The 72,089-nt window shown below is 35.1% G+C and overlaps 1 non-coding gene and 1 pseudogene across 1 annotated transcript; one reads left to right on the forward strand and one right to left on the reverse strand.

Annotated features, from left to right (window-relative positions):
- Positions 1-726: 726 nt before the first annotated feature.
- Positions 727-9,334, reverse strand: LOC128567407 (60 kDa heat shock protein, mitochondrial-like; annotated as a pseudogene).
- A 5,683-nt stretch (positions 9,335-15,017) lies between these two features.
- LOC128568182 (U6 spliceosomal RNA) lies at positions 15,018-15,124 on the forward strand. Its single transcript, XR_008375007.1, has one exon. It is a non-coding gene; the product is annotated as a U6 spliceosomal RNA (small nuclear RNA).
- Positions 15,125-72,089: the final 56,965 nt, after the last annotated feature.

Consider the following 72,089-nt stretch of genomic DNA (forward strand, 5'->3'; position numbering starts at 1 on the left):
CAGTTCCATCAATGTTATTGCAAATGACAGGATTTCCATTCTGTTTTATGGCTACATAATATTGCATTGTACACATAAACTACATTTTCTTTGTCCATTCATCCATTGATGAACACTTAAGTTCATTCCAAATCTTGGCTTTTGTGAATAATGCTGGTATAAACATGGAAGTACAGATATCCCATTGCTATATTGAATTCCCTTCTTTTGGATATGTATTTAGCAGTGGGATTTCTAAGTCATATGGTTGCTCTATTTTTTGCTTTTTTTTAATTCAAACAATTTCTTATTAAACAAAGATTGTCACAAAATTGGATATCCCTATACTTTGTTCACAATTATTCTTACTCTCCACAGAAAGGCTGCTTCTTAACTTCTCATCTGGTGATGGCAAGCACTAAAATCCTGATTTTTAAATAGTAAAAATGACTCAGTGTTTTAAATTTAAAGCAGTACGTTGGTACATTGCTCTTGCACCCAGTATCAAGAATGTAAAAATGTCTATTTATTCAAAAATATTTTTTAAAAAATCTTTAGGCATGGACAATGAGAGCAGCATACCATTATGTATTGCCAATTGAAATCAGTTACTGATGGTTATAGTGGTTATCTTATACACCAGCCAGCCTTTTCTTCATTTTCTTCAATTGACGTCTATGAAATTTTGGTGAGGAACACTGCCTTGAGCTTCCTGTCACAGTTTATTAATAATGCTAATGCACTATTCTAGGAATTAGAAAGTATAACCTCTATACCACTTCTGACACCATCCATTGCAAGCATTCTTAGCCCTTCTCTTCCATAGGAATTTCTGTTGACTACAACTTCTGCTGTAGTTAACAGAGAAGTACCCCAGTAGCATCCAATAAAGCAGTTTTTACAACATTTTTTGGGTCAATAAACCCTTTTTTCACCATATTCACAAAATCTACAATTATAATATCATAACCAATTTCTGAGAAACTTGGCATCATTTTCTCAGCTATCAAAGATTGTTAGCTAGAGTTAATGAGTCCAAAACTGAAATCTACCAAAGCACAGTATGAACCCTTCCCAGAACAATGCCTGAAGTAGCAGTTCTTGTAGCATCTAGGGCATCTATAACTCTGTCTTTATTTTCATTTACTTCAATGTCACATGTACTATTCATCTTTAGCACAGTTACTCCATCTCAAAGTTTTGGCAGACGTTCATTCCATTTTTCCTTTTCATAGTCACAAGTTGTAACATCTAACTGCTCACTGATTTCTTGAATATGTTTTTGAATTTGAGCCCTGTCATCTTTTTCTTTCAAGAGCATGGCATTGTCCTTGGGCACAACAACCTTTTCAACTTTTCCTAAGTCATGAGGCTGAACATTTTCAAGATTTAGCATCAACCCCTCTTCTCTAAACACTCCATTGCCAGTATTAGTAGTCACATCATTAATCTGGTTCTTCCTATTATTACCAAAATCTAGAGCTTTGCCTGCTACAACTTGAAGACCAACTACTAGCCTATTCATAATGAGTGTACGTAGAGCTTCTCCATCGATATCTTCAGCAATTATGACCAAGGGTGTATGGTGAACATTGTCAATTTCAAGTGCAAGTACAATGAACTGGAGAATAGAAATTTCTTTTAACCCACCCCTTCCCCTGGCAGCGGCGGTGGGCGTGTTGTTGTGGTGGCAGCAGCAGCCAGCTGCCATGAACCCCTCGGACTCATTGTGCCTAGTTCCATGTAACGCTGTGATGGGCCGGCCTGGCTGTGGTGCCTCGGGTGATATTATCAGTTAAAGTGCCCTCCTGTAGATTATACTTGTAGATTCCTGAAGAGTTCATCTGAAGATTCAGACTGACTGAAGTCATCTGTCGATGAGGCTCCCATCCAGAAGGAGAGTTAAAGGACAGAAATTTAGAAAGTAACCTGGTGGATTAGAGCTGCACCAAGAGAGAAGGTTGAAGAACACACATCAACCCTGCTGAGGCGAGCTGCGACCCCAAGGATACAAACAAAAGGGCCTGGACTGCAGCTGGTCAGTGCTGATTCTGTGGCACAGGAGTGAGGAGAGGACAGTGGGCTGAGAGGGAACCACGCCAGAGCTGCAGTGCCCCGAGGCGCAGAGCAGCAGCCATTTTTGGCAACAATAGGGCTCCCCCCGGATATTCTGAAGTCACACCCCCTGCTCTCTGGGCAACCAGAGGAGGCCGGGCATCTTCTCAGATGGCAACCACCGTGGAACAAATCTGTGATGAAAATGCAGGCCCTGTGAGTAAAGGGTTTGCATGAGGCAGTACTGGCCTGGGTGGAGTGTGGGGACTAGAAAACACATGCGCAGAGCCGGGAGATTCCCAGGGCAGGGCTGACCCAGAAGACCACTTTACTGAGCCTAAGAAGCACCTGACCTCCCGGAGACAGTCACCTTAAACAAAGGAGGGCAGGCAGAGACTGGATCTGACAGGTAACCATGCTACAAAGACAAACAGCTGAGACCATACAGCAGCATAGACAGAGACTGAGGCACAGGTTCTGGGAACTCAAAACAGCTTCTCTTCTGCAGGGGAATTGAGCAGGGACAGAAACAAATTCCCAGAAAGTTGTTCTTTTCTGTCAGTAACATCAATCAGGGGCGGGGCTGGAACTGAGTGAACAGCCCCAGCCTCCATCAAGCACCCAAGGTTGTCAGGCCTCACCTCTCCCTGCTGGATAGAGGCAGAGAACAGAGGCCTGGCTGAGCACACATAGATTTCCTTGTGATTCAGGCAGGTGCAAACTCCTGGAGTATCTGCTCATTGGAGGCAACTGGATCACAGCCCTGTGGGGTTATCAGTGACTGGGTGTGAAAGAGGTGCAAGATGGGAAAGGAGGTATCAACCTTCCCAGACAAATCTATTTGCTGCGTGGGTCCTCCTGAGTTCACAGAGCACCAGAGCAAGTCATATCTGAGTTATCAGCAGACCCCTGTGATCTAGTTGCCAGAGATGTTTTAAACTCTCCCATCTCAGACAGGTGCTGACTGAGACAATTGATTTGGACCTTTTGAACTGAGCCAGTCACCCAAGGACCATCCAAGTGGTGCCCTGGGTGTGTGGTGGTAGGGAGGCATGATTTTCCATTTCCAATTGCTACCTGTGGGGAGCAAGGTGACTTAATTGCTGGTATTTCTGTACAACTGAGACTTCAACCCAGAGTAACTGTTGCACTAGGGTTGGACAGAGACCAGCTGAAAACAAGACAGAGCCACTTAGCCCCACCACACCAAACAGGTCCCCAATTCCTCAGGCTGTAGCATTATACAGGTCCTTGACAAAGCTCCAGGGGAAAAGTCAAATGGCTTAAAATAATCATGGGGTGGAATCAGTGGAAAAACTCTGGTAACATGAATAATCAGAATACGTCAACCCCCCCCCCAAGTTTCCTGTAACTGAAGATGTAACTGAAGATCCCATTCATAAACAGCTGGCCAAGATGTTAGAAATCGAATTCAGAATTTGGACTACAAACAAAATTAATAGAATGGAAGAAAATTTGGAATTAGAAATTCGAGGACCAATTCAAAAGTCAGAATTAGAAATTCAAGGATAAATTCAAAAGTTGTCTCAAGAATATAACGAATTTAAAGACAAAACCACAAAGATTTTGACACACGGAACCAAGAATTTGCAGCCCTCAAAGATCTGAAAAATACAGTAGAATCCCTCAGTAACAGAGTGGAGCAAGCAGAAGAAAGGATTTCTGACATTGAAGACAAAGCTTTTGAATGCTCCCAAACTCTCAAAGAGGAAGAGAAATGGAGAGCAAAAATAGATCATTCTCTTAGAGAGCTCTGTCATAATTCGAAGAAGGCTAATATCCGCCTCATTGGAATCCCTGAAATTGAAGCAGTGGCTTCACAAGGCACAGTGGCCCTTCTCCATCTATTTATGAAATAGAATTTTCTAGACATGCTAAGAGATTCTGAAATTCAGATAGCAGACAGTTTCAGAACCCCAGCATGACTCAATCCCAATAAGACATCCCCCAGACATATCATAATTAACTTCACTAAAGTTAATATGAAGGAGAAAATTCTGAAAGCAGCCAGACGTAAGAAATCCATTACCTACAAAGGGAAGAATATTAGAGTGACTGCAGATCTCTCTGCTGAAACTTTCCAAGCCAAAATAGGGTGGTGATCGACTTTTAATCTCCTAAAACAAAATAACTTTCAACCCCGTGTCCTGTATCCTGCTAAACTGAGTTTCATTTATGATGGAGAAATTAAATACTTTAATGACATTTATATGTTGAAGAAATTTGCCATAACCAAACCAGGTCTTCAGGATATTCTCAGACCTATCCTCCATAATGACCAGCCCAATACTCTACCACAAAAATAAACTCACTCAGAAACTTTTGATCAAACCCGTTGGTGAAAGATTAAAAATGTCTACTAAATTTTGAAAAACTCTATACCCAAAATTTTATCAGACTTACCAATATTCTCCATTAATGTGAGCAATTTAAACTGTCCTCTAAAGAGGCACAGGTTGGCTGACTGGATTCAAAAACTCAGGCCAGATATTTGCTGCATACAAGACTCACATCTTACCTTAAAAGATAAATATAGACTCAGGGCGAAACGATGCTCGCCCATATTTCAGGCTAATGGTAATCAGAAAAAAGCAGGTGTTGCAATTCTATTTGCAAACACAATAGGCTTTAAACCAACAAAAGTAAGGAAAGACAAGAATGGTCACTTCATATTTGTTAAGGGTAATATTCAATATGATGAGATTTCAAGTATTAATGTTTATGCACCCAACCAGAATGCACCTCAATTTATAAGAGAAACTCTAACAGACATGAGCAACTTGATTTCCTACAGCTCCATAATAGTTGGAGATTTCTACACTCCATTGGCAGTGTTGGATAGATCCTCCAATAAGAAGCTGAGCCAAGAAATTTTAGATTTACACCTAACCATCCAACATTTGGATTTAGCAGACATCTACAGACGTTTTATCCCAACAAAATTGAATACACATACTTCTCATCAGCCCATGGAACATACTCCAAAATCGATCACATCTTAGGTCACAAGTCTAACCTCAGTAAATTTAAAGGAATAGAAATTATTCCTTGCATCTCTCAGATCACCATGGAATAAAAGTTGAGCTCAGTAACAACAGGAATCTGCATACTCATACAAAAACATGGAAGTTAAATAACCTTATGCTGAAAGATAACTGGGTCATAGATGAGATTAAGAAGGAAATTGCCAATTTTTTGGAACAAAACAACAATGAAGACACGAATTATCAGAACATCTGGGATACTGCAAAGGCAGTCCTAGGAGGGAAATTTATAGCACTGCAAGCCTTCCTCAAGAGAATGGAAAGAGAGGAAGTTAACAACTTAATGGGACATCTCAAGCAACTGGAAAGGGAAGAACATTCCAACCCCAAACCCAGTAGAAGAAAAGAAATAACCAAAATTAGAGCAGAATTAAATGAAATTGAAAACAAAAGAATTATACAACAGATTGATAAATCAAAAAAAGTGGGTTTTCTGAAAAGGTCAATAAAATAAATAAACCTCTGGCTAACCTAATCAGAAAAAAAGAGTAAAATCTCTAGTTTCATCAATCAGAAACAACAAAGACGAAATAAGAACAGATTCCTCAGAAAAATCAAAAAATCCTTAATGAATATTACAAGAAATTTTATTCTCAGAAATATGAAACTCTGAAGGAAATTGACTAGTATTGGAAGCACATCACCTTCCAAGACTTAGTCAGAATCAAGTGGAAATGTTGAACAGGCCAATATCAAGTTCTGAAATAGCATCAACTATACAAAATCTCTCTAAAAAGAAAAGCCCAGAACCAGATGGCTTCACGTCAAAATTCTACCAAACCTTTAAAGAGAAACTAGTACCTATATTACTCAACCTGTTCCAAAATATAGAAAAAGAAGAAAGACTACGCAACACATTCTATGAAGCAAACATCACCCTGATCCCCAAACCAGGAAAAGACCCAACAAGAAAAGAAAATTATAGACCAATATCACTAATGAATATAGATGCAAAAATATTCAACAAGATTCTAACAAACAGAATCCAGCAACACATCAAACAAATTATACATCATCACCAAGTCGGTTTTTTCCCAGGGTCTCAAGGCTGGTTCAATATCCGTAAATATATAAATATAATTCAGCACATAAACAAATTAAAAAACAAAGACCATATGATTCTCTCAATCGATGCAAAAAAAGCTTTTGATAATATCCAGCATCCCTTCATGATCAGAACACTTAAGAAAACTGGTATAGAAGGGACATTTCTTAAACTGATAGAGGCCATCTACAGCAAACCCACAGCCAATATTGTATTGAATGGAGTTAAATTGAAATCATTTCCACTCAGATCAGGAAACAGACAAGGCTGCCCATTGTTTCCATTGCTTTTTAACATTGTAATGGAAGTTTTAGCCATTGCAATTAGGGAAGAAAAGGCGATTAAGGGTATCCATATAGGGTCAGAAGAGATCAAACTTTCACTCTTCGCCGATGATATGATTTTATATCTGGAAAACACAAGGGATTCTACTGTAAAACTCTTAGAAGTGATCAAGGAATACAGCAGCGTCTCAGGTTACAAAATCAATATTCATAAATCTGTAGCCTTTATATACACCAACAATAGTCAAGCTGAAAAAAACAGTCTAGTACTCTATTCCATTCACAGTAGTGCCAAAGAAGATGAAATATTTAGGAGTTTATTTAACAAAGGATATGAAAGATCACTATAAAGAGAACTATGAAACTTTAAGAAAAGTAATAGCTGAAGATGTTAACAAATGGAAAAACATATCATGCTCATGGATGGGAAGAATCAACATTGTTAAAATGTCCGTACTACTCAAAGCAATATACAATTTTAATGCAATCCCTATTAAAGCTCCACTGTCATACTTTAAAGATCTTGAAAAAATAATACTTTGTTTTATATGGAATCAGAAAAAACTTCAAATAGTCAAAACATTACTCAGAAATAAAAACAAAGCAAGAGGAATCACGCTACTGGACATCAGACTACATTGTAAATCAATAGTGATCAAAACTGCATGGTACTGGCACAAAAACAGAGAAGTAGATGTATGGAAGAGAGTAGAGAACCAGTAGATGAATCCAGCTACTCACCGTTATTTGATCTTTGACAAGCCAATTAAAAACATTCAGTGGGGAAAAGATTCCCTATTTAACAAATGGTGCTGGGTGAACTGACTGGCAACCTGTAGAAGACTTAAACTGGACCCACACGTTTCACCATTAACTAAGATAGACTCTCATTGGATTAAAGATTTAAACTTAAAACATGAAACTATAAAAATACTAGAAGATAGTGCAGGGAAAACCCTTGAAGTAATCGGTCTGGGCGAGTATTTTATGAGGAGGACCCCCCCCCCCGGGCAATTGAAGCAGCTTCAAAAATACACTACTGGGACCTGAACAGATTAAAAGGCTTCTGTACAGCCAAGAACACAATAAGTAAACCAAGAAAACAGCCCTCAGAATGGGAGAAGATATTTGCAGGTTATGTCTCCGACAAAAGTTTAATAACCGGAATCCACAGAGAATTCAAACGTATAAGCATGAAAAGAACAAGTGATTTCATCGCAGACTGGGCAAAGGACTTGAAGAGAAACTTCTCTGAAGAAGACAGACACACAGCCTACAGATATATGAAAACATGCACATCATCTTTAATCATCAGAGAAATGCAAATCAAAACTACTTTGAGATATCATATAACTCCAGTAAGATTAATCCATATCACAAAATCCCAAGACCAGAGATGTTGGCGTGGATGTGGAGAAAAGGGAACACTTCTACACTGCTGGTGGGAATGCAAATTAATACTTTCCTTTTGGAAAGATGTTTGGAGAACATTTAGAGATCTAGAAATAGATCTGCCATTCTATCCTATAATTCCTCTACTAGGTATATATCCAGAAGACCAAAAATCACATTATAACAAGATATTTGTACCAGAATATTTATTGTAGCCCAATTCATAATTGCTAATCAAAAAAGCCCAAGTGCCCATCGATCCACGAATGGATTAATAAATTGTGGTATATGTACACCATGGAATATTATGCAGCCTTAAAGAAAGATGGAGACTTTACCTCTTTCATGTTTACATGGATGGAGCTGGAACATATTCTTCTAAGTAAATATTCAAGAATGGAAGAAAAAGTATCCAATGTACTCAGCCCTTCTATGAAACTAATTTATGGCTTTCACATGAAAGCTATAACCCAGTTACAACCTAAGAATAGGGGGAAAGGGGAAAGGGAAGGGAGGGAGGGGGGAGGGGGGCAGAGGGAGGGGGATTGGTGGAATTACACCTATGATGCATCTTACAAGAGTATATGTGAAACTTAGTAAATGTGGAATGTAAATGTCTTAGCACAATAACTAAGAAAATGCCAGGAAGGTTATGTGAACCAGTGTGACGAAAATGTGTCAAATGGTCTATAAAACCAGTGTATGGTGCCCCATGATCGCACTAATGTACATAGCTATGATTTAATAAAAATAAACAAATAAATAAATAAATAAAAGAAATTTATCTTACTCAATAAAACATAGGCATCCTAGAATTCACATTTATGACCTTTTGATGTGTTAATAAATTATGCAGAAATATAGCCTTTATCAAACTTCATGCCTTCAATAATTTTTAATATAACTTTCAGTTTTTTTTCCATTCTTTACTGTGATGATACCCTTTCTTCCAGCATTTTTCATCTCATCAGAAATGATGTTGCCAATTTTCTTTTCTCGTCTTGCAGAAATCATAGCAATATGAGCAATTTCTTTGGGGATTGTTACAGTTTTAGACTGCTTTTTTAATTTGGCGATTATATCATCAACACCTCTCCTTATTTCCACCAGATTTAACACCTTTGCTAATGTTCATGAAGGTTTCCTTGGCAACAGATGGTGCCAATACAGTAGCAGTGGTATACCACTTCCATCTTCTTCATTTGTGTTATTGTCAACATTTTGACCAACTTTATCACCAATATTTTTATTGGTGATTTTAGTCATAATTAGGTCAGTTGATTTTGCAACAGTCACACCATCTTTGATTACTTTCCCCAATTCCGTTCAATAATCACTGCTCTTCCTTTTAGCCCTATTGTAATGGCTACAAAATGGGCTAAAAGGTCCACACTTTGAAGCACTAAGACTCAGTCGCCAAATTTTACACCTTTGGCATAAGCCCTAATCAGATGAAGAGACAGTGCCCTGGACACTGGTCTTATCTGGTAAAGGACTGTGGGTGATGGAAGCATTTCTGTGGTGCAGTGGCAGGCCATGTGGTCTGCAAGGCAAGTTGTTGTTGAAAGAGAGCACTCTATTTTTGATTTTTTGAGAAACATCCATACTGTTTTACAGAGTGGTTGCACTAATTTACATTCCCATGAACAGTGCCCATCTATTTGATAAAAGGCATTTTAAATGAGGTGAGTTAATGTATCATTGTGGTTTTGATTTGCAGTTCTCTTATGACTGATTATGTTGAGTATCTTTTCATATACCTGTTGGCCATTTCTATGTCTTTTTTCAAGATGTGTTTATTAAAATCCATTGCCCATTTTTAATTGGATTATTTTCACTATTGAGTTGTTGAAGCTCTTTATATATTCTAGTCATTACTCACCTACCTGTCAGAAGAGTACTTGAAAAATATTTTCTCCCAATTTGGGATTCATTTTATTCATTGTTTCCTTAGCTGTGCAGAAGCTTTTCATCATGATGTGATCCCATTTGTACAATTTTGTTTTGGTTGCCCATGCTTTGGGGTTATTATTTAAGGAATCATTGCCCAAACCTATGTGCTAAAGCATTTCTCAATGTTTTATTTCTTTAATCCATTTTGATTTGATTTTTGTATATGGCAAGAGATAAGGGTCTAGTCTAGTCTCCTTCTTTCGCATATGGGAATTCAGTTTTCCCAACACCATTTATTGAAGAGACTGTCCTTTCCCCACTGTATGTTCTAGGCAGCTTTTTGAAGATAAGTTCACTAAAGATGTGTGGATGTATTTCCACATACCCTATTCTGTCCCTTTGGTCTAGATGTCTGTTTTATGTCAGTACCACACCATTTTGTTTACTACAGCTCTACAGTATAATTTGAAGTCAGATAATGTAATTCCAACAGTTTTGTTCTTTTGCTTAGGATGACTCTTACTTTTCTAGATGTTTTGTTATTTCATGTAAATTAATTTTTTTTCTATCTGTGAAGAATGTCATTAGTATTTAGATGGCAACTGCATTAAATCTATAAATTTCTTTAGGTAGTATGGATATTTTAATACTCCAAGAATATGAAATATTTTACAGTGTGTATTCTTGTCAATTTCTTTCATCTTTTTTTTTTTTTTATAGTTTTCATTATAGAGATCTTTTACCTCTTCGGTAACAGTCATTTCTAGGTATTTTATTTGTAGCAGTTGTACATGGGATTACTTTCTTGGTTCCTTTTTCATATTGTTTACTGTCAACATATGGAGTTGCTATTAAATATTGTATAATTGATTTTGTATCCTCTAACAGTACTCAATTTGCTATCAGTTCTAATATAGGGTTTTTATGTTTTCTTAGTTATATGTGTAAGATAAGATCATATCATCTCCAAACAAGGATAATATGACTTCTTCCTTTTCAATTTGGATGGACTTTATTTCTTTCTCTTGTCTGGTTGCCCTAACCAGAACTGTGTTGAAAATAGTGGCAAAAGTGGCCATCTTTGTCTTGCTCCAAATCTTAGATGAAAGACCTTTTCCCAAGTTAGTATGATACTAGCTGTGGTTCTTTCATATACGGTTTTTACTCTGTTGATGTAATTCCCTTATATATCAAATTTGTTTAGAGTTTTTATTATGAAGGCATGTTAAATTCTATTGAAATTATCATATGGTTTTTGTCCCTAGTTCTGTTCATATAAGTTATCAGATTGATTGATTTGGGTATGTTGAACCATCCTTGCATCCTGGGGATGAATCAAATGGGATTCTATTTAAACATGGGCTCACAACACTCTTTAAACAAATAACTATGAAAATTTACAAAATTTTGTCTCTACTGTTATTAAAATGTTAGAAACATTAGTCATGTACAACAGTTTTACTCAGGTCATTTAGGTTTTTCCTCTATTCATTTATTTATTTAGTCATTAAAAAAATATTTATTCAGTTCCTAGCGAATGCCAGGGCATGATCCTAGGTACTGAGGTTATATCAACAGTGATCAAAACAAGGCTCTGCTCCTGTGTGTGACTTTGCTTTCTACTGGGATTTGACAGACTGTAATTTCCAAAATTGAACCACAACAGTATTTCTAGTCCCAACTGTTTTTTAGAGCTGAATTCCTTTTCCCTTCTGTTTGAAACGGACAGACCTCACTGTATAGGATTTCACACTCACTGTATAAGGTTCCTTCCACAAGAGCTATACACTGCAAAAGGTCCAAGTCAATGTTATAAAAGGCAAAAGCTTCTCTCTTTGTCCAGTTTTTCTGGAATCCTGAGTTTCTTATACTGCTCTTGGCTACCCCACACTGCCACACCGGGAAAAGAGCACAGAGATACAGAAAGAGATGCTTAAGGAGCCCTAGTTATTCCAGCCCCCAGATATTTGAGTCTTCTCAGACCAGGTCAGAGAAATGTGAGGAGGTGATCATTCAAATGATTTGAGCACCAGATGCTGTGTAACTATGTGACTGCATGTAAAACTCTGGGAAAGAAACTGATAGCTAAGCCAGTCAACTCAGAGAATTCCTGAACAAAATAAATTATTCTCACTGTTTTAAATCACTGGTTTGGAGTGGTGTGTTATGCAGTGGACAAGTAGAGCAAAGGAAGACAAAGAAAATAAACAAATATGCCAGTGAATATAGAGTACGCCACAATGGTAAAGAAACAATGTAAAGCAAACTGAGAGAGATTAGGAGAACCAGGTAGTGAATGTGAGGGCTTACTACTTTCTACTGGGTGCTCAGGAAAGTCGTGGCTGATATGTGGACATTTGAGCAGAAACCTAAAAACAGCCAGTCATTACGTTGTACGGGGAGAAGCATTCTATTAGAGAAAATGATGCTTCACAGCCCATGAGGTGAGAGTGTACATAGGGTGTTTACCAACCAAGAGAAGAGGCAAGTGAAGCAGGGTAGCATAGGGTGAAATAGTAGAAAATTAGGTGTTGAATATAAATAGGCCAAGAGTATATAAAATCATAATTGTTTGCATTCCCTACAATGAAGGGAAAGAATAAAAACAAAATATGATACTAAAAGTCTTTACAGTTCTAAGAATATTCCCAGCTTTAAACTCTTTGCCAAATTTTCACAATCTATTTTGATTAATGACCATAGCCTCATTTTGCTTGATTAAATTTATATAATACCATTTGCATGTCAGTAATTTTTAAACTACACACAAAAACAATTTGCCCCGGTGTTGCTCACAAGCACTGGAAGGCAAATAAACCAGAAAAGACAATTTTTAAAAGCATATATGTATATTACAAAACATTTGTCTTTTAGACCTGGTGTTTTTCTAGGATGCCCTAAATTTCTCTGTCTATTCCAGAATTAATGGTTAGTTAAACTTGTAATTTTACATATTGTTTGTAAGACTAATGTTATCATGAGAAAAAGCCAGTGAAGAGGAAGGATCTTTTATCTGTGACCCAGATCTTTTCAGAATGTTTTATTGTTGGTGGAAAATATGCTTTTGTCTGTCAATAGTGGAGTAATATAAACTCACATAAGCTGGTGCTTAAGGGATTGTGTGAGTTGACGTGAAACACTGATCGAGTACGGATTTAGGTACAGCTGTAATATGAGCTGCTGGAAAATATGGTGAGGTTTTGGACTTGGGAAATGACAGATAAACTAAATAAACTTTATTTAACTCTAATTCTCTTCCCATCATCACCACACACGTGTTCAGGAAAGAGGATATAAGTGGTTTTAACTGGCCTGTGCATAATCGTTACCAAAAAGAAAAAAAGAGAGAGGGAAAGAGAGAAGAAAGAACATAAAGTACAATTAAGAGAAAGTTAAACCCTAAAAAAAAAAGAAAGAAACTAGGGTAACTAAGAGTGCCTAAGTGCCCTTTATTCAATGCAATTACATCATATGTGAAACAATGTTTATTTATTTACCAAGGCAATGGACTCTTAAGCCTGCTTTTTATTGAAGACAGTAAATTGTCCATGCACTATGGATATCTTTTTGACCCTTTTTGTTATCGTTTCACTGCTTATGCCATGGTTATTACTTTAGTTCTCCATGGGTCGTCAGGGTTTTCTTGGGTTATTTTGTTTTGTTCCTTTCAAAAAAAGTAGAGAACTTTTCACTGTGCATGCTCCTATGATTTAGTGACAAGCTCATTTATCTCCAGATAGAGGAATAGGGACATTTCAAGTGAAAGCACATTGTGCAAAATTGACAACTTTTCTCTCTTTTCTTTCTGCCTTGGAGAAGTCGGTTGGGGTAGTGTTAGAAGCTGACTTTAGACTCACACAGATATTTGAGCCCTGCTCTTCCACTTACCATCTGCAGTGCCTGAATCAAGTTATTGAATCTCTTGTAAACTTGTTACTCATAATCTTTAAAGTACAGATAATATCTGATACCACTTTAGAAGGTTTAATTGAGTTGACATGAACACGTGGCATAGTTTTCTATCCAGCATGCTTTCTTCACTCACTTGACAAATATTTGTTGAGCTTCTAGCATGTTCCAGTAATTGCTGGTACTAGATACTTGGGGGTGGACAGACTATTAGGCATCTGACTTCATGAAGCTCATATTCTTTTAGATTTTTTTTTAGTAGCTAATATTTTATAAACTATTGTTTCAAGACATAACCCTAGAGAAAGAAAAAGACACTTGGCATTTCCTTCTACCTCTGCTACTAGCTTACTAATGATTGAAATGAGGGCAAATGTGAATTTGTGTGTGTATAAAATAAATTCTAGTCCTAAGTTTAGTATTTCTAAGTCTAAGGGCAAATATGGAGAGAGGAGTCCATAGCAATGAATTTAAATATTGTGAGGGACTTCTGGGGATATGGAGTAGATGTCCTTTTTCCTACTCATCCGACTGTGGAGATCTAAAAGACTGGTAATTATACATGACACAAACCTAAGAAGACTTTGAAAGTGAAGAGGGGATGGCAAGCCCAAAGAGGAGAGTTCCTACGTTTTCTTTGTGTGTCATGTATCCCAGACTTAGAACTAAAGAAGCCAGAAACTCAGAATACCAAAGGATTCAGACCAAAAAAAAAAATCAACAAAGTCCTGATTTCTCGAGCCAAAGGGCCATGGAAGGAATAGCATAGCAAGACAGAAAACTTTTAGCTAAAAACCATTCTACTTCCATCAAACACCAAAATTAATAATATTTAGTTATTTCTCCCACTAACATCAACAAAGGCCCAGTGGGTAACCTAGATGTCAACCTTCACAAGACTGTAATAAGAAACCTCACTCCCCATGAAGTGGTATTAGAAAAGTTCAGTAAGAAACCAAGTACCCTGAGGATAAAACTGGATATTAACCCATTAGGTAATAACAAGCCTTCCTTCCCTTCTCCCACCAGTATTAGTAGAGACTGTGTGTGAAATATATAGTAGCCTACCCATTACTGCCAGAGTGCTTTTAGAGGAGGCATAGCGAAGAGTTAGGACTTGACCAATACTCTGTGGTAATAAGACTACATACCCTCTGTCAGGTCAGTGAAGGTCACATAAGGAACAGCAGCAAAGCATTCCTGACCCTGCCCAGCCTATGATGCATCAGTGCAAGCCCACTAGGGAACTGAAAATTCCATCCTCACCAATCAACCAAGTAGCAGCCCCTCTGCCAGTGTGTTATTTTAGGTCATTAGGGCACTGGAGCTATTACCACTACCCCACAGTAATAAAGATACACACACTGCCATCACTTGTTAAAGTACTATCAGAAGGTGCTCGCTTCGGCAGCACATATACTAAAATTGGAACGATACAGAGAAGATTAGCATGGCCCCTGCGCAAGGATGACACGCAAATTCGTGAAGCGTTCCATATTTTTTTGAGGTAAAAAAAAAAAAAAAGTACTATCAGAAGCTGGATAAAACAAAAGTGTTAAATAAGGTCCATGGTCACATAACATAACAATAAAAATGTTCGAGTTTAGTAGGAAATCACTTGGCATTCAAGAGCCAGGAAGATCTCAAACCAAATTAAAATTTAAAAAAGAGAAAAGGAATCAACATCAAGATAAGAGAGATGGTAGAATTATCCAACAAAACTTTTAAAGCAGCCATTATAAAATTATCGAATGAGCAATTACAGACACACTTGAAAAAAATAAAGAAATGGAGTCTTAGCAAAGAAATCATAGATATAAAGAAGAACCAAGTGATAAGCAGGGAGAAAATAAACTAAATAAACCAAAGACAACAAATATATCTTAAAAGTAAGGAGAGAGAAATAATAGATTGCCTGAAAGAGAGATATGATTTACATGATGATGGTTTTCACATCAGAAACAATGGACTGTGGAAGGAAATATTTCAAATGATTAAAGAAAATAAATGTAGATGCAAAATTCTTTAGCCAGTGAAAATATCCTTCAGAAATGAAGAGGAAATAAAGATATTCTTCAATGAAAGAAAATATAAAGAATTTGTCACCAGCAGAACTACCTTAAAGAATGGCTGAAAAAGTTCTCTAAATATAAAGGAATGATAAAAGAAGGAATTGAAACATCAGGTGGAAAAATATATGGAATTATGCCAAATGTCTCTTTCCTTCTTGCCTGATTTAAGTCACTGAACAGATTCTAAGTAGGAGGTTTGGAGGTCCATGGTGGCCAGAGAAAGCCCCTTACAGATCAGATCTCACTGTCCACAGGGGAATCACAGAGCCCTGGAGTTCCTCACCCTGTCCTTTCCCGCCCATGGATAGCTCCCCACGTGTGGTCTTGTCACAAGGACCAGCACATCACCCTCTCCTTCACTCTGAGTGTCTCCCATCACTTCTCTGAGGATTTACAATGCTCTCTCCAAGAAGGTGTATCCATAGGTGAGCATCTACTTGCAATTTTTGATCCTCTCCTTGAGAACAGCACACGTGAGCTGCTTCTAGTCCACCATACTGCAGATAAACCAGTAAGGTCTTTCGATGTTGTCTCATCTGTCTTTAGGCTCTTTCAATTGTTTAATTCCACTTTTTTTATTCTATTTTTCAGAAGGACTAAATTCTATTTCCTTACATTGACATTTCCTAACTTCTTCCTTTGTTAATTTCTACCCTTCTGGGAAGCACACCCAGAACTACAGTTCTCTCTTGGGTATACACTCAAATTTCACTTCAGTTCTTTTATCTTGGCAGAGTTTATACTTGGCAGAGTTCAGTTCTTTTAAACTGGCAGAGTTTATACAGAGCATTGAGACTCTCCCTCTTCTCTTATTTCTAGGATTCCCTCCTTAATTTCCAGTGTAATAAGTGCTTTAAAAAAAATTAGGATTTTAAAGTCACAAATCTTCTCTTGGAAGTTAAGGAGACTTAAATGACATAGAGGAGGTCTCTTCTTAGGTTAAAGATTATAAAATAAAATCACACACATATACATACATACAAACATGCATACATATACATGCATAGAAACACGTGTGTACCTAAATAATAAAATAACCTAGTACATTCTCTATTCCAAATATCCATCCCCTTTCTGTCAGCTTTTGTTGTTCTATATCGCTTTTGATATTTTGAAGAGTTTTGACTAGTCATCTCAAGGAGTGTTAGTCAGATATGATACTTCTTGGCCAGTGCCTAAAGCAGAAACTTAGAGATAAACAGTTTGAATATTAAAATGAACATAACAGGAAAGAGGAAAACTAGGTTTAACATTTTTGGGTAAAGCTCAACTGTAAAGTTGGTTGGCTATTTGTACAGACATATGGCGCTCCAACCACGCTAGCCAGATCTTGCTCATGTTCCAGAACAGACTGCTCCTACCATTGGTACTATGCACTTGAACATTTATGTAAACCTCAAAATCTTACAGAAGTATTTCTTACAAATTTTCAATAATATGCATATACTATCTGTTTTAAAGATAAATTATACCCCTTGGAAAAGACTGATAGTTCTTTAAAAATATACTTTCATTCTGACAATAAGAGAGATTTTCCACCCTTATTTCTTAATAATACCTCTTTCAGTTTCTCTGTATTCAGCAGCATCGCTGTAAATTGATTCTGCAAAGAGTCTTTTATTTATTTATTTTTTTTTTTTGTAGTTTTTTGCCAGGGCCGAGTTTGAACCCACCACCTCCACTATATGGGCTGATGCCCTACTCCTTCGAGCCATAGGGCACCACCCAGAAAGAGTCTTTTTCATGGAGAGATCACCTAGTTTTAACAAATACTGTTGTCTTAACATTTAAAAAGTTGCACTGCTTATTTTTATGTTTTAAATAATAAATAATTCTTACTTAAAAATGTTTGAGAAAGCATGTTTTTCTTGATTTTCTTTTTTGTTATATTTTATTGCGCTCAAATCTGAAGTTACAGAATACATACAGATAGTAAAAATGTTAAAATGGTGAAGCACGTTGACTCATTCAGCATTTCACAGAGTTGTCCATTTCTTTTGTTTTTTGTGGCAAGAGCAGCTGAAGTCTACTCATGTAGTATGAATCCCACATAACAGTCATTTTATTATCTATGGATCTCAATGTTGTACATTAGGTCTCTAGAATGGCTCATCTTACACATCTGCAAACCTGTATCCTGTTATCTTCATCTGAAGGTCTTTATTTTTTGGCTTATTATTTTTTCTGGCATTTTTAACGGAAAAATGAAATTTTTCTAAAAAAAATTCTTGAAATTATGCCTGTGATTTAAAGCCATGATCATGTTTCCATTGTCTGCTTTGTATTGACTATTCAAGGGACCTTCATTCCTAGAAAGGATGGTCTTTGAAGGATGAGATGAAAGAAGGAGTGAGTCTTTCCTTTTCTGGAGTTTCTTGTTTGGAAAGGAGAAGGTGCAGACAGCTTTTAATCAATCATGTAATTTTGTGCATACTCATTCAAAGTAACAGTTCTTATATTCCTTTGAAAGGAGAATGTTGCACCTTGGATTAGCAAAGCCAACAGAATCATATACAATATGTTGGTTTGAATTCTTGCTAAGGCTTTTTGCCTATCAAGTGTTTCTGATTGACAGACCACACCTGCTCTGTCAGTCCTTTACCCTTTCTTCTGAAAATTATATAGGAAATAACTTATTTTTTAATTTACTTGGTTGAATTTATTCCTTTAGGGCTATGAAGAACTCAGGTATTAGCACCATATCACTGAAAAAAATTGAAATTGAAATAAAACAATATGTTTATGATTAATTTATTTAGCATCATCTTTAGTTACCTCACTATGGACCAGGCACATGACTGTGCCCTGAATATGTTAATAAATACGAAGTTTCCTTATTTTGAAGAACTTCTATAAATTACGTGGTCATATATGTATGTATATGTATATATGTGATATGCATACATATCTCATGTGTATATATACATATATACACATGACATTGACTCTTCTATTAATTTTTATCACTTTGACACAGCCCCAAGTGTTCTTTTAATATCCTTATCTGTATATGTTTTTATATTTACCAAGTTCCTTGACAAAAAACATCTGTAAGAGTTAGTCCCATGTATACATTGTATAATAATCAAATCAGGATAATTAGCAAATCCATTACCTCAAACATATTTCTTTGTGGTGGGGCCTTCAAAAGCTTCTCTTCCAGCTATTTTTGAAATACACAATTCATTATAGTCATTACTGTGTGATAGAATGCTAGAACTATTCTCTCCTATCTAACTGTAACTTTGTACCCATTGACCAACCTCTCCCCATACCTAACCATGTTTCTGTGGAGCAGAAATTCTTTTAATGAGGTCTAATTCATTAAGTTTTTGTTGCTATTTTGCTTTCAGTGTGATATCTAAAACATTTTTCTCTAACCCAAGACACAAAAATTTTCTCTATATTTTCTGTTAAAAATGTGCAGTTACGTGTTTTCCACTTAAGTCCATGATTGATTTTCAATTAATTTTTGTATATTGTGTGAAATATGAATTAAGGGTTTTTTTCTTACATATCAATATACAATTATACCAGAACAATTTTTTGAACAAATTGTCCTTTATCCATTTCATGGTTTTTATACTTTGGTTGAAAATCAATTGGCCATATTTGTGTCAGTCTATTTCTGAACTTTCTTCTGTTCTATTGATCTATATAATGTATCTATCTTGATACCAACACCAAAACATTTTGATTATTGTAGCTCTGTATTATGTCCTGAAGTTATATCAGATTATTTCTGCTACCTAATTATTGAAAGTAAATATTGCCTGTCAAAACATATAAATATTTTGATCCCTAAAATCATTTATTTTACACAATGATTTAAAATACTGACTTTCTGAATAAACTTTATTACAGCTAAGGATGGGAAAACATTTGTAATCACCAGAAAAAAATGGAAAATTAATACAATGAAACTTCTGAGACATAAATAGCCATTATTTCTTACTTTAAAACATCTGGAAGGTTTTCTTTAAATCCTTTTCAAGGCCTAAGTGATATGCCTTCAAGCTAACAATTTAAGAAAATTATTAAAATTGTTCCATTGATATTTTGCTTTTATCAATAGTTTAATTTCAGTTACCTATTAATATGGCAAATTCAAAATTCAGAGATAGAGATTCTGTTTGTATTTTAGAAGATATTTGTTTTTTTAATGCATAATTTGAGCACAAAATTGATAGACTATCCCAAATGAAGAAGAAACCAAACTTTGTCCTTACGAAATTTCAGGTATTTTTAGATATTAGATACTTTAGATATTAGATTTTAGATATTAGATATTAGATATTTTAGATATTTCAGGTATTTTTCGTTATGTTTATATGAGCAGGGGCAATTAAGAACAATCAAGAAAATGTAGAATAAATGGTGTTAGGTAATAAAATATAATTTTGCAGATATTGAAAAAATTGTTTATGAAATATATATTCCAAAATCAATTAAAAATAATCATGTAATTTAAAAAAGTAAATCTATTTCTTTAAACTACAAAAACTTCACTTGTCTGATTTTTGCTAAAAACATTTCCAGTTAATGGAGATATTGATTTCTAATAGGTCAATATTGCAGAGATAATTAACATTGTCTGTTATAATCATATTCAAAGCTGCTTTCACTAATGAAAATTATAATCTACTGTAATTGTTATCAGCAAAGAAATAAAATATTTGAAGAATGAAAAAATGATTTATATTTCAATATTTGAGCAAAAAATTACATTTTGCATACTGCCGCTAGCTACATTAGGGAACGAAGATGAATATTGAAAGTAATGCTCGAAGTAATGGTACAGTAGATGGAGGAAAACATTGATTTCTTCCCTTTTGAAAGAGGGACAGATTTCATAGGGTTTGGGGCTTTTGTTACAATAGGTTAATCAGATGATTTTTGAAAGCAGTAAGAATTCTATAGCTTTTTATTCAAGAGCTGAAAAAAAGTAGAGGCTTTATCACTGAAATTAAAAAAAAAATTTCATTTTATATCTCTAGCTCAGAGGTATCCTTATTTGTTCATGAAGGATATTAATTGATTAATAATTACTTGTTTCATTAATTCACTCCTTCAATCATACATTCAGTTAAGAAATCCTGTGCTCACAATCCTCTTCTTTATTTCCTAGTACCCTCCCTAGCAGTAGCTTCCCTGCTGCTGCACCGAAGACAGGATCTCCAGCTTCTCCCTCTCTTCCTAATTTGCCAGACTATTATTCTGTGACTCAGCCTTCAGGCCACCTAGGGAAGAAGGTCTCTGAGGAATTTCATCCTTTGGCCATCAAAATGTAAGAGATGCGGGAGATGAATATATGAGTGGCAGTATGCTTTCCAGCTTGAACTATTTACCCACCTTCTCTCAAGAAACTATCAGGGTTAATCCTGTCATTCCTCACTTTCTAATTCATTTGGAGAGGCCCCAGATGCCTCTGCCATCTATCATCAAGTGAACTCTCATTCCCACACTATACTATATGTCCATTAATCTCTTCTAATCTCTTAACTCCCAAACCCTTCAACTCTAGCCTTTGCAAATCACCCTTTGTCAGCAGTTAGAGCATTGATATGCTCTAACTCTGCATTAAACATTTCCCTCATTATCTTCCTCTAACTGAAATAGCTGTTCCATGAAAGGCATTACTTACCCTACAGCTCTCTCAAGACTCTCTATGGCCTCTCAATGACATCACTACCGCAATTATACACAGTTTACTAATTATTACTAATCATTCTCATCCACTTTCAAAACACACAAAAATAAAACTTGATCTTAACATCCCACCCCACCTCCCACCTCTCTTCAGTCCTTTCTCTTTGTTCCCCTCAACAGTAAAACTTACTTTAAAAAAGTCTTTTGTAGACAACATTGCCACTTTCTTACACACATTTTTTCTTCTGTCCATTCAGAGGTTGGGAATTGTAAGGCTTTCCACTTAAGGAAAGTGATTGATTGATTCAGAATATATTTTGAAATTGGAGTGAAAGAATTTGTATTTGGTTATAAGGTTGAGGGAAGGATATAAATTAATGATAATATCTAGATTTTTTTTTTGAGAAGTCTCCCTCTGTTGTCTAGGTTGATCTCAAACTCCTAGACTCAAGCAATTATCTTTCCTCAAGTCATCTGAGTAACAGAGGTTGATTAAAAGTAAAAAACAGAACTCAACCGGAGCATTTCTATTTATAACCAAATAGAAATTCTTTCACTCCACTTTCAAAATATATTCTGAATCCATTTATTTCACAATTCTGCAACCACAATCACCACATCCACAGCGTGTGGTTATGTGAATTGTGCAATGAACAAGGGCATCTATCCATGAGATAAGGCTTTGTGAAAATTAAGCCCAGGCTCTACTTACTATCCTGGTGTTGGGTTGTGTCTTTTTTGGTGAAAGTGATGCATTTTTTTATATAAATCCTTTGCTTGGGTGCTTGGCAATCTTTGCACCAAAAGGATCGCCCTTTTCAAATTGCATGACGAAAACATGCTAGCTAGCCCCTACTGCCACGCTAGTACAAGACACCATCACCTCCCACCTACAGAACATTAATAGCCTTCTAAGTGCCTTTTCTCTATTCTTTCTAATATATAGTTTATTCAGCAGAGCAATATATAAAACAGATAGCACCAAAATAAAATCATGAATAAGAACATGTTTCTCCCTGGTTTGAAATCTTTTTCCAACTTTCAAAGTAAAATCCTACATGTTTCATGTCCAGCTTGTCTAGCCAAGCTTATCTTCTACACTTTAGAGAGACGGGTGCATCACTCCACATAAAGAACTTTGGTTTAGCGGTTCATTCTTTTCTTGAAAATGTTTCCATCTGATTTTCTGGTTGTTGGCTCCTTCTCATCATTTAGAGATTACCTAATGATCATATACTTAAGGCTTTCTCTAAGGATTCAAACTACAGTATCCTCTTAATCACTGGTATTTTAAAATTTGGAATTTTTTTATTACTGGTTCATTCTTCATTTATCATTATACTAATTTATTGTTTACTCTATATATCCTTCTCTAAAATAAAAATTTATTCTTTGTCATGTTCACTGCCATTTCTAAGCATTTTGAATATTTCGTGGTATATACTAGGCATTTGGTAAATACTTGTTCAATGACCAAGCTGAATATCCTAAATGCCTACTTAGCAAGTCATATAATAAATCATTGTGGAATATCATTTTGTATTTAGAGAATTGAAAAATATAAAACAAAACTGGATAAATCGTTTTCCTCTGAGACATTTCAATTAATAAAATAAGTTATTTCAAGTAATCTCAATAAAATATTCTTATACATCCATCTCCTCCCCAAAAGTCATCTCATTGTACATGCAGGAATAGAAAACTTGTTTGAAACAAGAACTCATTTTTAATAGAATAAAATTCTCAGTGAGGAGTTGGCTATGTATAATTATAGATGGGATAAGAAATATAAATTTGAAGATCACATAACTCAATAACCTTTGAAGTAGAGGCAGTAGAGAATCAAATTCTAAAGAAAGGGGAAGAGGAACTGATAGCAAAATAAATTGATGACATTAGAAAGAAGACCAGAGATCAGAATAGTGTAGAATCTCATAGTGGGAGAAAGAGCAAGATGTGTATAATGAACTTTATAATTATATATAGGGAGACATGAGTTTACCTAACAAACATAGTTTATTATAAGATTTTTTTAAATTAGCTGCTGAAATTTAATTAAGATAAAGTGAGTGTATTGATTTGTGATCTTACTCCGGTTTTGCTAAATCCATGAACTTTATTTTTTAATCAGTGAAATATTAATAAAAAGATGAATTTGCAATAAAATAGATCAAAAAATTAACTGTGCAGCAATTGTTTTATTGTCTGTCATACTTGAGTAATCCCACTTCACATTTTCTAGTTCAAATTTTATTAAGTAAGATAAATAAATTTTAATAGTATTCTTCACCTTAGGCTTTGGAAAAACACAATGAATATTGGAATTTTGATGCTGAATATCCTTATAGTGGATTGATTAAGAAAGACTTAGAGCAATGGAGTTCAAAATCCTGACTGTTGTACACTAACTGTGACCTTGAGAAAGCTATAAAACCTCTTTAAACCCAAATTTTCTCACTTGTAAATCAATCTGTTATTCTATATTGTTGTTATAAAATTAAGTAATGTAATATAGCTAAAGCTATAAAAAAAATTTCCTAGCACCATATAGCAAGCCCCTCCTTTCCATATATACATATATAATATGTATATGTGTGTATTTGTGAATATATATGTATATCATAAATATGAATATATGTATATCATATATATGAAATATTCAAATATTTGAAAAGTAAATGATTCCTAGCTGGAAATACATTATTGTGTCCACTTGGAAAAATGTCTAACACTGTTTTCAAGACATATTTCTGTGATAGAGATTTTCTACTTCCCATACCATGTTACTATTTTTCTTCCACTTATGTAAACAAGAAGTATACAGAAAAATACATATTCTCTAAAAGCCATGAGAATTATCAACATAGGTATATACATAATGTGCAAAAAATTTTATAGTAGATTCAAGTTATATATGGTGGTAGAATCTATTATTTGTCCTCCATTCTTTTGGGCCACTGTTCTCCTGCTTACTATCCTCATCACTGCTTCAACCTTATGGTTTGAGAAAGAGCTATCTTGTAAGTCTCAGCCTCTGGGCATCACTACTTAGGGAGGGGTTGCTTGTGTGCTGAAAGATGTACAATTTATAAATCTTCTCCAGGAATTTTGAAATTGAAATTGTAACTGGAAAGGTAGCTATTCTCAGAAGGTGAGGAAGGAACATGAACACAGAAGCACCTGGTAGTCATGACATCTACTATGCGGAAGAACTTTATCAGCACAGTGAGGGCCCAAACTTTCCTGTGTGGATGGAGAAAGAACCTGCAAAGGATTTCTTTTTTTATTGATAATTATCCCTTAAGCCAGCAGCTCCTCTGACTTTTGGTGGTTTGCTATTGCGAACAAATATACTTCTCATTTTGGCCTAAGTTTGCTCAAGCTGCATTACTTTCAATTCAAAGCAAGTGTTCTGAAAAATGCTTATTGTCAGGCATTACTGTGTATTATTAGGTCATTTGAAGAGTAAAGCAACATGTAGCAAAACTATCTTCGTATCATACTACTTATGTTTGAGAATTTTGGGGTGGCAAAACCAAACGAAGGGAAAGAGTGACTACTTTTGAAAAGCAAGACATTGATCTTCAGGAATATTTGGAAGCATTTTTCTTTCTTATATTGTTAATTTTTCTTTTTTTCTTTTTAATTATATTTATTATCATTATTTATTGTTTGGGATTCATTGAGGGTACAAAGAATTAGGTTACACTGATTGCATTTGTTGAAGGCAGTCCCTCTTAAAATTGTGTGCAACCCCCGAGAGGTGTACTATACACCGTGACCCCCATCCCCCTCCTTCCTCCCCTCTTCCCACTTGCTCGTTCTCCTACTCCCCCGTGTATTAGCTCATTGAATAGAGCACATTGGACTCTTGCTTCTCCATTGTTTTGATACTTTACTAAGAAGAATGTGTTCCACCTCCATTCAGGTTAATACAAAAAATGTAGTTTCCCTCTTTTTGTGTGGCTGAATAGTATTCCATGGTATAAATACACCACAGCTTGTTAATCCATTCCTGGGTTAGTGGGCATTTGGGTTGCTTCCACATTGTGGTGATTGTAAATTGAGCTGCGATAAACAGTCTAGTGCAAATGTCTTTATGATAAAGGACTTTTTTTTTTTTTTTTCTGAGTAGATGCCTAGTAATGGACTTGCAGGATCAAATGAAACGGCTAATTTGAGTTCTTTGAGAATTTTCCATCCTTCCTTCCTGTGTTAATTTACAGTCCCATCAGAAGAATAAAAATATTCCCTTCTCTCCATATCCATGCCAGCATCTGCAGCTTTGAAACTTTGTGATGTAGGCAGGCCATTCTCACTGGTGTTAGGTGATATCTCAGGGTAGTTTTGATTTGATGATCAGGGACTATAACATTTTTTCATATGTTTGGTAGCTAGTCATTTGTCTTCTTTAGAGAAGGTTCTATTCATGTCTCTTAACTGAGTGATATATGGGATTGTTAGGTCTTTTTTGTGGATTTTTTGAGTTCTCTATAGATCCTAGTTATCAAGTTTTTGTCCAATTTATGCTATAAAAATATCTTTTCCTATTTTGAAGGTTTTCTGTTTGCTTTGGGCTTTGTTTCTTTAGATGTACAGAAGCTATTCAGTTTAAGTAAGTATCATTTGTTTATTTTTGTTGTTGTTGCAATTGCCATGTAAGTCTTCTTCATAAAATCTTTCCTCAGACTGATATCTTCAAGAGTTTTCCCCACACTTTCTCCAAGATTTTTATTGTTGCATGCCTTTGATTTAAATCTTTTATCTATGTTGAATCAATTTTTGTAAGTGGTGAGAGATGTGGTCCAGTTTCATTCTTTTACATGTGGTTATCCAGTTCTCATAGCACCATTTATTGAATAAGGATTCTTTTCCCCAGTGTATGTTCTTGTTCGGTTTATCAAAGATTAGGTGACTGTAAGAGGTTAATTTCATCTCTTGGTTTTCTATTTGGTTCCAAATGTCAATGTCTCTATTTTTGTTCCAATAACATGTTGTTTTGATCTCTATGGCCTTGTACTATATATAGTCTAAAGTCTGGTAGGATGATAACCCTGGCATTGTTTTTATTACTAAAAATTGCCTTGGCTATATGGGGTTTTTTCTGTTTTTTTCTGGTTCCATAAAATGAAAAATTATTTTTTCCAAATTTTGAATGTGTGGTGGATGATGATATTTTAATGGGGATTGCATTGAATCTATAGATTGCTTTGGGTAGTATAGATATATTCACAATGTTGATTCTTCCCAGCCATGAGCATGGTATGTTCTTCCATTTGTTAATATCTTCTGCTATTTCTTTTCTTAGGGTTTCATAATTTTCTTTGTAGAGTTCCTTTACCTCTTTTTTTTATGTGCATTGCTAGGTATTTCAATTTTTTGAAGCTACTGTGAAGGGGATTGTGCCCTTGATCAGCTTCTCATCTTGGCTAGTATTGGCATAGACAAAGACTAGTGGCTTGTGGACAATGATTTTATATCCTGAGACATTGCTGTCTTTTTTTTGATTGCTTCAGGAGTCTTTGTAGTTCTCTAAGTATAATATCATATTGTAGGCAAAGAACAAGTATTTAACCTCCTCTCTGCATCCATTAGAATGTCCTTTATTTCCTTTACTTGCCTGATTTTATTGGCTAGAACTTCCAGCTCTATATTGAGTAGTAGTGGCAATAGAGAACAACCTTGTCTGGTTCTAGTTCTAAGTGGAAAAGCTTTCAGTTTTACTCCATTCATTAGCTGTGGGTTTGTCATAGATGGCCTCAATCAATTTAAGAAATGTGCCACCTATATCTATGTTCTTAAGTGTTCTAATTAGAAAAGAATACTGAATTTTATCAAATGCTTTTTCTGCATCTATTGAGAGGATCATATGGTCTTTGTTTTTGCTTCTGTTGATATGGTGAATAACATTTATGGACTTGTATATGTTAAACCAGCCTTGCATCCCTGGGAAGAACAATCTAATCCCAAACGCAGCAGAAGAAAAGAAATAACCAAAATTAAATCAGACATTAATGAAATTGAAAACAAAAGAATCTCACTCAGAAAATTAACCAAACAGAAAGTTGGTTTTTCCAAAATATGAATAAAATCGATAAACTTTTGGCCAGATTAACTAGAAGTAGGAAAGTAAAATCTCTAACAACCTCAATCAGAAATGATAAAGAGGAAATAACAACAGACGCCATAGACATTCCAGAGATCAACTTCGAATATTACCAGAAACTCTATGCCCAGAAATTTGACAATGTGGAGGAAATGAATCAATACCTGGAATCATAACCTCTCCCTACACTTAATTAAGAAGAAATAAATGTTTTGAAGAGACTGTTTTCAAGAACTGAAATCAAAGAAACAAGAAAAATGTCCCAACAAAAACACAAAGCACTGATCCAGATGGCTTCACAGTAAAATTCTTCAAATGTTCAAAGAAAAGCTTATACCCTTACTGCAGAAATTATTCCAAAAAACTTGAGAAGAAAGAATCTTCAAAGAAAACATCTACCCTGATACTCAGACCACAGAAAGTTAATTTTAGACCCAACTAAAAAGAATTTCAGACTAATGTCACTAATGAATACAAATGAAAAAATTATCAATAAAATCCTGGCCAATAGATTACATCTACACATTAAAAAAAATCATTCATCATGATCATGTTAATTTTTCTTTTAAAGAGAAAGTATCAATGAGATTTTTTCTTCAATGACTGTAGAATAATCGAGGCTGGTTGACTTTGGTCCTTTTATCCCCAAAGTGCTCTGTTTCTAGAAGCTGCACAAAGTATTTAGTGAATTGTATTGAGGGTGCAACTCTTATAAGGTGCATTTTCCTAGATTCATCACATCGGTAGTTCAATTGGCTAGGAAATGTAAGTAGTTTTCAAAAAGGCAGGACTCTTGGTTTTATGATTATAAATCTAACAATTTCAGCTTTCTTAATCTCCTAAATACTTTTATACACTTCCTTTTCTACCAGTTAAATATTCCAATAGTTATATACAAACACATACAGAGATTTTCAAATTACAATTTCCCAATAATTTCCCACAAAGACCTACTTTAAAAAAAAATCTGAAGTTACTACTCATAAACAAAAATCACTGTCACCAAATGAAATACCTAAGTACAAAAGAAAGTAACATCACTCAACATTTTTCCCTTTCTTTCTTTTTTTTTTTTTTGACAGAGTGTCACCATGTGCCCTGGGTAGAGTATCATAGCATCATATCTCACAGCAACCTCAAACTCTTGGTCTAGAGAGACCTTCTTGACTCAGCCTCCCCAAGAACTGGGACTACAGGTGCTCAGCACAATGCCCCACTAGTTTGTCTGTTTTTCATAGAGATGAGGTCTTGCACTGACTCAGGCTTGTCTTGGACTCCTAAGCTCAAGCCATCCACCCACCTCAGCCTCCCAGGGTGCCATCACTCAACATTTAAGCAGCATATACCATTACATAAAAGAGTAGTGATTCCTAAAAGAGAGAAAATTTTTAAAAGTGTTTAATTTTGTTATTTATTATAACTGAAATCAACACATTTAGCCAAGAATGATGTATCCATTCCTTGTTTTGGACTATGTTGGGAATTTTTTTAGTAGCATTTTTTCTTAGCTGGGCATTGTGGTGGGCACCTATAGTCCCAGCTACTTGGGAGGCTGAGGCAAGAGAATTGCTTAAGCCCAAGAGTTTGAGGTTATTGTGAGCTGTGATGGCATAGCACTCTACCAAGGATGACATAGTGAAACTGTGGCTCAAACAACAACAACAAAAAAAAGTGAATAAATAAAATGAAAAAAAATAGTATTTTTTCTTTTCTTCCTTTCCCTCTCTCTCCTTTTTCTTTTTCTTTCTTTCCTTCTTTCTTTCTTTCTTTCTTTCTTTCTTTCTTTCTTTCTTTCTTTCTTTCTTTCTTTCTTTCTTTCTTTCTTTCTTTCTTTCTTTCTTTCTTTCTTTCTTTCTTTCTTTTCTCTTTCTCTCTCTCTTTTTCACACTATCTCTTTTTTAAAGCACATACAAACTATACAAACAGGGCTTTTATTACTGGAAAGAACTGAGAAGCCTCCACCAACAATAACTATAGAAAATTGACTGCATATACACATACAAATTGAACACATACAGTTTGATGGCTCTGAGATCATCTTCTGAGGCACACCTATTTACAATTCTTATTAACTTCAGAATGGTTTGCCCTCCTTCCCTCTGCTGAACCCACAAACTCTGTTTCCTAGAGTTTAGCTATGTGCTGCATTGTGTTACTTTCTTTTCCATACTCAGGCTCTAAAGAAATGATTTGTTTCATGCTTCCAGTACTTGTCTGAATATGAAATAGTAACTCAATGTTGTGACTAATTAAATGGTACAAGCACTGAAGCTGCTATAATAAATTACCTAGGCTAAAACTTCCTTAACCCAAATCAGTGAAGGACACCATGTCATTAGTGATTTTCCAATACAAATGTCTATCTATGCCATCAAGAGAGGTTCTTTACTGTGGATTTATGAAAAGAAGAAAAATTACTAAGTTCGTACTCTCCAATACAAATTTTCCTGTAAATTTCAGACTGTTTAATAGATAACAAAAATAAGATTCAACAGATTCTGAAACAATTTCAAAGCTTATATAGTGAGACCTTACTATTACACAATACTGCATAATTGTTCTGTACCTGTTGTTCTATACATAATTGTTTAATGCTCATGGATATTAAGAATCTAGCTGAACAGCAAAAGAAATCAACACATGAATTTGTCCTCTGTGGATTTTTTAAATACAATTGATCTTACTGCGATTGTTCTGGATTTATCTACCACAGGCAAGCATTTTTCATTTCATTAGCACCATACTACAATTTAGAGGATATAATTTTATTTGTTAAAAAGGTATAGTGTGATATCTGTGTTTCTTTATGTGTTAAAAATGGCTTCCTGCTATCAGTTTCATGATTTTGAAGTTCTTGTTCATATTGATATGAAGGACTCTGTACAGATTCATAGAAAAAAATGTATAAAGAGTCCTTATGATAGAAATAGTAACTTTCAGATAAATATTACCTCTGAAAAACTAATCACTTCCCCCAAAGGGTTAAAAATACAGACACCATAAACTTACTTTGGACTCACAATAAGAAAGCTCCCTGGACGTAGAGTTTAGTGGTCTTGACACTAGACAACATTATGGTGGATGCATTATATAAAGGCATCTCCATTTCAAAATGCTTTTAAAAAATCTACTTCATATGATGGTTAAAATGCAATTACTGTATATAAAATACTATATAAAGAGTAAATGACCAATAAATAGTAAAAGCATCATTTTTCATCATTAAGTAAAATCTATTACTCCATTATTGGGATGAGAGATAACTTGTAGCTCAGGCTGTTCATGTTTTGAAATCCATCTTCTTTCCCTCCTCACCTCTGTGTATCTGAAATAAATTAACTTTGCATGCTAGTGAATGAGGGTATGCCTATGATTATCTGGAGGATAAGAAAAGAAATCTTCAAAATACCTGTGCACTGTTTTATGATACTCCCAATATTTTAAAACTTATTTGTGGGTGATGTATGCATCTAATTACTTTATGTGATATGCAGGAGAGCACTTTTTTATAATTTCAGAATATTAAGGGGGTCCAAATATCTGTGGTTACGTAGATTGCTTTGTAATGCCTGAATCACAGCTATAAAGTCACACAACATATCAAGCAAATAGTGTTCATTGTACCTATCAGGAGGTCTTTGTACCTCCTCTTGATTTCCACTGAGTTTTACTTCCCTATGTACATATGTGTGTTCATTAGTTAGTACCAATTTGATAGCAAGTAGCTGCAATGTTTGTTTTTCCATTCTTGAGATACTTCATTTAAGTATCTCAATATTGGTACTCAGTTCCATCAATATTGTTGCAAAGAACATTAATTAGTCCTTTTAATGGCTGAATATTACTCCACAGTGTGCATATACCACATTGTTTAATCCACTCAGTAATTGATGGGCACTAGGGTTGACTCCACATCTTTGCAATTGTGAACTTCAGTAGAACACTTTTTAATGCATTGCATGTATTATCTAAAAAGAATCATTCAGATAGTAACATGTACTATTCAATCTGCAATAACTTATTTTCAGCCTATACATTTTCAGCCCAGAGTATTCCCTCAAATATTATCACATAATTTTATGAATTATTCTTTGCAGCTTCTCTCTATATTCACAAAGGAAAAAAGATAAGAAGATTGCCTTTCCTTTTTTCCAATTTTCTATCCAGAGCTTTGTACATTGTTAGAGAAAAAATCACAATAGCATTTTTGGAATTAATTTGCTATTCTCCTGCTTGTACATGGTTTATAATAACATAAATTGAATTCCAAGCCATGTTTTAAAATAGTGATGGAAAGGAGAATACTTTTCATACTATAAAATGTCTGATTTGGGTTCCCTTTCTCTTTTGTTGCTTTGACTAGTAAATTACAATGAATTTAAATTTTTTGGAAATTGCATGTGGTGGGCAATATGACAGAGAGAGGGGTCACAATCAATAGCATATATACATAGTGTAATGTTTGTAAAAATTGATGCTCGTCTTATTCAGTTCAGGCTGCCACAACAAAGCATCATAGACTGGGTAGCTTTTAAACAACATAAATTTATTTCTCACAATCTGGACCTTGGAAATGCAAGATCAAGGCACCAGCAGATTTAGTGTCTGGTGAGTGCCTGTTTCCTGGTTTTAGATGGCTGTTTTCCTCACACAGCAGGAAAAAAGCAAAAAGCTCTCCAGGGTCTCTTTTAAAAGGGCATTAATCCCATTCATAAGGGCTTTACTCTTACATGCTAATTATTTCCCAAAGGTCTCACATCCTAATGCCATGACATGGGGTTAGGACTTCAACATGTGAATGTGTGGGTGGAACACAAACATTTAGCCCATAATAGCCTACTACTGAATTTAGAAACATTACAGTAGGGGGGATTCGGCTTAGCTTTAGGAGTGAGACAGCTGATCCTTCAAGTGGATTACTTGGAACGACAGGCTTTACCTGAGTGGGAACACACAGATAAAGAGAATACTCATGAGAAGTCAGCTGGTGGGAAGAAACAGCAGAGCAAGAATACTTAGAATAACAGGCATAATAACACCAAAATGCAAAGATTTTTAACTTTTGAATGTGCATTTGAGATTTCATAGGCAAAAGGGTAAGCCACTGTAATAGAAGGAAAAATTTGAAAAGAAACATGTGAATTAAACTTTTTGACTAATAATATCATATGCAGGAGTTTCCCAGCCATCACTGCTGTCCCTGAAGACCATTTATACTTCACAACATTAATATTCATTAGGTGTAACACCATATGTTACACAGCAGGGTGCACTGCCAACAGACTGTTTGTCATAAAGCCAGATTTAATAAAGCGTTGTAAAACAAACATTATGATGATAAATACAAAATGACAGGCTAATTAAGAGAATCTTAATTGCCATTTTTCCATAATAGCACTTGTTTAGTTGTATCTGTCTTTGTGCTAGCGTTCTCCTTTCCTTTGGTGCACCTTCCGCATCACCTGGCTCCAAGGAAAAATAATCACACATATGACAACAAAAGTACTTACTGTCTCCCTTTCCCCCCTCCCACAAATCATTCATAAGTTAATAAATAGCTTTGTGGCATCAAGGTTCACAAATATCAATCTTTAATTTTATTAAAGGCAAGTAAGGCATCTAGTGGAGGCTGTATACTCACGTACCAAGTGAAATAATTAGTTTCAGAAATCAGTTCTAATTCTAAATCCAAATATAATTTGTAATTTTTCATAAAATATTTCAGTTTAGCTATTTTTCAATCTGAAGAAGTCTGTCCTGGATTTCAGAAGTCACTATTGTTTTTTTAAAAGAAAGCCTAAACTTTATAAAATTTCTTTGAACAACTCTACGACCAGGTGAAGAGCCAGATGATTTACCTACCTGACATCACATTAGTGAATAAGAGGGTCTCTAATCTTTGCCCACACTTTCTACATCACATTTCCTATGTCTTCTAACTGGCACAGCCCGTTGAAGGTGATACTGTGTGATACTATTATACTCAGTAATTTGAATAATAAATACCTTACATTTTCCCCCTTACTTTGTAAATAACATTTTAAAGGTGTATATATCATTGTTACAGTTTAAAAATAGAGGTTACTAAGAGGTCAGAATATTACCTAAGGAAAAGAAGAATAACAAGCTCTCAAGAGTTTTACTGTTTTTCCTTGGCAGTTATACTAGGCTCTATAAGCCCTTGTTTTCAGCTGTGCTGTACCACAGAATGATTAGGTCAAAGAATATTCAAAATCAAGGTGTACTAGTGAATATTTTGTAACTGGCATTCTGATAAGAAAAAAAAATACTTTGATTTGCAGAAAAGTCACTTAACAGGAAGTTGGAAAGATTGTCTAGAGTATTGATGTGCAGTGTAAATTTCCACTGAACTAATTATTGGTAGATTCTTTTATTCATGCTTCAGAGAGTATCTATGGTCTCAGAGACTGACAATGACATAGTCTAAATAATAATAAAAGTTCTATTGACAAATCTTCACCATTCTATATGTGTGTGTAATTATTTCTCTAATTTATTGTTGAAAATAAATGTATATGTAATTTATATGAATACACAAGTTGTTAAATTGGTACAAATATATATTTGAACCAGAATTATAATAATATTAAGTAGGACTGAAAAAAAAAATTCCAATGGCCTCTGAAACACAATGTTAAAAATTTCCAAAATATATCTAGAAAAAAAAGTAAGAATACTTAAAATGATACTTCCAAAAAATATTTTTACTTGAAAAAAAATTGATGATATTTTGAGTAATATTTATCTAGCTTATAAAAAAGTCTTATTTCAAATAAATTTTGTGAAATGATTACATTTAATTTGTATCAGGAAGGATGGAATCAGACATATCTACTGTTAAAATTTTGGAAGGTCAAATGGCAGTCACTGGTTTTAACAGGATAATCTGAAAACTACGACTAATTCTGCAAGGTGTTATGTACTACACTCATAACCAAGCTTGAACTTGAATAGTTCTACTTCAATTAGTAGCTGTTAGATGTTTCTCTGATCAAACATTGTGTGAATCATTACAAATTGTAACTTTATATAGTTTCTAAGAAGTATACAGTTTTTTAACATTTTGTTTTAATCATTATAATTAAACTTAAGTTCAAACCTTAGATAGACCACTTGCCATTTCTTTGACTTTTGTAAGACACTTAATTTTCCTAAGAATAGTTTCAGTATTGCTAAAAATCATTGCATTAGATACATATTAAGTATGCAAAGTTTTGAACACAGTAACTATATCTAAAAATATATTGTTGAATTTGGATTGTAAATAAGATTAACAGAATGGAGGTAAAGATGGAATAAAAAATTCAAGAAGCAATTCAAAAGTTTTCTCAAGAATTCAATGAATTCAAAGACAAAATCACCAAAGATTTCGACACATTTAGGGAAGAACTTGCAGCCCTCAAAGATCTAAGAAATACAGTAGAATCCCTCAGTAACAGAATGAGACAGGCAGAAGAAAGGATCTCTGACATTGAAGACAAAGCTCTTGAATGCTCCCAAATGCTCGATGAGGAAGAGAAATGGAGAGCAAAAATGGATCATTCCCTGAGAGAACTGTCGGACCTCTCCAAAAAAGCAAACATTTGCCTCATAGGAATCCCTGAAGGAGAAGATAGTCCGAAAGACACAGATACTCTACTCCAAGAGATAATTGAGGAGAACTTCCCAAGCTTGTGAAGAGATACTGAAATTCAGATAGCAGACAGTTTCAGAACCCCAGTATGACTCAACCAAAATAAAGCATCTTCTAGATGCATTGTAATTAACTTCACCAAAGTTAATATGAAGGAGAAAACCCTGCAAGCAGCCAGACATAAGAAAATCATAACCTACAAGGGGAAGAATATCAGAATGAGTTCAGATCTCTCTGCTGAAACTTTTCAAGCCAGAAGAAGATGGTCATTGACCTTCGATCTCCTAAAATAAAACAACTTTCAGTCCAGGATCCTGTATCAAGCTAAATTGAGCTTCATTTAAGATAGAGAAGTTAAATACTTTAATGACATACACACGTTGAAGAAATTTGCCATAACCATACCAGCTCTTCAGAATTTCCTCAGATCCAACCTCCATAGTGACCAGCACAATGCTCTACCACCAAAGTAAACTCATTCTGAAATTCTCGACCAAAACCCAATTTCCACAGTAGTGAAATGATTCAAAACGTCCACTGGACTTTCAAAAAACTTGACACCCAAAATACTATCAGGCTTATCAATACTCTCAATTAATGTGAACAGCTTAAACTGTCCTCTTAAGAAGCACAGGTTGACTGACTGGACACAAAAACTCAGGCCAGATATCTGCTGCATACAAGAGTCTCATCTTACCTTAAAGGATATATATAGACTCTGAGTGAAGGGATGGGCGTCTGTAATCCAGACAAACTGAAATCAGAAAAAAGCAGGGATGGCAATTTTATTTGCAAATGCATTAGGCTTAAACCAACAAAAGTAAGGAAAGACAAGGATGGTCACTTCATATTTGTTAAGGGAAACATTCAACATGATGAGATGTCAATTATTAACATTTATTCACCCAACCAGAATGCACCTCAATTTATAAGGGAGACCCTAACAGACATGAGCAATTTAATATCTTCCAGCACCATAATAGTCGGAGATTTTAACACCCCTTTGTCAGTGTTGGATAGATCCTCCAATAAGGAACTAAGCAAAGGAATTTTGGACTTAACCTTTACCATACAATAATTGAATTTAAAAGACATCTACAGAACATTTCATTCTAACAAAACTGAATACACATTCTTCTCATCAGCCCATGGAACATCCTCCAAAATTGATCACAACTTAGGTCACAAGTCTAACCTCAACAAATTTAAAAGTGTAGAAATTATTCCTTGTATTTTCTTGGATCATCATGCAATAAAAGTTGAACTCACCAATAACAGGTATCTGCATACTCATACAAAGACATGGAAACTAAATAACCTTATGCTGAATGATAGCTGGGTCATAGATGAGATTAAGAAGGAAATTGCCAAATTTTGGGAACAAAACAATAATGAAGACACAATTTATCAGAACATGTGGGGTACTTCAAAGTGAGTTCTAAGAGGGAAATTTATAGTGTTTCAAGTCTTCTTCAAGAGAACAGAAAGAAAGGAAGTCAGTAACTTAATGGGACATCTTAAGCAACTGGAAAAGAAAGAACACTCCAATCCCAAACCCAGCAGAGGAAAAGAAATAACTAAAATTAGAGCAGAATTAAATGAAATTGAAAACAAAAGAATTATTCAAAAGATCAATGAATCAAAAAGTTGGTTATGAAAAATTTAAAAAAAATTGATAAACCTTTGGCCAACTAACCAAAAATATAAAATTAAAGTCCATAATATCATCAATCAGAAATGACAGAGGCGAAATAACAATAGATACCTCAGAAATTCAAAAAATCCTTAATGTAGGGTGGTGCCTGTGGCTCAAAGGAGTAGGGCACTGGCCCCACATGCTGTAGGTGGTGGGTTCAAACCCAACCCCTGCCAAAAACTGCAAAAAAAAAAAAAAAAAGAATAAATTAAAACATCCTTTTTTTTTTTTTTTGGCCGGGGCTGGGCTTGAACCCGCCACCTCCGGCATATGGGACCGGCGCCCTACCCGTTGAGCCACAGGCGCCGCCCTAAAACATCCTTAATGAATACTACAAAACACTTTATTCTCAAGAAATATGAAAATCTTAAAGAAATTGACCAATACTTAGAAGCACACCAACTTCCTAGACTTAATCAGAAAGAATTGGAAATGCTGAACAGACCTATACCAAGTACTGAAATAGAATCAAATATATGAAATCTCCCAAAAAAGAGTCTGGGACCAGATGGCTTCACATCAGAATTCTACCAAACCTTTAAAGAAGAACTAGTACATATATTACTTAACCTTTTCCAAAGCATTGAAAACCACATTCTATGCAGCAAAATATTTTCCACCACATTCTATGAAGCAAACATCACCCTGATCCCCAAACCAGGAAAAGCCTCAACAAGAAAAGAAAATTCTAGAACAATATCTTTAATGAACATAGATGCAAAAATATTCAATAAGACCCTAGCAAACAGAATCCAGCAACACATCAAATGAATTATACACCATGACCAAGTGGGTTTTATCTCAGAGTCTCAAGGTTGGTTCAATATACATAAATCTATAAATATAATACATCACACAAACAAACTAAAAAACGAAGACCATACAATTCTCTCAATTGATGCCAAAAAAGTTTTTGACAATATCCAGCATCGTTTCATGATCAGAACACTTACGAAAATAGGTATAGAAGGGACTTTTCTTAAACTGATAGAGGCCATCTATGGCAAATCCACAGCCAATATCATATTGAATAAAGTAAAATTGAAAATATTTCCACTTAGGTCAGGAACCAGACAAGGTTGCCCATTGTCTCCACTGCTTTTTAACATTGTAATGGAAGTCTTAGTCATCATAGTCAGGCATGAGAAGGCAATCAAGGGTATTATAAATAGGGTCAGAGGAGTTCAAACTTTCACTCTTCACAGATGATATAATTTTATACCTGGAAAACCCCAGGGACTCAACCACAAAACTCTTAGAAGTGATCAAGGAAGACAGTAGTGTCTCAGGGTAAAAAATCAATACTCGCAAAGCAATAGCTTTTATATATACCAATAATAGTCAAGCCAAAAAAACAGTCAAGGATTCTATTCCCTTTACGGTTATGCCAAAGAAGATGAAATATTTGGGAATTTACCTAACAAAGGATGTGAAAGATCTCTATAAAGAGAATTATGCAACTCTGAGAAAAGAAATAGCTGAAGATGTTAAAAAATGGAAAAACATACCATGCTCATGGCTAGGAAGAATCAACATTGTTAAAATGTCCATATTACCCAAAGCAATTTACAAATTTAATGCAATCCCTATCAAAGCACCACCATCATACTTTGAAGATCTGAAAAAATAGTACTTCATTTTATATGAAACCAGAAAAAAACCTCAAATAGTCAAAACATTACTCAGAAATAAAAACAAATAAGGAGGAATCATGCTATCAGACTTCAAACTATACTATCAACCTATAGTGATCAAAACAGCTTGATATTGGCACAAAAATAGAGGTAGATGGGGCGGTGCCTGTGGCTCAAGGAGTAGGGTGCCAGTCCCATATGCCGGAGGTGGCAGTTTCAAACCCAGCCCCGACCAAAAACCACACACACACACAAAAAAAATAGAGGTAGATGTAGGGAACAGAATTGAGAACTAAGAGATGAACCCAGACACATTGTCATTTGATCTTTAATAAGCCTAGCAAAAATATAAATTGGGGAAAAGGTTCCCTATTTAACAAATGGTGCTGGGAGAATTGACTGGCAACTTGTAGAAGACTGAAACTAGACCCACAACTTTCACCATTAACAAAAATTGACTCTCAATGGATAAAAGATTTAAACTTAAAACATGAAACTATAAAGATTCTTGGAGAGAGTGCAGGGGAAACACTTGAAGAAATTGGCCTGGGAGAATACTTTATGAGGGAGATCTCCCAGGCAATTGAAGCAACACCAAAAATACATTACTGGGATCTGATCAAACTAAAAAGCTTCTACACAGCCAAGAGCACAGTAAGTAAAGCAAGAAGACAGCCCTCAGAATGGGAGAGGATATTTGCAGGTTATGTTTCTGACAATTGTTTGATAACCAGAATCCACAGAGAACTCAAACTTATTAATAAGAGAAGAACAGTGATTCCATTTCATTGTGGGCAAGAGACTTGAACAGAAACCTCTCTGAAGAAGACAGGCACATGACCTATAGACACATGAAAAAATGCTCATCTTCAACCATCAGAGAAATGCAAACCAAAACCACTTTGAGATATCATTTAATTCCCATAAGACTGGCTCACATAACAAAATCCCAAAACTACAGATGTTGGCATGGAGAAAAGGGAACACTTTTGCACTGGTGGTGAGAATGCAAGCTAATACGTCCCTTTTGGAATGAAGTATGGAGAATACTCAGGTATCTAAAAGTAGACCTGCCATTTGATCCTGCAATTCCTCTACTAGGAAAAGATCAAAAATCACTTTATAACAAAGATATTTGCACCAGATTATTCATTGCAGCTCAATTCATAATAGCCAAATCATGGAAGAAGCCCAAGTGCCCATCAACCCATGAATGGATTAATAAATTGTGGTATAAGTATACCATGAAGTATTATGCAGCCTTAAAAAAGATAAAAAGACTTTACCTCTTTTACATTTACATGGATGGAACTGGAACATATCCTACTTAGTAAAGTGTATCAAGAATGGAAGAAAAAATATCTAGTGTACTCAGTACTATTATGAAACCAATTTACAATCACTCACACTTTCATATGAAGAATAGATCACAACTACAGCCCAAGATGAAGGAGAGAGGAGGAGGGAGTGGGGGGGATGGGAAGGTCAGTTCAAGGGAGGGTGAAGGGTGGGATTACACCTATGGTGCATAATGCAAGGGTACATGTTGGATCTACTAGTATAGAGTATAAATGTCTTTTTATTTTTTATTAAATCATAGCTGTGTACATTGATATGATCATGGGGCATCATTCACTAGCTTCACAGACCGTTTACCAAGTTTCACATATACCCTTGTAAGATGCACCGCTGGTGTAATCCCCCCAATCCCCTTCCCTCTACCCACCTCCCCCCTCCCGAGTATAAATGTCTTAAGACAATAACTAGGTAAACAAGATGAGGTATATATTAACCAGTGTGATGTAAACATTCCCAATTCTATATGAAATCAGTACATTGTACCTCATAAGTGTATTAATGTATACATGATCTATGTGTTTATGATTTAATAAAAAAATAATAAAAATATATTGTTGTTATTATTATTTACACTAAGTGGCTGTAATTACTTTGGATAGTGTAAACTAGAAACATGACTTTTTTTTTCTAGGCTTTATTTGATAGAATCATCTATTTGCACTAACATATTCCAATTTGTTATTGTATTCATCAGAATGTGGGAATTACCTCTTCACTGTCAGAGCCTGGATGCTAAGTCGCTGGCCTGGCCCATGAAACTGCCAGGATGCCGACTGCTGTACAAGCTCACTCTGGGTATGGCTCCCCATAAGTTCTGGGGAGTTCGTTTTCTCAGTCAGGTAAGGCTTCCCATTAGGAGGAGCCAGTTGTCTCAGTCAGGTTAGAGGTGCCGGAGCACCTCAAAGTTGCAGCAGTCAGTCTTAGTAGGACCCTAATAGGAGCCAGAGTCCCAACTGTCTTCTCCCGTGGCTCTTTATAGAACTGATCCAGTGACTATTTACACCACAGGTGTGGACACTGACAAGCAATGATGTATGTTCTCTTGGGCTCTTACATGCCACGTGCTCTCATGCTCTTTAACGAGAGACCAATCCCTTCCCCCTTCCCTTATTGCCAAGGTGTTTCTTTTCAGGTGTCTCCTATGCTTCATCGTCCTATTGATTGCTAACAGACTAGTTAAGTAAACATGTGGTATGGTTATTATTCAGCTTAGAGCTTGAACAGAATGTATTTCTTTAAAAAATGTAGAAATGCTGGGCACAGTAGCTCATGCTTGTAATCCTACCACCCTGGGAGGCCAAGGTGGATGGATTGCTTGAGTTCAGTTCAAGACCAGCCTGAGCAAAAGCAAGACCCCATCTCTACTAAAAATAGAGGCTCGTTTGTGCCCAAGAGTTGAGGTTGCTGTGAGCTATGATGCACTCTACCCAGTGCAACAGCTTGAGACTCTGTCTCAAAAAATAAAAAAATAAAAAATATATATATGAATAAATAAATACATAGAAAAGGTATAACCTAATGCCAATTTCCTTGCTGTAAACAATTGTTCTGTAACATAAACCTTGTGTGACCAATTAACATAAAAGTGATGATTGGAGGACTAAGAAAGTGTTTGAATTTGTACAAATCTATTTCTCTTACTATATAAACCACTCAATGGAGATCCATCTCACAAATTAATCTACATTTTAAAAATATAAATATTACTTTCTAGATTTGATACTTTGATCAGAGTCAAGACATATTTAGTACTACAACAAAGATTCTAGCAACTGCGTTTTCATTATTTATATATTCTAAACAGGTTTGTTTTCCTAATGCTACCATTTATGTTATGAAGCTTCTATCCTAATTTACTTTAAGTTCATAATTTCCCTTTCCTTCTTAAAAAATATAGAGTTAAAAAAATGCTTCCATCATTTCTATCTTCATTTGTAGAATTAATTTTAAGCATCTAAAATATATTTTAAACATTGTGACAAGGTGCCAAGAACTAAAAAGATATGCATTGTCAAAATTAATGAGCACTAAATATTTTTAACTGTTTTTATTGATATAATAATGCTCATAAATGAGGAAAAAGGTGAGGACATTGCAGACATACACACAAACAAAACCAACAAAACATTTTAGGGGATATTCCACACGGATTATATGAAAATTACACTTTCTAGACAATTAGAAATTGTCTTATTTATAAAACTAAGAAATAATTGTCTTATTAATAAAACTAAGAAAACTACATAAGTAATTCTGAAATAAGATCAGTATATGCAAGCATCTCTCTTGCTTTTCAAAAGGTAAGAGAGGCAAAGAAAAAACTAAAATTTATTTATGGATTCAAAAGGAAGCCTTCAATCAAATTTTTTTTAATTCTAATTGCTCTAACAATCAAGTTGAAATCTTCTCTTTTGGAATAGGTTTCATAAATGTTTGTCCTTTCTGAATTCTATGCTTTTGTGCTTTAGGTCATAAATTTATTTCTATTTTTGATTTTAATCAATATTTAGAACACATTTATGAAACTATAAACTTAGGGATTTAAATTCAATAGTATGTGTTTATCATAAGGATAATCACAGTAAACAGCTAAATCACTAGGCTAAACAACTTTATTCTTTACTCATAATTAAAATAAAATTTTAAGTATGTAAACATTATGAATGGAAAAAGAATCATTAAACAAATTGGCCACATAAACTAAAAAATTAAACCTGCTTTGTAGGATTTTTGGAATTTTGATTGCCCTAATCTAATTATCATCCTTATATAAAATATAAAATTTACTCTTCTATAATAGTGGATGTGTCTATCTAATAATTTCTACTGAATTTAATAATTAAATTATTCCACCAGGAAGCATCCTTGTCTATGTGTGATCCAGGCTTTGCTTTAAATTTTTTCAGGGTTCACCAGATGTTTGGTTATAAAAATCAACTGATTTTCGTGTAAAAATTATGAGTCCATTCTCTGGGCATTACATGTAGCCAGAGAATAAACACACCATTTCAATTTTCTAAAAGCTCATATCATCAGTCTAATCTCAGGAACGTCCACCTGAAATTGATTTCAATAAACTGGACCTACACGTTGGGGAAAAATATAGACATTTAGTTTGCTACAATACAAGCCAAATTCCTTATTTCTTGGCAGATTTTACTACTAAATGTGCCATGAGCTCATCTCTAACAATGAAGACAGTACACTCTCTCAGCTTGGCAGTGCCAACATTAGGGCATCAGGTTTCCACACTGTCTCATGCTCTATCTTTATGGGGTAAAGTTGATAACTCAGTGAACCAGGGACCTCATATTAAGTACTTCCTTAGTAACAAGCAAGATGTTAGTAACTCCATGGGTTCACTAAAATTTAGTATCCCACAAAACTAAATTATTAATTGGCAGAAACCACACACACACACACAGGAAATTATTAGTTTCCATATGTTTCTGACAGATAGGCAAGAAATTTTTTTATTTTTACATTTTTACATTTATTCTATTCATTCTTTGCTGTTGCTGCTGATATAATGTGATTTCAGCTATGTCTTAGATACTTAATATCAAAACAGCCCAAAGGATGTTTTTTATGTTAACTATATATATAAAATAATATATAAAGACCCCCTAAAATAAATATTTAGAAAACCTAAGCTAATATTTAAGAATTATGAAAGAGAGGAGCAGATACTAAAACAAATATTGGAGCAGTAACAATTAAAATAGCAGACTTTGCACAAATAAAATTATCAATGAAAGAATAGCTTTCCTTTTAATGGAATGTATATATGCCTAAGTAATATGTAATAAACAATTTCATAAAGCAAAATTAAAAATGAATTCCAATAAATTACAGTGTGAAAATTGGCTAAAGGAGAAGAAATATCACATGAATTCTTCACCATGTGTCATGAAGAATTTGACTAACCCCGCCAGTCTTTACTGTTTTTAAGTTTCACAAAACACACGAAATATACATCAGTTTGTAGTATTTGTTATTGATACAGAAACCTATAGAGTAATTATAACTGAAGAGCCAGAAGTATATTTCCTGCGGGCAGGGTCCATGTGTTACAGTACATAATTCCATTGTATCTAGTATAATGCTGAGCCTATAGTGTTATTAAATATTTAATATTGCCTGGCTTTTATGCATTAAGACTACAAACATCTAAGCACTATTGGAAAGCAAAAAGTTTCTTAACAACTGATATCAAAGAGTTTGGGAATATTATAAAAATAATTAATAAAAAACTGCAGACTACCTGTAAAAATACAGAAGGGAAGGAATCTGGTATGCCTCAGACCACTACTGAACAGAAAGATAGAAAGGAAACAAGCATTATCAGCCTTCCCCATTTATACTTTGTTTGCTTGAAAATTTTCTAGGTCCTATTTAGAATGAACCATGCAGTTTTTCACAAGCAGCCTTCCTTGTATTTATTTCTCCATCTAACCTTGTTTACATACCATACAAAATCTTTTCGCTTTGAATTTGTGTAAGCTTTTATCTCCGTACAGTAAACTGATTTTTCTCTGTCTAAATGCCTATGCCTTTAAATTTATCATGAATTTACATACGTATGCTTAGAACAAACCAATTAACCAGAGACATTATACATGCAGGAAGAGAGATATAAGAACCTCACTACAATTCATGTGTACAAAAGCAACAAAAAAGTATCTCTTTACCTCAGAGGTAGTATGTTCAAATTCAGGTGTACAGAACTGTAACCTCATGTTGGTATAACTCCCTCTACCTTCTTTGAGCTTGAGCCCCAGTTCTGCTTAACCTGAAGTAAATGTTTACTTTTGTTCCCTTGGTAAAATTTCTGGTGCATGTGTGTAGGACAAAAGGACAAAGGGAAGACAAGCAGAGGAGGGTTGTGTAGTGTTCAGGCTTTCTGGAGCAGGAGAGCATCTTTCTCAAATAGTCCCCCACACAGTTCACCAGCAAGATCTTTGGGTTTCCTGTGTTCAGACTTTCAGAGGCAGGAAACCATCTTTTTCAGATGGTCCTCCACACAGCTCACCACCATAATGTTTTTGCTTCCTTCTCTCCCTGCCTGCCCCATCTGTACCAAACTGAGGGGTCTCAGAGTACAGTCAATATTTTACAATATCCCAGAGGACCAAGAAGTCTGTGACAAGTTATCTGTTGTCACACATCAAAATTACAAAGCCGTTCCATCTCTTTGGTGTTTCCACCTCCTTGATGCACATGACTCCCTTTGGAGAGAACTATTTTTATTTTTATTTTTATTTTACCTTATTTTTTATTACAAAAATCAATTTTATTTTTATTGCTTGCTATTTGTTTCTCTTCACAGAAACCTCAGGTTCTTTATCTAGTCTGGAAAAAGTGGGTTCGGTAATGTAGGAATACACTTCTTACAAAAGTTATTTCTCCCAAATCTCTCTTTCTATGCAATCAAAACTACTGTGGCAAGTTCACAGCCAGTGAGGGGGGAAAAGAAAAAATCACCCCCCAAATTTTCAGCATATGACACGTAAAGTGTTTTATTATATAAATTTATTTTTTAAAAATGTTTCAATGAGTTGCTAATAGTCTAAAATGTGGGTTTCTAGCTTCTCATAAAAATTTAAAAAATTAGGATTCAGGAGACCGCCTTTCCTGCATCTCAAAAAAATAGTGCTGAATTAGTGCTAGTCACCCAAGAAAAAATTTAAATTCTCTATTCTGTGGCAGTTCTTACTGCTTCTGATAACTGAAGCAAATTTTAGCTTCCTTTCATCAGTGATCTTTCACATCTGTTTCTCAGCCAGTTTATTCTTCCCAGGACCTGGCTTGGAACTTCATGCATTTGATTTTGCATCTAGGGAAAAAAATCTTAAGGTTTTGAAATAAATAACAGATATTCTGGCAGCATTCCCCCCACCTCCATCTTGTCCCTATATCCCTTCTTGGGGACAATGAGCACACAGACTAATTAGCTGCTTCTGAGAGACCAAGGAAAAGAAGGCATATCTGCAGGAAAGCCATACATTGATACCTCAAAAATATTATTTCATCACTGAGTTGCCAAATTAGTTTGTGAATTATTATAATCATAATACAAACATTAAATCCATTACTTCGGCATAAAGCCCCCAAATGTAACACAATTTATCAAACCCATCAATATATATTATATAGTTAATTAGATTAGCAGATGGTTTTTAAAGAGCTATCCATGAAATGCAATACCTTTTGAAATCCAATTTTAATAAAGTTTCAAATACAATTAATTCAAAGGAAAGCCAAATGGCTTAAAACATGAGCATAAAACTTGAAAATGACAAATTAGTGGAAAGGCTTTCACAAGAGATGGCTATTCTAGAGTTCCAGCTATTGTGTCATGCTAGTTAAAGTTGCATTAAAATGGAACCAGAAATGTTTGTCTTTCAAAGGACCAGATTGAGTCTTTAAAAAGTTGATTTCCTTGCAGGTGGATACCATAAACACACTGAGGTTTTGCTAATGCCTCACAGAATGGCGTATGCATAGTAGGACCTTGGTATAATTGGGGAAAGAATGACCACATGCTGACTGAAGGAAACAAAACAGGAACACATTAAGAGCCTTTCATTTTTCACAATAAACAGCATATGAAACATATACTCAATTTTAAAAAGTATGCTTTACACAGATCTGTAGGAAAAGCATTCATTTTATTCAGACATAAGATAGATTCTTAGGCTTATCAAGAGGTTGATATATATTTACTACAGGAGATAAATTTCTAAATGTGTTTCTGGACTGAGTCATGTTTCCTCACCTGTGGCTGCTTGAGATAGCCTGCTTGGTTTGTATCTTATTCTATTTTATTTCTTTCTTCTAGAAATAAATATTTCAGTGGTACATATAAAGAAATTGAGTCCAAGTGGTTGAAAGTATGACCCCAAAGGCAGAGTAAGCAAATAACAGAACTAGAAATTGGAGCAGAATTTGCCCATGAGACTATATTGTGTGTTAGATAATCACCTGGTTGGAATTTGAAGGGCAGTATTTCTGATGTTTGCTTTTTTTGTGCCTCACCTGGTTTTTTTATGTACATGTGTCATAGAATAGAAATGTTTTCTCTTTGACTTTTCCTGATTTTCTTTCCTTATTCATAAATGCAAGGAGATCTCTGTTTTGAATAATGTAAGACAGACTTTTCTTTTCTCCATGAAGCAATCTACCAAGCAAGAAATGAACAGACTGTGATTTCCGGCCTATCTCCTCTTCTTCATCTTATTAATGAGGAAATTAAGTCCCAGAGAGGGTATGTACTAGTTCAATTGAATTCGCTACTGTTTGATTATAGTTCTTTCATATATTATTTTAGACAGTTCATAGAAAAGACAAATGTGGCAGTATAATAAAATACAAAGAGAAGTGGGAAAATTGGATGAAATAAATAAATAAGGCAATATGACTAAAGCTTTGATTAGAACATCCTACTGCATTAGAAGAAATGCAAGTAGGGCGGCGCCTGTGGCTCAGTGAGTAGGGTGCCGGCCCCATATGCCGAGGGTGGCGGGTTCAAGCCCAGCCCCAGCCAAACTGCAACAGAAAAATAGCCGGGCGTTGTGGCGGGTGCCTGTAGTCCCAGCTACTCGGGAGGCTGAGGCAAGAGAATCGCGTAAGCCCAAGAGTTAGAGGTTGCTGTGAGCCGTGTGACGCCACGGCACTCTACCGGAGGGCGGTACAGTGAGACTCTGTCTCTACAAAAAAAAAAAAAAAGAAGAAGAAATGCAAGTAGATAGATGATTCTAATAGCATGCAATAAATGTAATATAAATATGTACCAGATAAAATAGTGGATATGAAGAAAGGTTTGATTCTGTTTGTGGGAATCAGGAAGTCCTTGCAAGGAAGTGAACATGAATAGGCATTAAAACGTCACAGTGTGATTTTCTCATGGGTGTCCTACACATGTAAAATATTCAGATATCAAAGATTATGTTCAAGTTATCAAATAATGAGGAAACCAACAAATTGGCCAAGCTATCTTCGAGGGTATTCTGCAATTAGAGTTCTATATAGGCCATCAGAAAAGACATTTTTATTTTTAAAAAAATTCAGAATATGATTACAAGTGTAGATAAAAAGTTAGATTATAGATTCACTTTCAGAATGCTGGTATGAGATCTGTACATCTGCTTGCTCCCCAACAAAACCACCGCAGCTTGGAAAAATTGTTTATTTAATGAACTGTTTGAAGTATGTGAATTGATCTAAGCACATAGCACATGAAGAAACGTTAATTCAAGAAAATATACTAAATCTCTGCCAGAAGAATAAAAATCTGTCATTATCTACTCTCTTCCTCAGCCCTCTGAAACATAGCTCTATGCGATGAAAATTCTGTTCTGGACAGGTGACACCAAGCCTACAGGATTTCCTCTAGCCTCAGCTTCCAGTCAAGGGTCTACTGTATGCCCCTGGCAGAAGCAAGTTACATCTCTCCACCACCCCCCACCCTGAAGCTTGGCATTGCACCAGCTGAATTTTAGTAAAGTCCATTGGCTGAGAGATTGGGGTGTCCCTTCACCTTCCCAGGCCTCACTCATAGATGTAGGTTTGATGCCAGGAATGGCAGGCAGCCTGTATCCATCCTCAACCAACTTCACCCTTGCTAGGTTCCATGCCAATAAAAGCAAGCTAAAAGGACCACATGCTGCTCTCTCTGTCCAGTGCCCTGCTCATAAACTAGGAGTGTTATTCCAACAGAAGTACTTCACTGTCCATGCCTGAAGCCCCAGTCCCGTGATTCAGAGATTATATGCAAGAAAGGCACATTATGGGAACAAAGAGATCTAACTACCTCCTCAAAGGAAATTATTTAGAGCAGAATATACAAAAGTTTATAACTAAATGCCCTCTAGATACCAATGAAGATTCTGGTGGTATACAACTCAGAGGAGCCTGGTAGGTCCATGAGAATAAGCCAAACCATAAGTCAGTTTGCCAAAGAGACAAACATACAGAAATAAACAGCCAAGAAAGTCTTTATGGGGTCAGAAAAAAAAACTCAGCTGGCCTTAAAAACTTTCCCTACAAATGGGTTCATATTTAATTGGATCAGACTGTGGAGTAAATTTTGCTTTAGGCCATTGTTGAACACAGCAGCATTATCAGCTGGAGCCTGAGATTCTGAATTTCTAAAAAGCTCTCAGGTAATGACAATGTTACTGGTCTGTGAATTACACATAGAATAATGAAAATAAAGATCAGTACTGTCTAATAAAAGTATAATGCAATCCAAATATCTAATTTTATTTTTTTACAAGCCAGGTTCAAAAGAAGTAAAAAGAAACTCTTGAAACTAATGTTAAAAATAGATTTGATCTGAGCCAATATAACTTAAGTATTATCATTTCAACATCTTATCAATTAAAATACAATTGATATTCAGATATTTTCCATTCTTTTGTTCATACTCAGTGTTAGATAATCAATGTGTTTTTTACACTCACCACATTTCAATTCAGACTTTAAGTTTCATTGGTAATACTTATGTCCATTTAGATTTTGCAAAGCTTAGAAAACTTTTACATGATCAAAATTCTTGCTATCACTGAATCAAATGTCATTTTTATAATTTAAATGAATTAAAATTAAACAAGATTAAATATTCAGTTTCTCAATTGTATGAGCCATATTTCAATTGCTCAAGTACCAAATAAAGACTGGGGCAGTCACAATGGAGAGTGAAGATCTAGATGATGACAGCCAGAACAAAGGGGGACAATAGTGCTGCTCTGTAGCATTGAGCTGATATTTTAAGGTAAAGAAGTATAAGAAGAAATTAAAAAAAAAAAGAAACTCAAAGAAATAATGGGGAAAAAGAGACAGTTCTCATTTATCTTTACAATTCAAGAAAGTTAATTGCAACCATCTCTTTCCAATTCTGTATTAAGCTATATTACACTGGTAGCTAGAACTTGGTCATGCTAGGTGTATTTACAACATAGATACTAATAGATGCTCCCCTCCATTTTTAATCATTTGCCAGCACATGACTAAAGTTAAGGTATTTTATAGGTCAAATTGGTTTATTTCTCATCCTCTAAAACTTTAACAACTTTCCATTCAAATAAAATCTATAGAGTTCTATAATGTCATATATAATCTGGCTAATGTCTGTCTCTCCAAAAGCATCCACATTATGACATTAGATTAGTCTTCCTTCAAGCTTGTTCCTACTTAGAATTATTTTTGATTTTTGGACATTTTCCCCACAGATCTCTAAATTTCATCCCATATGTATCATTTGCTCTAAGATTCATTTCTAAGAAAAGCTAACAGGATCCAGTTCTTCCTTGACCATTAGTGCTTACATGCATATTTGCTTTATTTTTCTTCCTAGGATTAAACAGAACTTGAAATTATATCTTTTTTAAAAAAAAATGCATATTTATTTCTTGCCTATCTCTAAAGAATATAGGCTCCTTGAGAATTTTATTCATTTTGTTTCACAGCCTCAAGATCCTGGAGTACTACTGGCACACATTCACTACTAATGGACCTGAATAACATTGTGATGCATGTGGGCATGACTGAATAACTGAATGAGTTTACATGGGACCTGTAATGCATGGATTTGGTAAATGACAGGCTCTGGGTGATAAAAGACCAGAACCAACATGTCTCTTAGTTTCCCAGCTTAGATGGTTAGGAAGGCATGGGTAGATCATATAATAAACATGAGGGGAGGAGCACATGTGGAAAGGAGCATTGCAAGTTCAGTTTTGACAATGTGGAACATAAATCCCTGAAGTGACCACAGCTAAAGAAGTCCAATGGAACATTTGATAATTAGGCTCTCATTAGAGGATTGACAACTGCGGTCAAAGGTAGCCCTTACAATCATTTAAAGTCAGTTAGAAAACTGGTGATAAAAGGAGAAGACAAAATAGTTAAATGTGGAATTCTGGAGAACACTAAAATAAAGGTGACAATTAGAAGTAAAAACATGTAAAAAAAAAAAGAGTAAGAAAAGAAATAAAGAAAAGACTTAAATAGGAGTAAACCAAGAAACAACCTTCATTTATTCTTACAACCAAAAAATGCCATTTTTTGCCAGGTCTAGTGGCTCATACCTGTAATCCTAGCACTCATGGGGAGGCTGAGGCAGGAAGATTGCTTGATCTCAGGAGTTTGAGATCAGTCTGAGCAAGAGTGAGACACCACCTCTACTAAAAATAGAAAAAATTAGCCAGGCATTGTGGTGCATACCTGTAGTTCTAGCTACTTGGGAGACGGAGGTAGAAGGATCACTTGAGCACAGGAGTTTGAGGTTGCTGTGACTTAGGCTGATGTCACAGCACTCTAGCCTGGGGGCAAAAGAGTGAAACTCTGTCGGAAAAAAAAAAAAAAGCCAGGCATTTTGCAATACTGGTTATTCAAGTAGGGATAAGATATTTATTCCTTCTAGGTCTCAGAAAAAAAGAACACATGCCAGAAAATACTTATAATTAGTCTGAAAAATGTACTAGTTGAGGAATTGTTTAGAATACAGGATAAGACTGGGTGGATCATTTTGACTCATCTCTCTCTTTCCCATAGTCCTTGACAGTGCTTCTCACAAACTCCAACATGTAAGAAAGACCTGAGTCCAGAAAAGGAGAAACCTAAGTGGTAAAGTCAGGCAATTTGGACCGCCAAATATTTCCTTGGAGATCTTCCTCTCAGAGATTCAGTAATAGAAAATAAGAAACAACTAATGGTTGCAATACGGAGCAAAATGACTTCTCAGGGTTCCAAGTCCAAACTTAATAAGCACTGTTAAGTAGACAATCTAAGAGCCACTGCAAGTGGAAATTAATGAGCCCCAGAAACCTAGAAGAGGGATATCAGAGCCATGACAAGAAGCAGCATTGTGTGAAATACAGCCCTCAAATCTCTTTTTACCTTGGGAACTATGTTGAGGCCCTGCTACTTGGGAAGTGGGTCCTATTCATCTACGCAACTCAGGATCAGCTTGAACTGTTAAAATGATTTTGCCAGGTTCACACATGGTGTGAGGGTTATAGTAGATATTTAGCTTATATCACAATATTCTTAACATCTGGAAATAACTTTTTCAATAAAAGTTTTTGCATCTCTGTTGTAAGTAATTATTCTAAAGTGAGGAGTCCTGTCTAGGTGTTTGTCCACACCATCATCAGTCTGATTTGCACCAAATCTTCCTATTGGCTCTACAATAAGAATGTTAGTCATTCTATTCTGTTGTTACATAAGTGTCTTACATGTTACACCTATTAGTTCGTATAACTTTGGTGCCGGCAAACAGTAGGTGCCTGATGTATAGTCTCTGAATCATTTGAAGACACTTTTGTTCTATTCACACCCGTGGAGCACTGCTAGCCAAAAGTGTCCAAAATGAAATCCCACCTTTAACCCACTGAGAAACATCTCACTAAGAAGTTGGAACTAATATAAATTCCAACCTTAAATTGCATTTTTCAACTGAAAATGGGAGCACAGAGTATTGCCTTTAACTTGAATCACTGGGCTAATTTTTATTTTTTTAATGTCTACATGTGTGCATTCTCTAGGGAGTATTCTGGTTGTTATAAAAAAATCTGTCAGCTAATGCAGAGATCAAAATACACATTGTAACACATAGGAACCGTCTGTGAATTAGTGTCACTCCCTGGAGAACTTTAGGTTCATAAAAAGCAATGAATGGATTACATGAAGACATAAATATGCTCCTGCATTTTCATCTGTGACAGATATACTCATATTGCAATGCGGTCTTTAAAACTGCACTACCTTAGGCTATGAGCTCATCAGAGCTCTCAAGCTCAGCAGGGTCAAATCTGGTTAATGTTTGAAAGAGTGACCTCCAAGGAAAATCCAGGTGCAAGAAGATATAATGGCAGTAACTCAATAGATGACATGGTTCCCTTTAAGTCACTCATAAGCAGTTCCCCCTCAAGGCCATTATCAGACACCATGCTACCGGAGGGAGGTTTCTTTATAAAAATTTAATATATATGGACATTTAAGATCTCATGAATTTTTTCCATGGAATTACGCTGTATTGAACACTTTTTTCAAAGTTTTGTAGAAAGGTACATATAAAATAAAATTCACCACCTAGACCACTTTTAAATAGGCAATTTAGTAATAGTACATTTATTCATAATTGAGCAAATATCACCGCCATCCATCTCCAGAACTTCTTCAATCTGGCAAAACTAAAACTCTCTCCCTATTAAAACAATAACTGTCCACTCTATCTTCCCCCAGCCTAGGGCAACCACCATTTTATTTTTGTGTGATTCTAATTGATGTAAGTACTTCATATAGGTGGAGTCATACGTGATTGGTCTTTTTCTGCCTGGCTTATTTCACTTAGCATAATGTACTCAAGATTCAGCCATATTGCAGCAAATTTTAGAAATTCTTTTTTTTAAGCCAAACAATATTTCACTGAATATGTATGTCACATTTTGCTTCTCTACCTATCCCTCTATGAAAAATTGGGTAGCTTTCACATTTTAGCTACTGTGAAAAATGCTTCTATGAAGATGGGTTTACAAATATCTCTTTGAGACCCCACTGTCAATTCTTCTGGGTATAGGTATTTATTCAGAAGTGTACTTGCTGGGTCATATGGTAATTCTGTTTTTAAGTTTTTGAGGAACTACCATATAGTTTTCTATAGCAGCTGTGCCATCATATATTCCCAATAAAAGTGTACAAGTGTTTCAATTTCTTCACATCCTCATCAAATTTATTTTCTATACTTTTATGTTTGCTCATTTGTTGTATGGTAACATTATAATGAATGTGAGGTAGTATTTCACTATGTTTTGATTTTCCTACTAGTTAGTAATATTGATCATCTTTTCATGTATTTATTTGGCCATTTCACATCATCTTTAGAGAAATGTGTATGCAAGTCCTTTGCTTTTTTTGAAATCAAGTTTTTTATATTTATATTGTTGAATTTTAGAGTTCTTGCTATATTCTAGATATAAACCCCTTATGTGATATATTATTTGCAAATATTTCATCCCACTCTTTGTTTTTTTCACTGTGTTGACAATGTCCTTGAATGCACAGAAATTTTTAATTTTCATGAAATCCAATGTGTCCATTCTTTTTTCTTCTGTTACCTCTATGTTCACTGTCATAATTAAGAACATATTGCTAAATTCATTGTCATGAAGCCTTTTCCCTTTACCTTCTTCTAAGAGTTTTATAGTTTTGGGTCTTATGTTTAGGTTTTTTATTCAGTTAATTTTTGTATATGTTATCAGGAAAGGTCTAATTTCATTCATTGGAATGGACATACACAGTTTTCCCAGCATTTTTACTAAAGACTGTCCTTTCAGCATTGGATAGTCTTGGCACCCTTGTTTCAAAACATTTGATAATTTATACAAAGGTTTCTTTCTGGGATTTCTGTCCTATTCCCTTGGTCTATATGTCTGGGCTTTACAACAAGAATGCAGTGTTTTGATTACTGTGGCTTTGTAATAAGTTTTTGAAATCAAACGTGTTAGTCCTCCAACTTTGTTCTTTTTCAAGATTGTTTGGCTATTCAGGGTTCTTTAAGATTCCACGTCAATTTCAGGATATATTTTTCAATTTCTGCAAAAATGACATTGGGATTTTGACTGAAACTTCAGGTAGTATTGACATCATAATAATACTAAATCTTCCAATCTATGAAGATTGTATGTCTTTACATTTATTTGTCTTCTTTAATTTCTTTCAGCAGTGTTTTATAGTGTTCAAGTCTTTCACCTTTGTTAAATTAATTCATAATATTTTCCTCTTTTCCATGCTATTATGAATAGACTTGTGTTCTTAATTTCCTTTTCAGATTGTTCCATGTTAGTATATAGAAATGCAACTGATGTTTCTGTATTGACTGACTTTGTATCCAACTATTTTGCTAAAACCACTTATTAGTTCTGGTCGCTTTTGGTGATCTTTAGTTTCAACATGAGATTATATCATCTGCAAACAGAGATAATTTTATTTCTTCATTCCAATTTTAATGTCTCTTATTCTGTTTTCTTGTATAATTGTTCTGGCTGGACTTCCACTATTACTTTGAATGAAAGTAGTAAAAGCAACTGTGGCTTTGTAATAAGTTTTGAAATCAGACGTGTTAGTCCTCTAAGTTTGCTGTTTTTCAAGATTGGCTATTCAGGGTTCTTTAAGATTCCATGTCAATTTCAGGATATATTTTTCAATTTCTGCAAAAATGACATTGGGATTTTGACTGAAACTTCTGGTAGTATTGACATCATACTTTCCTGATTCTAGAGGAAAGGTGTTCAGTCATCTCCTATTGAGTATGATTGTTCTCTTGAACACTTGGTTGCTTCTGCATTTGAAGGGTTGAAGAGATTCAATTTCTCCACATCCTCACCCACAGGGATTTTCATATAATGCTTTTATTCCACTGAAGCAGTTTATTTCAATTCTTAGTTTGTTGATTGTTTTTATAATGATTTGTTTTTATAATGATTGTTTTTATAATGATTAAATTTCATCAAATTAGATGATAGTGTTTTAATTCCTTTATTCTATTAAGGTGGTATATTACATTGATTGATTTTGATACATTGAGTCATACTTGAATTCCAGGAAAAAAATCCACTTGGTCTTGGTGCATAAATCTTTTAATATTTTGTGGAATCAGTTGGCTTGTATTTTGTTAAAGAATTTCCATTAATCTTCATAAGAGATTGGCCTATAGTTTCTATTTTCTTTCTTTCTTTCTTTCTTTTTTTTTTTTTTTCTTATAGTTTCTTTGCCTGGCTTGGGTATCAGGATAATACTGACCTCAGGAGATGAGCTAAGAAGGGTTCCCCATCTTTTGACTATGTATTTTTCTTTTGAAAATTTTGAAAAGGATTGGTATTGGTTCTTTTTTAAATATTTGGTAGAATTCACCATTAAAGGTGTCAGGTACAGGGCTTTTCTTCGTCAGGAGATTTTTATTACTGATTTAATCTTACAACTAGTTATAGGTCTCTTCTGATTTTCTTTTCTTCATGGTTTAGTCTTCGTAGGCTTTTGTGCTTCTAGAAAAGTGCCCATTTTATATTAGCATACAATTCCTTGTAGTATTCTTTTACAGTAATTTTTATTTCTGTAATTGTAGCAAAGCCTCCACTTTCATTTCTGATTTTAATAATTTGAGGCTTCTCTTTCTCTTTTTTATTTCTAGCTAAAGGCTTATAAATTTTGTTGATATTTTGAAAGAACAAAACCTAATATTGATGATTATTTATGATAAATAATTTTATGTGTCAACTTGACTAGGCCAGAGGGTTCCCAGATATTTGGTTAAAATTATTCTAGGTGTACCTCTTAGAGTGATTTTGCATGTCATAACTTTTTGAATTGCTATACTGAGTAAAACAAATTGCTCTACCCAAAGTGGGTGGGGCTTATTCAGTACATTAAATGAATAAATAAATAGAAAAGGCTGAGTAAAGGGGAATTTATTCTCTGTTTTTTAATGTCTTCAAGCTGAGACATCAGTCTTCTCCTGTCTTCAAACTTTGATGGAACTTGTACTGTCATCTCTCCCGCTTGTCAGACCTTGGAAATATATCATCAATTCTCTTGGTGGTTCTAGCTTGCTAGCTACAACTCTTGAGACTTCATAGCCTCCATGATTACATGATTAAATTTTTTATCACGTCTCTTTCTATATTTATAATCTATTGATTCGGTTTCTTTGGGGAACTCTAATACACATAGTATATCTACTCTCAGGTGTTCCATGAGCTCTTTTATTTCTCTTATCAGTATCTGTCTCAGTTATTCTAACATTTCCACTTTATTTAATGTGATCTCATTACTTTCTACACATTTGCAAAGGCTGTCTTAGCAGCATAATAGCACCTTCTCCCAAAGTCCTTACCAGGGAGACAAGTATTACATCCTAGGAGAGAATCCTCTAAGAAAAATATTTCTTTATCAAGCCCTAGGTTCTACCATATCAGTTCCTACAAGCTTAAATTCTATTCTCATATGTACTCCTAGGAATGTTGGCTAAGCTTGACAGTTGTTTAGGGCATACTCCCCTTCCTCGCTTAGCAGGTTCAGCGCTTCTTCACCTGTTGATGGTGTGACTTGACCTACTTGTTGAACTGGTGTCAAGAAGGGAAGATGAGTGTGGACTTTGGGGGGGGGGTTCTGTTGCATAATTTCTTTAAACAAGAGGCACAGCTGCCTGTAATGAGCACAGGACCACATATTCAGAGAGTTTAGAGGGATATGAAAGTTTAAGAAGCAAAGTCTTTGAGTTTTTCTTGTTTTAATGTGGATATTCTCTGGGTATTCTCAAGGTTTCAATTCTGCCCAACTATAGCCTTGATCCTGGCATAGCAGATTTGAAAAATAAGAATTTAAATATCTTTGCATGTACCTCTATGACTTTCATTAATAATTCCTAAGCCTAGATTTTAGGGGTATTTTTCTTCATAAAAAGATAAACAACTTCTAAAATTCTGGTAAGAAGGCCCTCTCACATTCACACTTTATCTGGCAATGACACATTTTCAGCCTGTCATTCACTGTACTTCTTTACTGGGGCCATAGTACTTAGCAAAGCCCATCTGATTATTTTGTTGTTATATTTAATGCTTTCTTCCAAACCCTCACCATCCTGAGATATTGCATCTACCATTAAATTTTTCATACTGGTAATCCATACTAATTGACTATCAGTTAAATTTAACAATTGCACTGATATGAAATTCCAAGCAATTAGTGCTCCATTCACAACAGATAATGGGATCCTCATCACTAGTTGACCAGTGGTTGGTGTATATCTCAATTTTCATTTTAGAGTCTTGCTTTCTTGGACCAATATAGCACTGATTGTTTTGTGTTGGGTTTCCTGGGAAACAGATTCTGAAACAGAGATAATTATGTAGAACCTGCACCCAGGGTATAACTGATATCAACAATTCTGGAAGAATCAAGTAAAAAGCTTATACTAGGCCACAATAAAAGAGAGGCCCAGCCAATCTTATGAATGTTTGTTGAGAGTCACGCCACTAAAAAAAGTAAGTTAGACCTTCATATCCCTCTAGCTCCAAGTCCAGGGGTTAGCAATCTTTGTAAGCACCAGGTAAAATTTTATACTTTATGAATTACATTCATTCTCTGTTAAATTTTCTCTCCCTCTCCTTATCCTCTTCATTCTCCTTTTATTACAACCCTCTAAAATATAAAAACCACTTTAACTTTCTGCACACTATACAAACAGGACCACATTTAATTTATTTGGGAAGAGCCAATGAATACGTGCTCCCCTCAGGAAGGGGATATGACTTTGAGCTACTTGATTCTATGGACCTGAAGAATTCCTAGAAAAAAGACTCAACTTGGGGTCATCTACCTTTAACACTTATAGATGCTAAGGATTCTAGTAATATTCTCTCAGTGGAAGTTATAATCTAGCAGGACACATTAAAGTAAACCACAAACTAAATAAATAACTAAATAAACAAAAACAAAGTTATAAGTGCTCTGAAAAAAAAAAAAAAAGATAGAGCAAGGTAAGAAAGTCCAGGAATGGAACATAGGCTTCATGTAAATAAAGTAGTAGGACTAACCTTCCTAACATGATTAAATATGCCCTTTTCAGAAAGAAACAAGTGAGTTGACATCTCACATATATAGTTTGATGTATTTTGACAACTGGACATAGTTATATAAATAGCATACAGTTAAGATATAGAACACATGCAGTACCCCACAAATACTGTTGTGTTTTCTCTCCTTATAAAGTTTTGTGTTTTCCAGAATGTGTATAAATAGTATCATGCAGTATATAGTATTTTTCCTTCTTCTACTTAACATCTTTTTTTGAGAATCATCCACATTGTTATTAAAAATTCATTCATTTTCATAGCTGATAAATTTCCTATTAAATGTGTATGCCACAATTTGTTTATCCTTTCACCAGTTGATGAATATTTGAGTTGAATCAGCTTTTTATTTTTTTAACCATTAATAATAAAGCTGATAAGAATATTTGGATGGGCTCAGCACCTGTGGCTCAAGCGTCTAAGGTGCCAACCACATACACCTGAGCTAGCGGGTTCGAATCCAGTCCAGGCCCGCCAAACAACAACAACAGCTGCAACCAAACAATAGCGTTGTGGTGGGTGCCTGTAGTCCCAGCTACTTGGGAGGCAGAGGCAGGAGAATAGCTTGAGCCCAGGAGTTGGAGGTTGCTGTGAGCTGTGATGCCACAGCACTCTACCCAGGGCGACAGCCTGAGGCTCTGTCTCAAAAAAAAAAACAAGAATATTTGCATGGAAGTCTCTGTATGAACAGATGTTTTCATTTCTCTTAGATAAAATATCTAGGGGTGGAATAGAAGAGCTATAAGAGAAGTGTTTTACCTTTATACAAATTGCTAAAATGTTTTCCAAAGTCACTATCCAATTTTGCATTTCCATCATGAACGATGAGATTTCTAGGTGCTCCAAATTCTGAGCATTAAGCATTGTCAGTCTTTGTAAATTTTAGCCATTAATTACAGAGGGGTGAATGGCAGATGAAAGGCCAACTGCCAGCATACCGCTCTCAAGGAAAGAGGTGAAAGGTGCAGGCAACTGCCTACATTGAGATTGCTCTTCTCTGAAAAAGCTTTGTGAAGTCACCTAGAAGCAATGTGGAACCCTCAGGATGGAAAAAAAGACTATGGGCTGACACATATAACAAGTCAGAGAATGCAAATGGGACAATAGGAGAGTAGAATGCTGGATCACCAGGCTCACCTTGATCTGAACTGCAAGACGGCCCCTACCACTCTTCCAGACCTTTTACCTGGTCAGACCAGGGACCTGCCTAGAATCTGGCATAACCAATGCAACAGAGAGTAGGCATTCTGGGGATTGGGCAATGGCTAAAACCATCCTGAACTCCCAGGTGCACCATGCCAGGTCTATACCCCACTAGGGATGAAGTGGATTGACTTGTGCATTCCCTGAACCATTCCCTGGAACTTGAAGCCAAGTGTTTCACCCTTAGAGCACATTGAGATCTGAGCACAGGAATTGACTGAAGTGCAGTGGGTTCCAACCTCAGAGGCTTTGGGTGCCTGCCTCAGTAGGTCCTGGTTGGAGTATAGAGAGCGACGTCCCCTCCCTGCCTGAACTGCCGTCTTCAGGATGCTTGTGCCTGTGGAGCAGCCTGCTGCCTGCTCATCTCTCACAAGGCCCTCCAGGCCCCACTGCCACCCTCCTGCTTGTTGCTGACCTCCAAGTCAGACCAGCCCTGTCATCTGCACTGTCATGCTTCTGGCTGTGATTTATATATTAATTGTATTATTTGCCATGGAAATTAGCATTGCATCTAACAACTAGAAAGTAACTAATAACTACTTTTCAAAGAAATGAATAAATAGATAATGTTCACACTCTCTATGACCTCATTTGACCTCTATTGCCTAATGTTATTATATTTATATTGTAAGTTTGCAGTTTTTTAATTCCTTATTGGGCTAAGATGGATGTCTGTCTTGGTGGTATTCTTGTATTGTTCATTGATCATAGCATCCTTAAATCAATACTTTAATCACTCTAAATTTTTTAAACCAATAGGAACTAAAACCTGTATAGTTGTTTTTATAAAGAGTAAAATGAATTATATTCTAAGGTATATAAATAAGTAGGGACCTTGTTCCAATAATTTAAATATGACATAATTTGTTCATATACTTTTTATTATTTGCTGTTTTACTTTATACATGTAATTTTCCACTTACAACATTTGTTTTATATGCGTGATTACATTTTAATTATGGAAGCCTTCCCACCAATTCTACTTCTTAAAGTATGTTTCCTATGGATTATATATAGTAACGTCTGCATGAGGGTGTGCATAATCAGCGCTCTAAATGTAACGGGGTTTTTAAAACCTCTTGAAAACCCAATTTAAGACATACACAAATGATATTTTTAAATGTTTATTAATTTCAAACTTAACATTTTTACTAAAAGACTGGTAATCCAAAAGATTGTTTAAACTGGGATTAAGTCAAGCATTGTAGAAATGCCTTTCTATATCCTATTTAAACAGTTTTATGGTAATTATGTGAAAAAATAAAAAAAGATGATACCGGAATTTCTTCACTAGGTCCTCAGTCTTGGTGATTCAAAGAATGAATCCATGCACCACAGAGCAGTGGTAAGACAGGATTTATTTTACAGAAAAGAATACAGAAGAAAAACACCAAAGCTCCTAGCAGAGAGAAAAATCAAAGTTGGGGGCAATGCCTGTGGCTCAAAGGAGTAGGGCCATATGCCAGAGGTGGCAGGTTCAAGCCCAGCCCCAGCCAAAAACTGCAAAAAAAAAAAAAAAAAGTAACTGGATCATTAGGCTCGGTGCTTATGGCTCAAGCAGCTAAGGCACCAGCCACATACACCTGAGATGGCGGGTTCGAATCCAGCCCGGGCCGCCAAACAATGATGGCTGCAAACAAAAAATAGCTGGGTGTTGTGGCTGGCGCCTGTAGTTCCAGCTATTTGAGAGGCAGAAGCATGAGAATCGCTTGAGCCCAGGAGTGGGAGGTTGCTGTCAGCTGTGATGCTACTGCACTCTACCCCGGGGACAGCTTGAGGCTCTGTCTCAAAAAAAAAAAAAAAAATGAAGAAAAGAAAAAAGAAAAAAAAGAAATCCCCAAGCGGGAAGGAAAGTTCTCCCTCTGCCTGGGTTCTTCATCTAGAGGTGTATATAGTTGCACAGGTCCTTTGTATTTACTGTAGGCCAGAACTTGGTAATGAATGAATAAATAGAGTCCCTTCTGCTGTGGTAAGAGGAATAAGTACATTAATGAATGCATACAGTCCATTCATGATATTGGCCAGGCCTGGGAAATGGGGGAGTTCTCTGTTCAGCTGCGAGTGTAAGGGGAGGGAGACACTAAGACACAGTTGTCTCCCCAGCAGTTGTCTGGGCCCTATGGCTACTGGAGCCACCTGAGCCCGCCCCCTTCCCACCAATATGCTGGTTCCTGGGCTGTTGCACCAACACTGCCAAGGCAGGAGCAGCAGGTCCTCCACCTAACTCAGCCGAGTTGGCTGGGGCACCACCCGCCCTGTATCAGCAAGATTCAGAGAAGTTAACATCTCTAAAGGTACCTCTTTCTTCCCATTGGAGGCTGAGGTGGGTGGATCGCCTGAGCTCATGAGTTCGAGACCAGCCTAAGCCAGAGCAAGAACCCCATCTCTAAAAACAGCTGGGTGTTGTGGTGGGCATCTGTAGTCCCAGCTACTCGGGAAGTTGAGGCAAGAGAATTGCTTGAGCCCAAGAGTGGGAGGTTGCTATGAGCTATGAGGCCATGGCACTCCACAAGGGGCAACGAAGTGAGACTCTGTCTCAAAAAAATAAAAAATAAAGTCCTTTTTCTAAGTGGAAAATTTGAGAAGTAAAAAACATGAAGACAAAGAAATCAGTATCTCTTTTCCTACAAACAAGAAACAAATGTAAACTAAGTATTTAGATATCTCAAATAATAATGTGTTCACTTCATCTTTTATATCATTAAGGCTTGATCTTGATGACATGATGTTAGTATACTAAATAATTTTAAGCTTTTTTTTTTTTTTTTGCTGAATAGCTAAAACATAACATAGTGGCGAAGCAAACTCTAGAAAGCAAAACTCCGCTCAATTTATTAAAAAAATAATTAAAAGATGAACAGAACATTCATTTCCCTCAGGTCGGCATGATTTCATCTCTGCTTTTTCTTTTTTTTTTTTTTTTCTATTTTCATCTGATGATCAATCATGTTTTCTACAGCAACCTGCCAGGATGTACTATAGTAGCAGATCTGGCATGTTCTGCCCATCTTTCCCCACAAAGTCCACAAGTTTTAGGACAAGTGAATTCAAGTTTGTATTTGGAAGGAAGGAAAAGTAGATCAAAGAAGAGTAGATCAAGAGCATCTTACTTTGATATTATTCATGATTTCTTTTTTCTGTTGGTCAAAAAAGTGGTGATCATGGTAAGTGCTTTGTTCTATCAGCAATTTTCTGCATTCTGTATGGAAACATATGTAATATGGAAACTTATGTTACCATTTTAACTAAAATGGGAGGAAAACATGCATCTTTTGTTACGTAAACCCTTTAATGACTCACAGCATTTTGTAATAAACATCTGATGTAAACTCCTCTTTAGTTAGGAAGAAACAGTCCTACTCGTTTGACATTTCCTCTGCCTATAGTTAAACTCTTTTAAGTTAATTTCTCTCATACTAACAATTTATTTTACTTCTTCAAGAATTAGTAACCGTTGTCAACTAATGAAAGAAGAGCACATATGAACTCCTCCTAAATGGCAACAATTTACTAGATCTCCAAAAGCAATAACAACAAAATATTTTCTAATCACTTGGAGTATTCACTAAGATTATCTGGGAAGCTATTTGTGCCAGTTAGGCTGCATTCTTCTCTAAGTATCAAAGTACAAAACCAAATGCAGCATAAAGAATAAGATTTATTCTTATATATATAAGATTTATTGGTTTATATAACAAGCAGCTTCAGCTCGGCTAATTTAGCAACTCAGTTTGTTTCTCACCAAAGTCATATCATGTCACAGAAATCCTAAGAGTCATTATTTTATTAAGCAACATCTACAGTCACAAAAAAAAGGACAATTCCTGATTTCACTACCTTTTTAAGATGGAGAATGCTTTGTGGGAAATACCTTAGCAGATATCTCCTTAATTTGTGTAAACCAGGCTTGCATCACGTAATCACGCCTGAAGCAATCACTATCAAAAGGAAGTAATCTTTTATGAGTTGCTCACACTTTATTTACTCCTTGGTCAAACAATGCCAATGAATGAATAAAAGATGGCTTCCGTTATCAAAAATAAGGCAGAGGGGTGCTGGGATGGCTTTGGGTAGACAAACAATACTGACTGCCAGTCCCTTTTCTGATGGAATCTTTCAAGCATTTTCTTCTTTTTGGGGTAATATGTACCACAAAAATACAAACAGGAACTTATTGGTTCTGCTAATTTCACAAAGAATATTAATTTATCCCCTTTGGATGTTATTCTGTTATGTAATATCATAGGGAGACTGAACGATGATTACACTGACATTTACTTACTAGATCTAAACACTGATAGAAAATAATTAGAAACATATCAGTGAAGTAGAGGATGAAGTGTTAAGTTGTGGGTCTTATTTTTAGGTGAATAAAACAAAAGGAGAAAATCATATAGTAATGGCACTATACACACAAAAAAGACATGAATAAGGGCTCAGACTACAGTGGAAAGCTTTGCAGATCTAGACATTGAACTTCATAATGAAGTATAGGTAGATTTTAAATAAGGGGATTACAGAAGTGAAATTGTGATAGTGATAGAATTTGAATGAACAGATATATGGACACATGGGTGAGTTTAGTAGAAGGAATCTGGTTTGAAGGTAGTAGAGAATTAGGGTACATGGATCCTGGGTGATAAGTCTGAGGTTGATGGATCAGATCTAACTTTAAGATCAGAGTTCAAGGGAACTTTCATAGTGGTGTATTTGCAAATTAAAACACATGTTCCTATGGAGAGGAAACTGTGGGAAAACAAAAAACAGCTCTCAATTTCAGTCCAATGAGAGAGTCATCGTTCTATTTACTCACAGTGACTTTGGGCACACTGTTTAACTCTCATATGTCACCACCTGTAAAGTCAGAATGTTTACACATATTCCCTAGAATTGTGATAATGCAAAGAATAAAAGTATGCTAAAACATCTTACATAAAACTCCAGCTCCTAGATTAGCATATATAAGTTTATTCCTTCCTGTGACATGCATTTTTATATACACATTTATGTACACCTGTGGACACATATATATAACTTACAGATAGCTCTAGGTCAGCAACTTTGAATACTTCTTGGCACATAAAATTCACAATAAATTAATATTGAGACTCCAAGGCATTAACTGTCTCAGAAGTCCTTTGATTTAAAATCCATGGGCACCCACCCAACGGGTACATTGTGCTGGTATATGGCACACTTCCTTGGTGAAGGATACAACTACAACTTTAACCTTACAAAAGCAAACTATGTAACCTAATTGTATGTTCTCTCCTTTTAATCTGAAATTAAAATATAAAATAAGGTAAAATAAAATAAAATGCATGAGCAGAAATCTTTTCAACAAGAAATTTCCCTTTGATTTAGACTGATTTGTAAGAGTAATGATTCTGGGATGACTTACATCAAACGCTAATGTATTTGTTATGGAAATATGTGAACTAACAGCAACATTTAAATTTGTAGTATTTGTGTGTAAATAGTAACTTATAAAGTCACAACTGTATGCAAGTATTTGGAGCTAAGAAGCTATTGATTGTTGTAATGAATTGAATTCTGATGAAACTGGAGATAGTATTTTCCATTAAAACTTCATTTAAAAAATTCACTTAAAAATGGCTGAAAATAAACAGCAGATGACCCATTAGAAAAGAATCTATCAAGATATTGATGTCTGCCATAAACCCTTAAATCTGAATTTAACAGCATTAAATGGTCAGTCTGGGACAAGCTGAATGAAGAGCGAGGCTTTGCAGGGTTGGCGTGTACCGTCTGTTTTCTCCAGACCTCACAGACTCATGTTTTACATGTCAGTGTTCAAGGGTAAATCAGAAAAGGCCACCCAAATACTTTGCAAACTGCAGAGTTGTTTAAACTACATAAAAGTGCATCCAGCATGACAGTCTTATACAGATTACTTTTAGGTTTATTGTGTGATGTGGCATTACCTCACTAAACAAAACTTTCTATTGTCCTAATTTCTGGTTGCATGTATAAATTCAGGTTTTTCCCCAATACTTCCTGTGTTTTCAGTTTCATTGCATATGGGCAAAACAAGTTAAAAATTACCGTATTATGTATTCCTCTTTATTTAAATCCCTCTTTTTTGCAAAAGTGCCAAATGCATCTCAAAATACGTATGGGATTTTCCCAGAGTACAACTGCAATGTTTTCTTCCTCAAGTTTTCATTCATTTGTTTTATTCATTTTCTTCCTCAACTTTTCATTCATTTGTTTCATTCATTTCCTTCCTCAACTTTTCTTTCTTTTTTTTTTTTTATTAAATCATAGCAGTGTACATTGATATGATCATGGGGCATCATTCACTAGCTTCACAGACCGTTTGACACACTTTCATCACACTGGTTAACATAGCCTTCCTGGCATTCTCTCAGTTACTGTGCCAAGACACTTACATTCCACATTTACCAAGCTTCACATATACCCTTGTAAGATGCACCGCAGCTGTAATCCCACCAATCCCCTTCCCTCTACCCCCCTTCCCCCCCTTTGCCCTATTCTTAGGTTGTAACTGGGTTGTAGCTTTCATGTGAAAGCCCTAAATTAGTTTCATAGTAGGGCTGAGTACTTGTAACAGAAGTAAAGCAATATGATTGTCTAGATGGAAACGGTGAGTATTTATTGTTTGAAATAAAAGTTAACCCCCAACCTCATCAAAAAAGGGAAGAAATATCTTGAGTGAAAAGATCAAATGATTACATTATTTCCCTAAACAGATATATATATATATATAGTCCATAGAGCAAATCTGTTATTTTCTAACTCAAGTACTTCATGTGTTTATTGTGATATTTTTCAAATATGAATGAATTTTAAAACTTTTACTTCATTCATTGTTTGTTGGTAATTTATTAGTTTTCAGGCACTCCGCTAAACTCTAGACATAAAATAGAGTCCCAAATAACTCAGAGCCTTCTATTCACAGAAAAGATACACTAACACCACTAAGTCTGGGGAAAAACAGACACTCATTAATTAATAATGAGGCAACTATTGATTTATATAAAAAAATACATTCAGGAAAATTGCAATTTATACACTTATAAAATCTTCCTTGCTCTTTTCTTTCTTATCTCAGTATTTATCAAGGCTTATAAAATGGGAATTGCAGGGTAAAAGTTTTAGAGAACATGTTAGTTCACGAAAGGCTATAGGGGAAAGTTTTAAAAAATGAAATTAATTAGGGGAAATGACTCGCAAGACAGACTTTTTGGCAGGAAAAGGCTTACATTTTGGCTCTGACTACACAATGTCATCTCCCCAAATGTCTGGGCTTTTTTCCCCTCATTTTGTTAGTCATAAGGCCCACCAAGTGCAGGAACTCGGATGAATAAATATCCTATTTTAAAATTAGAAATACTCCTGGGATAAATTATTAATGTCATTAGAATAAAAAAAGTGTTGAGCTACATAGCTTTTTTATTATAACCTGAAATTAGCAACATTGAAAGATGGGCTATATTGATGGTGGGAAAGGGCAGGCAGACAATTTTGAAATATTGTGAAATTTGCCAAGGGTGAACTGGACTAGAGTTGTTCTTCTGGGTGGTTTAGGGGGTTCAACTGGCCGGGTTGCGGGGGTGGGGGATGTGGCTATTTTCTCTCCAGATTCTTTCTCTAGGGACTCGGGAATAATTTACAGATAATGGTTAAAGCAGCTATTTAAGGACTTGCTTAGGAAACTCTAACATTTAAAGTCGTTTACACATAAAAATATGTTCTTCATCTCAAACAACTGATGCACAAATGCACCTTTGGAATAGAATCCATTCATAAATTGTGGTCTCCTCATCTAATCACATTCAGACAAAAATTCTCTGACTCGTAAACAAATTAAGCAAATAATTTCCTTCCTAAACATCTGTTAGTACGAATTGCAATCTTGTACATCAGCCACAGATGCCTTGTAATAACATGTGTAGTACAACCTTAACATATGAACAACATGAACTCACAAGTTCTTCTGTACCTGGTTAATTACTTTTAACCATTTATTCACAGCCTTTCCCCAAAGATTTTAGTTGGACTTTCTAGGGTAGTAGATGGTGATTTCATTTCTTTCTTGGACAATCTGGAAGAAACATTATTTCTGAAGATAATAAACTCTGGAACTAGTAGTAATGACTTTATCTTTCATTTTATAATGTACTTCCCAAAACCCATTTACATTTTTATAGTTGGAATTAATTAAATCTGTTTGACGTCAGTGAAAGCAGTGATTTTATTGCAAAGAATAAATTCAATAGCTACTTATCACAGATTTGGGAAGTGGTTGATTCTAGAAAACATATAAAGTGGAAAAAGATGGTATAAAATGGAAAAAGATGTCATTAGAATGTTTAAGTTGGTTAATAAGAAGCCAGGCCTGCTCAAAAGTTATTTGCCAAATCCTATTTTTTAAAGTGATAAGGAGAAAAACTAGATATTGTATCTTATATAATAATATTTGCTAATAGTTATTTATTGCTTATAATATTCTGGGTCCTGTTTTAAAGCTATATAGAAATTATGATATCATTTAATCCTAAAAAAATCCATAAGCTAAGCACAATATTTATGATAGTTTTAAAATGAAGAAAATGAAGTAGAAAAGGATTAAGCATCTTGTTCAAAGTCACACAGCTAACAAGTGGCTAATGTCAACATAGCTTAAATGGGAAGGCATAGCTTATCGTTGACATATACAAAAGAAATATTTTGTAAATTAATTGTCAAGTAATTTAGATACTACATCAAAACATAAAAACGGAGTTTAAGAGCTTATCAAGGAATTTAAGAGTTTACTTCTTTGCTTTATGTCTTATAGTTCCTAACTCCAAAGATTATAGAGATTATTTTTCAGACAGTACTTGTTATTATGAGTGGAATATTATTTTTGTCTCATCAATAAAATAAATTTTTGCAGATACTATAACAATTCTATAGAAATTCAAAGAGAAAGAAAGAAGAAAGTTAGGAAAGGGGGGGAAGGAAAAGAATAAGGAAGGAGGAAGGAAGCAAGGAAAGAGGAAGAGAGATACAGTGATTTGATTTGATTAATGGGATGTGATTGATGTACAATGTGATCATTTGCCGTATGTATCCTTTGTGAAATAATCACCACAATCAAGTTAATTAATGCATCCATCACCTCACATAGTTACCTTCTTTTGTTTTCCTTCGTGTGAGACTATTTAAGATCTAATCTCCTGGAAAATTTGAAGTATGCAGTAATTTTTTCTAACTATGGTCCCCATGCTGTCATATTGTTTCATGATAGGGGTATCTCCTACCACAACCTCTCAGAAAATTAGACCAATACGCAGCTGCTTGTAATGTCGCTGAAGATATTACAAGAAGAATATAAACAAATCAAGCAATTAGTACACTAAAAATCAGAAAAAGTAGGTAGAGAAACCAGTCCAGGGAACACAGGCCTTTAAAGGATGAACAAATGTACCTAGTTAAGACAGGGACATGATAAAGTGCTAACTTCATTTAATGCATAGAACATTCCTTAATTTATCTAATGTAAATATTAAATGTATAGAGGAAAAGCAAAAGGCAAGATTTTTAAACAGGTGTTTGGGTTTTCTATCAGTTATCTACTACTGTTAATAAATTACTCCAAAATTGCTGTTATATAGTCACTCGTTCAACATAGTTCATGAATCTGTGGTTTGGCAACTTGGGTAAGCTGGGCAGTCTTCTGCTGCCCATGTCTGGGGTCACGCATGCAGCTGCATATTAATACCTCATCCTCAGACCTTATTCGTCTGATAACTGAAAATTTGCTCATTTTGATCAGTATCTGCCCATTTTCCCCACTCCTGAGTCCCTGGCCTCATCATTCTATTCTAATGAGTTAATTTTTTTTCTTTTTTAATTTTACAATTCTACATATAAATGATACTATACAGTAATTGCTTTTTTCTTTCTGGATTATTTCACTTAACATAATGCTCTCTAAGTTTATACATCTTATTGCAAATGGCAAGATTTCCTCCTTTATATAGCTGAATAATATTTCTTGGGGTGTGTGTATATATATAAATATATATATATATATATATACACAACATTTTTTTTTTTTTTCAGTTTTTGGCCGAGGCTGGGTTTGAACCTACCACTTCCAGCATATGGGGCCGGTGCTCTACTCCTTTGAACCGGCACCGCCCCATATTTTCTTTATATACAAAAATATATATATACACAAACATATATACAAATATATATGTACATGTATACATATATACACACACACACACAACATATTTTCTTTATCTATTCATCCATCAGTGAATACTTGGGTTTTCTCATATTTTGACGATAGCAAATAATGGCAATAATGCTTCGATGAACATTCAAGTGCAGATATCCCTTCAAGATAGTGATTTTATTTCTTCTGTTTATGGACATTGAAGTATGATTGCTGGATTATATGGTATTTTCAATTTTTGAGGAACCTCTGTACTATTTTCAATAATAAGTACAAATTTGCAATCCCATTATGCTGTACAAAGATTTCCTGTACTTCACACCTCTTCTAATACTTTTTTTTTTTTTTGGCTTTTTTAGTTTTTACAAGCCTACTTTCATTACATGGATATATTTGCATAGTGCTGAAGTCAAGGCTGTGGTGTAGCAACTACCTGGATAACATACATTGTACCCAGTAAGTATAGTAATATTAACACGCACCCCGCTCTCACACTCTACCCTTCTGAGCCTCCATTGTCTACCATTCATCCTTTAGGTTCAGTTTTCAGCTCCTATGTATTAGTGAGAACATTCAATATTTGTCTTTTTGTGTCTGAGTTCCTTTATGTAAGATAATGGCCTCCATCCTAATAGGTGAGAGGTGATACTTCATTATGGTTTCGATTTGCATTTCTTTGACAATTAGTAAAGTTCTGTATACATTTTGGCCATTTGTATATTGGAAACATGTCCACTAATATCCTATGTCTATTATTTTAATCATTTTTTTTAACTCTAGAACTGTATTTCATATGAGTTCTTTGTATTTCTTTACGCATCAGTTCCTAAACAAGATTTGCAAATATTTTCTCTATTCTGAGATAGTCTTTTCATGTTGTGAGTTGTTTTCTTTTGCAATGTAGAACTTTTGAATCTGATGTAGTACCGTTCATTTAATTTTACTTTTATTACCTGAGCTTTTGGAGTAGTACCCAAAAAAATCACTGCCAAGACAAGCATAAAGGATCTTTCCCCTGTGTTTTCTTCTAGGAGTTTTATAGTTTCAGGTCTTATGTTCACCTTTACTCCATTTGAATTGATTTTGTGTTTGATTCATTTCTGAGTTTGTGTATGTAGTTACAGTTTTCCAAACATCATTTATTGAAGAGACTGTCCTTTCCCCATTGTATGTTCTTGGCACTGCTGTTAAACATTAGTTGATCCATATATATGGACTGATTTCTGGAGTCTCTAATTCTGTGCATTGGTCTATGTTTCTGTTTTTATCCCAGTACCAAGCTATCCTGATTACTATAGCTTTGTAATAGAATGTGACTTCAGAAATGCAATATTCCCAGGTTTGTACTTCTTTCTCAAGATTGCTTTGGCCATTCAGGATCTTTGTGGTTTTATTTGAATTTTAGTATTTTCTTCTTTTGTGAAAAATGACATAAATTGGAATTTTGATAGGGTTCACATTGAATATGTAGATTGCTTTGGGTAGTATAGACAATATTAATTCTTCCAATCCATGAACACAAGATACATTTCCATTTATTTGTGTCTTCTTCAATTTATGTCATCAATGTCATAGTTTTGATGTACCAATCTTTCTTTCACCTCCCTAGTTAATGTAGCCTACTCATTGTATTGTTTTTGATGCTCTCGTAAATAGAATTGCTCTTCAATTTCCCTTTCAGATAGTTCATTATTAGTGTATAGAAACACATCTGATTTTTGTATGTTCATTTAGTATCCTGCAACCTAACTGAATACATGTATTAATTTCAACAGTTTATTTGGTGGAGTCTTTAGAGCTTTCTATATATAACATCGTGCCACCAGCAAAATGGGACAATTTTAATTCTCCTCTGATTCAGATGCCTTATATTTCTTTTTCTTGCCTAATGGCTCTCACTAGGACTTACTGTACTGTGTTTAATAATATTAGTGCAAGAATAAGCATCCTTTTTTGTTCTTGATCTTTACAGGGAAAGTTTTCAGCTTTTTGTCACTGATGTTATAATGTTAGTTGTTGTCTTGTCATTTATAGCCTTTATTGTAATGGGGTACATTTCTTCTATACCCAGCTTGTTAAGAACTGTTACCATGAAAGGATGCTGAATTTCGTCAGAGTTTTCTCTGCATTGAGATCATCATAAGATTTTTTTTTTTTTTTTTTTGTGGTTTTTGGCCGGGGCTGGGTTTGAACCCGCCACCTCCGGCATATGGGACCAGTGCCCTAATCCTTGAGCCACAGGTGCC

The sequence above is a fragment of the Nycticebus coucang genome, chromosome 16 (assembly GCF_027406575.1).
Source record: "Nycticebus coucang isolate mNycCou1 chromosome 16, mNycCou1.pri, whole genome shotgun sequence".
Classification (NCBI taxonomy): Eukaryota; Metazoa; Chordata; class Mammalia; order Primates; family Lorisidae; genus Nycticebus; species Nycticebus coucang.